The sequence below is a fragment of the Oncorhynchus gorbuscha genome, linkage group LG05, assembly GCF_021184085.1.
Source record: "Oncorhynchus gorbuscha isolate QuinsamMale2020 ecotype Even-year linkage group LG05, OgorEven_v1.0, whole genome shotgun sequence".
Lineage (NCBI taxonomy): Eukaryota > Metazoa > Chordata > Actinopteri > Salmoniformes > Salmonidae > Oncorhynchus > Oncorhynchus gorbuscha.
In genome coordinates, this window is record NC_060177.1 from 53,856,416 (window position 1) to 53,928,504 (window position 72,089).

A 72,089-nucleotide genomic window follows, 5' to 3' on the forward strand; every position below is an offset into this window, starting at 1 on the left:
TTGTCAGGTATCGGCGGATACGACCCTGAGCACAAGCCAGGCTGGACAAGCTATCCCCAGGCTGGGCAGGGAGGAAGAGGAGCAGGGCGAGGCTAGAATCGTGGTGGCTGAGGAAACAGGTGGAAGTGGGACAGACGGCCTTTTAACCTGTCCAACTGACAGGGGGCATTACGCAACAAATGTGGATGCAAAAGTTAAACTGCATGTTATTGCATTAGGCTCGTGTAAGACTACTGGCCCATTCCCAAGAGATGAAGAAAGGCCATGTTTTTCCAAGTCGTATTACACCATTACAACTAAGGCTGGAATCAAATGACCACGTACATGGCTATGTTATTCGGCCAAGCTAGATTGTGGGTATTGTGAGCCTTGCTGGCTGTTCGGAGATCGGTGTGCCCCTTTCTTCTCTGATGCGTGGGTGAATGGGGTGAGAGATTGGCGCCATCTAACATCTTAAATAGTGTGTCATGAGACATCCCAGATTCACATGGGTGCCTGTTTGGTATATGAACAATGGCACTATTGACGAAGAAATGGAGAGAGGCGTGCGTAACGCAGCACATTTATGGCAACAGGTGTTGGAGCGCATAGTTAATGTAACACTCACACTTGCACCATGTAATTTGGCATTCAGAGTGCACCGTGAAAAGCTGGGGCAGGCCAATAGTGGAATTTTCTCAATATAATTGAACTTCTGGCATTTGCAGAATCTTAACTATCTCAGTCCTCAAATCCAAAATGAGCTGATTTATATCTTAGGGAGAGATGCAGGAAGCCCCATTTTTGTTCTATTGTTATGGACGCCACACCGGATGTATCCAAAGTAGACCTGTTAAGCAAAGTTTATTGCTATGTGAGAGTGATAAGTGATGCAAATAATGTCGCCACAGATCTGACCATCACAAAATTGTTTTGGAGATTTCTAGAGACAGCTGACACATCAACAGCTGAGCTTCAACATAAAATCCTAGGCATCATAGAGGAAAATGGGCTGGATATTTCAAAATGTGGTGGGCAGGGGTATGATGGAGCTGCTAGTTTTAGGATACTGTTGAACTGTTATACACCTTCTTTCGGCCATAGCATAAAGAGATGGTCAATGCTGAGTGTTCTATTTGATTTTGCATTTAAAAAAAAGTAAATGTAACTCTAAAACGACTGTGTCCCACCCGCTGGTCATCGAGATATGCGTCCCTTGCCGCCCTGAGATACAGGTATGTGGACGTAATGAAGGACCTCACCAAGATGGTGCTTTTAAGTGACAAGAAGGACGAGATGGACGATGCAGCAGCACGGAAAACATTTATTTTTGTCGTTCTGCAGACTAAGGTTTTAGAAAATGGGAACGTCGTCTCCAAAATGCTACAGGCCAAAGACGCAGACCTGCACAGGGCAGCCAGCCACCTCAAGGACATGATAGAGGTCCTGTCCGGAATCCGACAGGACTTTTGAGAAGGCCAAAGTCACCGCAGAGACCATTGCCGACAAAATGGGGAGCTCAGAACGCATTTGAAGACACTCCGAGAAGGAAGGCGAGGCGTCATTTTGATGAGCTGTGCGAGGACGAGCGACTGTCTGATGGGTCGTTTTTAGTCAACGTATTTAATGCAAACCTTGACATCGTTATCCACCAGCTGTCAAACAGATTTAATAGTCTGCGGGCAACAGTCTTTTTAACTCCATCCATCCCACTACCCTGGCCAATGCAGATGATGATGTGCTCTATGAGATCCAACCAGCTGGCTGAACATTACAGCAAAGATATATCAGCAAGCTTCCCTGGCTACTCTATTTCAGGGCCTGTTTTAAGAAGGAAAAAACACACTACAGTGAGAGAACTGGCCAAGATGCTCATTGTGGATTACAATTCAGTCACTGCTACATTTGGGCAAGTAGTTACAGCTAGTGCTCCTTTAATTAAATCATACATGAGGAACAGGATGGGACAGGAAAGACTGAGTGGGTTGGCCATTCTGTCCATTGAAAACACCAGGGCCAGGACCATGGATTTGAATGCCATAGTCAATGACAGAGCGCAAGGCCCGTCGAATACCAGTCAAATGAGTGAGTAAGCTTATATTTATACAGGGCAGGCCACCCAGACAGCCTATATGAATCAAGCTTTATTGAGATTAATTTACATTGCTTGTCAATCTACGACTATGCTCGTATTGTCTTTGGAACCATGTTCTGGTGCACGGCCGCTAAGCCATTTCTTTGTCATCATAGCCTATACGTTTAACTAGGCTGTAAATATAATAGTAAGCATACACACATCATATACTGTTAAAAGAGCATGCTGCCATTTATGCAATCTGTTTGAATGCTCCACTTGTTTGATTTGCTGGTGTTTTTGCAGATAATTTCAAATACCGGTGTGTCAGTTTTGCTGCCGTGCCTAACTTCAGCGATCATGTACTGGGTCATTAGCTGTGTTTCTGTCAAGAGATTGATCTATGTATTTATGTTTTGTAATATAGGCTATTGCCTATTATTTGCAAATAAAATAGGGTGTTTTTTTGACCGCTTTGTGCTTTCCGTGGTGCTGATCGACTTATTCGGGTTCATTTCTAACCGCCTTGCATGGTGCTGAATCTATTGGCTATATTGTGGCTTCTCTGGTAACCGCTTCAAATGTGCCCTTAGATTAGCTTCTGATCTGCTGTTACATTGCTTAGTAATATTAACACACAGCCTTACCAACAAAATTATTTTAATTTGAAGGTCAATATGGGTGGTGATAGGGGCCCGTAATTTGTTTTGGCACCTCGGCCCGTCATGATTAAGCTACTGATTCAGACCCTTTCCTATGAGACTCGAAATTGAGCTCAGGTGCATCCTTTTCCATTGATCATCCTTGAGATGTTTCTCCAACTTCATTGGAGTCCACCTGTGGTAAATGCAATTGATTGGACATGATTTGGAAAGACACACACCTGTCTATATAAGGTCCCACAGTTGACAGTGCATGTCAGAGCAAAAACCAAGCCATGAGGTCTGAGGAATTGTCTGTAGAGCTCCGAGACAGAATTGTGTCCAGGCACAGATCTGGGGAAGGGTACCAAAAGATCTCCGCATCATTGAAGGTCCCCAAGAACACAGTGGCCTCAATCATTCTTAAATGGATGAAGTTTGGAACCCCCAGGACTCTTCCTAGAGCTGGCCACCCGGCCAAACTGAGCAATCGGTAGAGAAAGGTCTTGGTCAGGGAGTGACCAAGAACTCAATGGTCACTCTGACAGAGCTCCAGAGTTCCTCTGTGGAGATGGGTGAACCAAGTCTGGGCTCACACATGAGGAAAAATACTTATTTAATCCATTTCAGAAAAGGCTGTAACATGTGAAAAAAGTAACAGGGCATTTCCGAATGCACTGTATATCTGTGTGCCCTATGCCGCCTTCCTCTCTGGGCACGCAATACTATTTAGTGTGGTCTCAATCAAATTAATCTGAGCCGATAGTCTACGAAGTGCATGCTCAGAGAAATACAGAGCTAAGAGCAAAGTTATATTTCTAAGATCAGTAGCTGCTGGGATGGTGTAAGTAGTAGGCACATTTAAACCATCTTCATTTCAATTAGACTTTAATAACAGAAAGAGGGCTTTGTTGGAGCCTATTTCTTCCTATGAAGAAAGAAGAGGTAGGCCTTCCTGTTTAATAGACGAAATTAGGCTATAGGCTGCTATGTCCACAGATTTGTCGGTCAATTTCTTTACCCACCATAACCTCTTCAAATAGCCTATACCTCCATGTCAGTGAAGGGCAATTGAAACCAAGACTCGCATTGAGGGGTATGAGAGGCTATGCCATAGTCTACCTATGATTAAAGAAAATGGCAAAAAGCACAGGCCTACCCAGTACTAGCGTATTATTTTAAAGAAAATAAAACTGATCCGATTATATGAAGTGATCTATAACAGCGCTTTGTTCCGCAATACGTTTTTTTGCTAGAAACCAACTGTAAAATACCCGTAAACAACGTGACTCTGATCCATATGGGAATATCATTGTTTAGTTTATTTGAATTTTCAGAGGCTGATCTACAACCTCTTATAGCCTAGGAGGCAACAAATAGACTTTGCTGGGGAAGTAATCTAATTCTGTCACTATCAATTGATTAAGTTATTCACTTTCTGTACAATAGATGTTTAAACACAGACAGCTTTTAGGGAAACACTTGTGACCTTCTCTCGTTGGGTTAAGCCACGGAAGAAGAGTAGCCAGCCGTTAAAGCTTACATGCTTCTGCGTCGGTAGGCCTAACTTTTGAAAGTACCATGCTCAGGGTAGCCTAGTGGTTAGAGCGTTGGACTAGTAATCCCCGAGCTGACAAGGTACAAATCTGTCGTTCTGCCCCTGAACAGGCAGTTAACCTACTGTTCCTAGGCCGTCATTGAAAATAAGAATTTGTTCTTAACTGACTTGCCTAGTTAAATAAAGGTTAAAAAATGTCTCAGATTTAATCATTTGCAAACAGGGAGAGTTTCGTTGCAAACAAGACACACTGATTTGGCATTGGTCAGGGAGTGACCAAGATCTGTTGCACCTGTCCTTGTGCTTGTTTCAATCCCCTCCAGGTGTTGCACACTTATCCTCTGGATATTTATACCTGTGTTTTCTGTCTGTGCCAGGTTGTCTTGTTTGTCAAGGTTACCAGCAGTTGCCCTGTCAGTGCCTGTCTTTTCTCAGCTTTGCTTTTTCTCTGCCTCCTGGTTTTTGACCCTTGCCTGTCCTGACCCTGTACCCGCCTGCCTGACCTCTCTGCCTGAACCTGCCAGCCATCCTGTACCTTTGCTCCACCTCTGAATTACTGAACTCTGCCTCTCCCTGACCCCTGAGCCTGCCTGCCGTCCTGTACCTTTGCTCCACCTCTGAATTACTGAACTCTGCCTCTCCCTGACCCCTGAGCCTGCCTGCCGTCCTGTACCTTTGCCCCTACTTTGTATTATATCAACCCCTGCCTGCCTTGACCTGTTTGCCTGCCCCTGTGGTTACAGTAAACATTGTTACTTCACACAGTCTGCTCTTGGGTCTTACCTTAATTCCTGATAATTGGAGAATTATGATAAGATGAACACACAAGCCTATCTCTCTGTCCATTCTCAGCCTGTAATTTCGGTAATTAGTGTGATATTAAGAGATTATGCTAATGCTGTAATGTAAAATGACGTAGAATTGCATGAAATGTTTATAAAACAAATAAAACATCTCAGACATGCAAATACGATGATAGATGCATGCAATGCTTTTACTATAAAGGAGATCTTTCCACCCCTGCTCTTGTCAACTGTGGTCTGCGAACCCATAAACCTTCTGACCTGCAGCCCTGTGTGCTATCAAAACTCCTGCATTGCCATGTAATGCCTGTAGGACAAAGGACAGTTTCTAAAACTGCATATCTGACTCTGGTCTGTCCAATAAGAGAGGTTAAACGCTAGACATGTTCTGTGCTATCCACTTGGTTTTAATTATTATTTTGGGAATAAGGAAGGGTCACTTTTTTTTCAAGAGCTCAGAGAGGGTTTAGGTTAAATATATTTTAATTTCAGAGCGATCCAATTTTCTCTATGTAACCGTTATTACATTTACATTTAAGTCATTTAGCAGACGCTCTTATCCAGAGCGACTTACAAATTGGTGCATTCACCTTATGACATCCAGTGGAACAGTCACTTTACAATAGTGCATCTAAATCTTAAAGGGGGGGGGGGGGGGGTGAGAGGGAATACTTATCCTATCCTAGGTATTCCTTAAAGAGGTTGGGTTTCAGGTGTCTCCGGAAGGTGGTGATTGACTCCGCTGTCCTGGCGTCGTGAGGGAGTTTGTTCCACCATTGGGGGGCCAGAGCAGCGAACAGTTTTGACTGGGCTGAGCGGGAGCTGTACTTCCTCAGTGGTAGGGAGGTGAGCATATAACATTCACTCCCTAATAGTGTCACGGCTGTTGAAGGAAGTGGACAAGGTGCAGCGTGGTGAGCGTACGTTTTCTTTTATTATAAACAAATTTTATTATAAAAATGCCGCCAACAAAACAACAAACGCCAAAACAACCGTGACACTACAGGCTATGTGCCATAAACAAAAGTCAACCTCCCACAAAGACAGGTGGAAAAAGGGCTACCTAAGTATGGTTCTCAATCAGAGACAACAATAGACAGCTGTCCCTGATTGAGAACCCTACCTGGCCAAAACATAGAAATACAAATAATAGAACATAGAATACCCACCCCAAATCACACCCTGACCAAACCAAACAGAGACATAAAAAGGATCTCTAAGGTCAGGGCGTGACAAATAGGATTGTGATTTTGCTCAACATGTGGCATATAGCTATGCCAACATTCATTCTCAAGTTTAGTTGTATGTTCACTAAACTTGAATTTTATGTTGAGTCAATATAGCATTCAACTAGAGAATTAATTGTATTTCTATCTTATTAGCATATTTTCCAGAGTGCCTTTCGAGTGAATTGTAGTTACCACCCATGACTGCATTTGTTAGCAACAGAGACATGGTTGTTGTATTCAATGCCTTTTCAGTCCTGTAGCCTTCATCAAGGGAGTGTCTAAGTGAATATATCAAATCAATTAAAATCAAAATGATTTATATAGCCCTTCTTACATCAGCTGATATCTCAAAGTGCTGTACAGAACCCAGCCTAAAACCCCAAACAGCAAGCAATGCAGGTGTAGAAGCCCTCTTTATGATAATACATTCATAAACTGAGTGTACAAAAGATTATGAACACCTTTCCATGGCATAGACTGACGAGGTGAATCCAGGTGAAAGCTATGATCCCTTATTGATGTCACTTGTCTAATCCAATTAAATCAGTGTAGATGGCGGTTAGGAAACATGTTAAAGAAGGATTTTTAAGAGGCATGGATTTGTATGTGTGTGCCATTCAGAGGGTGAATGGGCAAGACAAAATATTTAAGTGCCTTTTTAAACATGGTATGGTATTACGTGCCAGGTGCATCAGTTCGTGTCAAGAACTGCAATGCTGCTGGGGTTTTCACATTCAACAAGAATGGCTCAACACCCAAAGGAAATCCACCCAACTGTGGAAAACATTGGAGTCAACATGGGCCAGCATCCTTGTGGAACGCTTTCGACACTTTATAGAGTCCATGCCCCAACGAATTGAGGCTGATCTGAGGGCAAAAGGGGGTGCAACTCAATATTAGGAATGTTCTTGTTACGTGTGCTCCCTCTCCGGCCTCTAGGTCACCAGGATGCTCGTTATGGGTCACACCTGTCACCATCGTTAAGCGCACCTGCGCGTCAGACTCACCTGAACTCCATCACTTCCCTATATACAGTTGAAGTCGGAAGTTTACATACACCTTAGCCAAATACATTTAAACTCAGTTTTTCACAATTCCTGACATTTAATCCTCGTAAAAATTCCCTGTTTTAGGTCAGTTAGGATCACCACTTTATTTTAAGAATGTGAAATGTCAGAATAATAGTAGAGAGTGATTTATTTCAGCTTTTATTTCTTTCATCACATTCCCAGTGGGCCAGAGGTTTACATATACTCAATTAGTATTTGGTAGCATTGCCATTAAATTGTTTAACTTGGGTCAAATGTTACGGGTAGCCTTCCACAAGCTTCCCACAATAAATTGGGTGAATTTTGGCCCATTCTTCCTGACAGAGCTGGTGTAACTGAGTCAGGTTTGTAGGCCTCCTTGCTCGCACACGCTTTTTCAGTTCTGCCCACAGATTTTCTATGGGATTGAGGTCAGGGCTATGTGATGGCCACTCCAATACCTTGACTTTGTTGTCCTCAAGCAATTTTATCACAACTTTGGAAGTATGCTTGGGGTCATTGTCCATTTGGAAGATCCATTTGCAACCAAGCTTTAACATCCTGACTGATGTCTTGAGATGTTGCTTCAATACATCCACACAATTGTCCTGCCTCATGATGCCGTCTATTTTGTGAAGTGCACTAGACTCTCCTGCAGCAAAGCACCCCCACAACATGATACTGCCACCCCCTTGATTCACGGTTGGGATGGTATTCTTCGGCTTGCAAGCATCCCCCTTTTCCCTCCAAACATAACGATGGTCATTATGGCCAAACAGTTCTATTTTTTTTTCATCAGACCAGAAGACATGTGCAGTTGCAAACCGTAGTCTGGCTTTTTGATGGCGGTTTTGGAGCAGTGGCTTCTTCCTTGTTGAGCGGTCTTTCAGGTTATGTCGATATAGGACTCGTTTTACTATGGATATAGATACTTTTGTACCTGTTTCCTCCAGCATCTTCACAAGGTCCTTTGCTGTTGTTCTGGGATAGATTTTCACTTTTCACACCAAAGTACGTTCATTTCTAGGAGACAGAACTTGTCTCCTTCCTGAGCGGTATGACGGCTGCGTGGTCCCATGGTGTTCATACTTCCGTACTATTGTTTGTACAGATGAATGTGGTACCTTTGGGAATTTGGAAATAGCTCCCAAAGATGAACCAGACAAAATATTTCTGAGGTCTTGGCTGATTTCTTTTGATTTTCTCATGATTTCAAGCAGAGGCACTGAGTTTGAAGGAAGGCCTTGAAATACATACACAGTTTTTCCTCCAATTGACTCAAATTATGTAAATGTTCCTATCAGAAGCTTCTAAAGCGATGACATCATTTTCGGGATTTTTCCAAGCTGTTTAAAGGCACAGTCAACTTGCATGTAAACTTCTGACCCAACTGGAATTGTGATACAGTGAATTATAAGTGAAATAATCTCTGTAAATAGTTGTTGGAAAAATTACTTGTGTCATGCTTTCCAAACTATAGTTTGTTAACAAGACATTTGTGGAGTTTTAATGACTCCAACCTAATTGTATGTAAACTTCTGACTTAAACTGTACTCACTCCCTTTGGTTCCTGCCCCAGGAAACATTGTTTCTGTTTCATGTCTGTGTGCTGTTTTGTATTATGTTCAGTTTATTAGAACACTCACACCCTGAACTTGCGTCTCACCCCGGCCAAACCCAAACTCAGGCGACACTATGACAATTGTGCACCGACCTAAGAGACTCCCAATCACAGCCAGTTGTGATATAGACTGGAATCGAACCAGGGTCTGTTGTGAGACCTCTAGCACTAAGATGCAGTGCTTTAGACCACTGCGCCACTTGGAAGCACCTAAAGTGGTGTGTAATTGCTATTGAAATCCAGCTATAGTGAGGAAACCCAACTTTTGGAAATTTCAATCACCCACAACCTGCATTGAGAATTACTGCCCGGGTAGGGAAGATTGATTATTGAGGCGACCTAAATCATATTAACTGGAACAGCCATCTCAATAATGGGTGTGGTAATTCCAACTACTAACATATTGTTTAGTTTAGAAAAATGTATGTTATGTGTATATGTGGCATAAGATTCATTAACCAATCAATGTACATACAAAAAAAAAACAGGTATTGGAACAAAGAAATCTGAAAAACAACCTACAATAGAGCAAGCTGGGAAATATAAGGACGGGCATGGTTTTGAGTGTTTTCGAGCAAACATGAGTTTGTCATTTTACTCAACAAGCTTATTAAAATTCAGCTCACTTCAAAGCAGAGTTTGTTGAGTAAACAAACTTGAACACATTAGCTAAAATTCTTGTCCTTCTGAAGTCCACTCAACTCACAGAATGGCGCTGATTAAGCAATTGGTTACGTTGGCTTTTTTACAGTGTAGTAACTAAGGCTTCAACCAAAAACGCCATACAATCCATAATATGGTTTTCACCCACAATCTGAATTTCAGTCTTGAAACTCAATGGAATATAGCAGTCCAAACCAAACAATCTTACCTTAAATCTCTCTCTCTATGTTTCTAAGATGGTGCCGACAGAGATGGTCACCTCTCTTCGGAGTCCTTAGGAAACTATGCAGTATTTTTAAAAATGTATTATTTGTTACATTGTTACCCCAGGAAGTCTTAAGTCTTATTACATACAGCCAGGAAGAACTATTGGATATAGTTCAGGAATACGATTTTCCCGAAGCGGATCCTCTGTTTGGACCACCACCCAGGACAGTGGATCTAATCACAGAAGCCGACCCAAAACAACGGAGCCACAGAAGGGGCAGACAGAGTGTCCTCCTGGTCAGGCTCTGTAGACGTGCACATCGCCCACCACTCCTGAGTATACTACTCGCCAATGTCCAGTCTCCTGACAACAAGGTAGATGAAATTCAAGCAAGGGTTGCCTTCCAGAGAGACATCAGAGATTGTAATATCCTCAGTTTCACGGAAACATGTCTCTCTTGGGACATGTTGACGGAATCAGTTCAGTGTCTCTTCAACCTCAAGAGGCTGAAGAAATTTGGCTTGTCACCCAAAACCCTGATAAACGTTTACAGATGCACAATTTTTGGCAAGGCCAAAAAGATCATCAAGGGCAACATCCACCTGAGCCACTGCCTGTTTACACCACTACCATCCAGAAGGTGAGGTCAGTACAGGTGCATCAAAGCTGGGACCGAGAGACTGAAAAACAGCTTCTATCTCAAGGCTGCTAAACAGCAATCACTAACTCAGAGAAGGCTGCTGCCTACATTGAGACCCAATCACTGGCCATTTTAATACATGGATCACTGGTCACTTTAAACAATACCACTTTAAATAATGCCACTTTAATAATGTTTACATATCTTACATTACTCATATCATATGTATATACTGTATTTTATACCATCTATTGCACCTTGCCTATGCTGTTCGACCATCCATATATTTTTATGTACATATTTTCGAACTCCCCATTAGATTTGTGTGTATTAGATAGTTGTTGGGGAATTATTAGATTACTTGTTCGATATTACTGCACTGTCATAACTAGAAGCACAAGCATTTCGCTACAATTGTATTAACATCTGCTAATCATGTGTATGTGACCAATAAAATGTGATTTCGCTCTCTCTCTCTCTTTTGCCCCCATTCAGTGTTGCAGCTATGCGTAGTTAACCTTACCCAACTAATGGGAAAGCCTATTAGCCTCGGCGCGCTGAAAGAGCTACTATGACAGAGCCATGACAGCTCTACAATACAGACCGACAAAAACGTCTTCTTCTCCCTGACCCACTTCCAAGGCACAGTCAGTCCATTCTTTCACCATATGAAATAATTACGTCCATTTGAATATGTGCTATATGGGAAAGAAAAGATTTAGAAAATGGGTAATTAAGCATAAAAAAATACAGAGAATACATTGGCCTCCACTTGTCCTTTCTTTAAATGGGAGAGGTCTGTCAAGCTCATTAATTGGAAGGTAATGGAAATGGTATAAATCATGTTCATGTTGACCTGACACCACCTCAACCCCCCCCCCTGCCTTCCCCATTCTGTGTTCACGTGCCTATGCTTGTTTATTGGTACTTTTTTATGTTTATTGGTTTAGATATTGCCTTTTATTTATGAGGCAGGATATGAATGAAAAGTAATCACCAGGAAACCATTGAGAAAACGATTAATTAAGGCAAATGAGGCCTCAAACTGAATAGTATGTGCACATGTGAGTGCGTTAAAGAGCGAGAAAGCTATAGGAGATGGCAAAATAAAGGCCACATGAAAGGTTGAAGCGACAGAGCTCTAATCAGCGTCAATCAAGATGTCTTCCCATCTCTGACTTGCTGTATCCGAAACAATGAATGAAAGGTTGTTTGGCAGTTTTTTTCTGTCGCCACAGCGATTAGCAGAGGATTAGGACAGATGTTCTCTAAATTGAAGGATATTTTTTTTAGCTCACATTTTACCCAAGCCCTTCACAATAACACGTTGCCCATCTTTAAGAGTTCAGATTGACCGAAGTATGGCTGTGCAATGAAATCGTTTTTGATGTTAATTTTGGGATGCTTTGTTGCCCATGACATCCATACCTATGTGTGTTTGTGTCAGTGTGTTTAATGAACTGCATCCGTGTGCTTGTAACTTATTGTTTTCTGCTCACTCTAGCTGTTAAACCGCTTCATCTTCACCTGCTACTTTAACAATTGTAGATTGGTGATCTTCGGGTAGCTTGAAAAAGTATTTTGATGGTATTTACACTTTTTAAAATATATTTGCGTAAAATGTCAATGGTCATTTCACTGGTAAAAATAAATTAGCCGGACTACTGCTCTTGAACAATTTAAGCTAGACACACCAAACCGATTTTAAATGTGCTCTGACTAAACTTTTAGAATAACCCTGCTAATACTACTACAATAACGTATTCTACAATAACCTGCCCAGGGACTGCGGTTGAAAATTAGCCGGCTGGCTAAAACCGGCACTTTTACTGAAACGTTGATTAATGTGCACTGTCCCTGTAAAAATAAAAAATAAACTAAACTAAACTAAACTACCATCCACAAACTTTTAGTTTTATTTATTTAACTAGGCAAGTCAGTTAAGAACAAAATCTTATTTTCAATGACAGCCTAGGAACAGTGGGTTAACTGCCTGTTCAGGGGCAGAACGACAGATTTGTACCTTGTCGGCTCAGGGGTTTGAACTTGCAACCTTCCGGCTACTAGTCCAACGCTCTAACCACTAGGCTACCCTGCCGCCCAACCTATCTGAGACCTTGCGATATCGTCTCCTTTGACTTTGAGTAGCCTACCGTAAACATGCAATTTCCATAGTCTGTTCCTAGCAGAATAGGTCAACAAGGCTTTGCTGTGTCTCTGCTGATTTACACCATACCAGAGCTCTAGTTATTATGCATCCATGTTCTGTATTGTAATGCTACTGAACCTTCAAGAAGATACCGGATGGTCGATTTCGTCTCTTGACTATAGACTGAAAAGGAAAACCTGCACTTCCCTATTTTGAATCTCCCCCCCCCCCCCCCCCCCCCCCCCCCCCCCCCCATGGTCCCTCTATCTATGGTCCTTCCAGTCTGGACTATAGCAGGTGTGGTTGTTAACAATGTTCTTAACAGCGAGGTCCAAGGAGAAAGAACATAATGTCTACGAGTGTCGCACAGCTTTAACGACACAAGCCACCAGAGAGCCCCGCTGCTAATTACTAAATTGTCACCACACACCAGCACTCTGTAAACAGCTAGCGCTCCGGCAACAGAGGTTAGGCTAGAGCGGCTAAATTATACCAGCATAATTATGATCATCAGCATCTCCCTCTGTCAGAAACACAGTCACTCTGTCTAGAGACTTGATCAAGTTTTATTAATCTATTCAAATCGGAAATGTAACAGCTGGCAGCCAATAGTCTATCAATTAGAATACATTATCATGCGCTTGCAAGTTCACTACCTGAGTTTTTTTTATTAATAGGAAACGTTGGCACGTCTTGTTTAGGAAGTAGTCCCTTCTGCTGCGAGTACTTTTGTGTTTAATATGTAAACCATTTAACCCCACTTTTTTTATTACATATAGGGGCAGTTTGCCAGACACAAGGCAAGCCTTGACATGGAATCCACAGGGGAAAAGGAAGGGAGGACTGCCAAAAATGTCACTGGAGAAGTGACATCAAAGTAGAGCAGAAAGATTGGCTATCTCTGGAGTGACTTGGTTTTTAATCCAGGACTGAGCCCTCTATGAATCTCTATGTCATGTTTTGTCATTTATTATCTTGTCTTGTCCCTGTGCTTCCCATTCTATTCGTTTCCCTCTGCTGGTCTTATTAGGTTCTTTCCCTCTTTCTATCCCTCTCTCTCCCCCTCCCTCTCTCACTCTCTCGCTCTCTCTTCTCTCTATCGTTCCGTTCCTGCTCCCAGCTGTTCCTATTCCCCTAATCAATCATTTAGTCTTCCCACACCTGTTCCCGATCCTTTCCCCTGATTAGAGTCCCTATTTCTTCCTTTGTGTTCCGTTCCTGTCCTGTCGGTTCCTTGTCTAGAATTCACCGTGCTGTTTTGTGTATCGCCCTGTCGTGTCGTGTTTTCCTCAGATGCTGCGTGGTGAGCAGGTGTCTGAGTCTGTCTGGTTCAAGTGCCTTCCCGAGGCAACCTGCTGTTCACCTGCTGTTCAAGATCGAGTCTCCAGTTTGTCCTCGTCATTTCGAGTGAAAGTTGTGTTTTTGTTTGTATTTACTTTACTGGATTAAAGACTCTGTTTTCGCCAAGTCGCTTTTGGGTCCTCTTTCACCTGCATGACAGAAGGAACCGACCAAGGAATGGACCCAGCGACTTCAGACGCTCGTTACACTGCCGTCGAGATCCAAGGAGCCATGCTCGGCAGACACGAGCAGGAATTGTCTGCTGCTCGCCATGCCGTGGAGAACCTGGCCGCTCAGGTTTCCGACCTCTCTGGACAGTTCCAGAGTCTACGTCTCGTGCCACCTGTTACTTCCTGGCCTGCCGAGCCTCCAGAACCTAGGGTTAATAACCCACCTTGCTACTCCGGGCAGCCCACTGAGTGCCGCTCCTTTCTCACGCAGTGTGAGATTGTGTTCTCTCTCCAACCCAACACATACTCTAGAGAGAGAGCTCGGGTTGCTTACGTCATTTCACTCCTTACTGGCCGGGCTCGAGAATGGGGCACAGCTATCTGGGAGGCAAGGGCTGATTGCTCTAACAAGTTCCAGAACTTTAAAGAGGAGATGATTCGGGTTTTTGACCGTTCAGTTTTTGGTAGGGAGGCTTCTAGGGCCCTGGCTTCCTTATGCCAAGGTGAACGGTCCATAACGGATTATTCTATTGAGTTTCGCACTCTTGCTGCCTCTAGTGAGTGGAACGAGCCGGCGCTGCTCGCTCGTTTTCTGGAGGGACTCCACGCAGTGGTTAAGGATGAGATTCTCTCCCGGGAGGTTCCTTCAGATGTGGACTCTTTGATTGCTCTCGCCATCCGCATAGAACGACGGGTAGATCTTCGTCACCGGGCTCGTGGAAGAGAGCTCGCATCAACGGTGTTTCCCTGCTCCGCATCGCAACCATCTCCCTCCTCTGGCTCAGAGTCTGAGCCCATGCAGCTGGGAGGGATTCGCATCTCGACTAAGGAGAGGGAACGGAGGATCACCAACCGCCTGTGCCTCTATTGCGGAGTTGCTGGACATTTTGTTAATTCATGTCCAGTAAAAGCCAGAGCTCATCTGTAAGCGGAGGGCTACAGGTGAGCGCAACTACTCAAGTCTCTCCATCAAGATCCTGTACTACTTTGTCGGTCCATCTACGCTGGACCGGTTCGGGTGCTACATGTAGTGCCTTGATAGACTCTGGGGCTGAGGGTTGTTTCATGGACGAAGCATGGGTTCGGAAACATGACATTCCTTTCAGAGAGTTAGAGAAGCCTACGCCCATGTTCGCCTTAGATGGTAGTCATCTTCCCAGTATCAGATTTGAGACACTACCTTTAACCCTCACAGTATCTGGTAACCACAGTGAGACTATTTCTTTTTTGATTTTTCGTTCACCGTTTACACCTGTTGTTTTGGGTCATCCCTGGCTAGTATGTCATAATCCTTCTATTAATTGGTCTAGTAATTCTATCCTATCCTGGAACGTTTCTTGTCATGTGAAGTGTTTAATGTCTGCCATCCCTCCCGTTTCTTCTGTCCCTACTTCTCAGGAGGAACCTGGCGATTTGACAGGAGTGCCGGAGGAATATCATGATCTGCGCACGGTCTTCAGTCGGTCCCGAGCCAACTCCCTTCCTCCTCACCGGTCGTATGATTGTAGTATTGATCTCCTTCCGGGGACCACTCCTCCTCGGGGTAGACTATACTCTCTGTCGGCTCCCGAACGTAAGGCTCTCGAGGATTATTTGTCTGTGTCTCTTGACGCCGGTACCATAGTGCCTTCTTCCTCTCCGGCCGGGGCGGGGTTCTTTTTTGTTAAGAAGAAGGACGGTACTCTGCGCCCCTGCGTGGATTATCGAGGGCTGAATGACATAACGGTTAAGAATCGTTATCCGCTTCCCCTTATGTCATCAGCCTTCGAGATTCTGCAGGGAGCCAGGTGCTTTACTAAGTTGGACCTTCGTAACGCTTACCATCTCGTGCGCATCAGAGAGGGGGACGAGTGGAAAACGGCGTTTAACACTCCGTTAGGGCATTTTGAGTACCGGGTTCTGCCGTTTGGTCTCGCCAATGCGCCAGCTGTTTTTCAGGCATTAGTTAATGATGTTCTGAGAGACATGCTGAACATCTTTGTTTTTGTCTATCTTGACGATATCCTGATTTTTTCACCGTCACTCGAGATTCATGTTCAGCACGTTCGACGTGTTCTACAGCGCCTTTTAGAGAATTGTCTCTACGTGAAGGCTGAGAAGTGCTCTTTTCATGTCTCCTCCGTTACTTTTCTCGGTTCCGTTATTTCCGCTGAAGGCATTCAGATGGATTCCGCTAAGGTCCAAGCTGTCAGTGATTGGCCCGTTCCAAGGTCACGTGTCGAGTTGCAGCGCTTTTTAGGTTTCGCTAATTTCTATCGGCGTTTCATTCGTAATTTCGGTCAAGTTGCTGCCCCTCTCACAGCTCTTACTTCTGTCAAGACGTGTTTTAAGTGGTCCGGTTCCGCCCAGGGAGCTTTTGATCTTCTAAAAGAACGTTTTACGTCCGCTCCTATCCTCGTTACTCCTGACGTCACTAGACAATTCATTGTCGAGGTTGGCGCTTCAGAGGTAGGCGTGGGAGCCATTCTATCCCAGCGCTTCCAGTCTGACGATAAGGTTCATCCTTGCGCTTATTTTTCTCATCGCCTGTCGCCATCTGAGCGCAACTATGATGTGGGTAACCGTGAACTGCTCGCCATCCGCTTAGCCCTAGGCGAATGGCGACAGTGGTTGGAGGGGGCGACCGTTCCTTTTGTCGTTTGGACAGACCATAAGAACCTTGAGTACATCCGTTCTGCCAAACGACTTAATGCCCGTCAAGCTCGTTGGGCGTTGTTTTTCGCTCGTTTCGAGTTTGTGATTTCTTACCGTCCGGGTAGCAAGAACACCAAGCCTGATGCCTTATCCCGTCTGTTTAGTTCTTCTGTGGCTTCTACTGATCCCGAGGGGATTCTTCCTTATGGGCGTGTTGTCGGGTTAACAGTCTGGGGAATTGAAAGACAGGTTAAGCAAGCACTCACGCACACTGCGTCGCCGCGCGCTTGTCCTAGTAACCTCCTTTTCGTTCCTGTTTCCACTCGTCTGGCTGTTCTTCAGTGGGCTCACTCTGCCAAGTTAGCTGGTCATCCCGGTGTTCGAGGCACTCTTGCGTCTATTCGCCAGCGCTTTTGGTGGCCGACTCAGGAGCGTGACACGCGCCGTTTCGTGGCTGCTTGTTCGGACTGCGCGCAGACTAAGTCGGGTAACTCTCCTCCTGCCGGTCGTCTCAGACCGCTCCCCATTCCTTCTCGACCATGGTCTCACATCGCCCTAGACTTCATTACCGGTCTGCCTTTGTCTGCGGGGAAGACTGTGATTCTTACGGTTGTCGATAGGTTCTCTAAGGCGGCACATTTCATTCCCCTCGCTAAACTTCCTTCCGCTAAGGAGACGGCACAAATCATTATCGAGAATGTATTCAGAATTCATGGCCTCCCGTTAGACGCCGTTTCAGACAGAGGCCCGCAATTCACGTCACAGTTTTGGAGGGAGTTCTGTCGTTTGATTGGTGCGTCCGTCAGTCTCTCTTCCGGGTTTCATCCCCAGTCTAACGGTCAAGCAGAGAGGGCCAATCAGACGATTGGTCGCATACTACGCAGCCTTTCTTTCAGAAACCCTGCGTCTTGGGCAGAACAGCTCCCTGGGCAGAATACGCTCACAATTCGCTTCCTTCGTCTGCTACCGGGTTATCTCCGTTTCAGAGTAGTCTGGGTTACCAGCCTCCTCTGTTCTCATCCCAGCTTGCCGAGTCCAGCGTTCCCTCCGCTCAAGCGTTTGTCCAACGTTGTGAGCGCACCTGGAGGAGGGTGAGGTCTGCACTTTGCCGTTACAGGGCACAGACTGTGAGCCGCCAATAAACGCAGGATTAAGAGTCCAAGGTATTGTTGCGGCCAGAGAGTGTGGCTTTCCACTCGCAACCTTCCTCTTACGACAGCTTCTCGTAAGTTGACTCCGCGGTTCATTGGTCCGTTCCGTGTCTCCCAGGTCGTCAATCCTGTCGCTGTGCGACTGCTTCTTCCGCGACATCTTCGTCGCGTCCATCCTGTCTTCCATGTCTCCTGTGTTAAGCCCTTTCTTCGCACCCCGTTCGTCTTCCCTCCCCCCTCCCGTCCTTGTCGAGAGCGCACCTATTTACAAGGTACATAAGATCATGGACATGCGTTCTCGGGGACGGGATCACCAATACTTAGTGGATTGGGAGGGTTACGGTCCTGAGGAGAGGAGTTGGGTTCCGTCTCGGGACGTGCTGGACCGTTCACTCATTGATGATTTCCTCCGTTGCCGCCAGGATTCCTCCTCGAGTGCGCCAGGAGGCGCTCGGTGAGTGGGGGGTACTGTCATGTTTTGTCATTTATTATCTTGTCTTGTCCCTGTGCTTCCCATTCTATTCGTTTCCCTCTGCTGGTCTTATTAGGTTCTTTCCCTCTTTCTATCCCTCTCTCTCCCCCTCCCTCTCTCACTCTCTCGCTCTCTCTTCTCTCTATCGTTCCGTTCCTGCTCCCAGCTGTTCCTATTCCCCTAATCAATCATTTAGTCTTCCCACACCTGTTCCCGATCCTTTCCCCTGATTAGAGTCCCTATTTCTTCCTTTGTGTTCCGTTCCTGTCCTGTCGGTTCCTTGTCTAGAATTCACCGTGCTGTGTTTGTGTATCGCCCTGTCGTGTCGTGTTTTCCTCAGATGCTGCGTGGTGAGCAGGTGTCTGAGTCTGTCTGGTTCAAGTGCCTTCCCGAGGCAACCTGCTGTTCACCTGCTGTTCAAGATCGAGTCTCCAGTTTGTCCTCGTCATTTCGAGTGAAAGTTGTGTTTTTTGTTTGTATTTACTTTACTGGATTAAAGACTCTGTTTTCGCCAAGTCGCTTTTGGGTCCTCTTTCACCTGCATGACACTCTATGCTTTTTACCAAAACTGAATAGATTTACTTATAAGTGATAGGTGAAAATTGCTTACAGTACCTAATTCACATATAAGCAATGGTATTTAACCTTATATTTTGGGTTATGACAGGGTAAGACAGTCAGTTATACTGAGCTCATACAATCTGTTATTCAAGAATCAATGGGGATTTAATTACCATTTTGAAAAACTGAAAATATCCCAGATTGTGCCTTTAAATGACAAGTTTACATCCCTTACATTCAGACATGTGAGGCAAGCAGGAGACTTAGAGCTGGATGCTGCATGGACTTGGTTAGAGCATTAGAGCCGACAGAGGCTTTTTGAAACAAACAAAATAGCAAGAGCGCATGTCCTTCCAGAGGCACCAGATGCTCTTTACCAAGGCCTCAGAAACTAACATCTCTGATTTGAGGGAAACCTTTTTGAGAAATGTTCCTTTGCCGTAATTGAGATGCCTTTCAGACTGAAATCCAATTAATAAACCTGCACAAAATACAACCCCACAGTCATGGAGTAAGAGGGGGGAAGAAAATGAACTGGCTAATTGAATGGTTCTCCGCACGTGTTCCCTGAAAAGACTAGTGTCCACCCCCCCACCCCACCCCCCATACACACACACACACACGCACAGAAACACACACATGGTCAGGCTTTGTACCTGCGTCAGAGCCTTCTACTATTCCAATACTCCTGAAAACAATGAGTTTCCCCTCTCATAGCCGTGTAGTGTAGTGTGGGGGAAGGACAGGCCACATTAACCTCCATCACTTCCTGGAGTTTGCGTGCGTGCGCGTGTGTGTGTGCATAGAGTACACACACACTACGGTGACTTTGTCCAAGGGCTGAGCGGAGGCAGAGGCAGTACAAGGCCGGAAGTAGTGGCTGCTGTATAACACCAGATTCAATAAGTAGTCTGAATTGATAATCAAATGCAAAAAAAACGTAGAGAATGACGCACAAAATGGAGATGTGTATGTCCTGCTCCCCAAAAGGTTTCATGAGTAGAAACAAGAACAACAATACATGTTGCTACTTTACTTGCACATAGATCCAGTGGACCAACCTTAATCCCCAGACCTTTTTAGAGGTTTTAATATCCAATCTCTATTAAGATGTGCATTGAACAGGACGGATACAGTAGATTGTTACCAGGTCCTAGACCCACATCCCCTCTCAAGTTAAGACATTGTTCTCCCTAGCCGAAAGCATCCTAATGCATCTTCAAGGGCTCTCGTCTCTCTCTTATGGACACCAGTTGCCATGGTGACGTTAGTCATTCAGCAGGAATATGGTTATATAGGTGCACTTTCACATTTGAACGCGTGGAAACATTTGGAATTACAGGATGCACTCCTTGTGCACTTTGAAATGCTTTTAAAATCATTAAACTGACTTTACTCCAACCAATACTTTATAGCCTAAAATAAATGATGTTTTTAGACCAACTTGACCTGCAGCGCTCTTTGTAAAAATGTATACACAAAAACACAAAAACAACAACAAAAACCAGAGGTGTCCATAGAAGGGAACAGGGGCACGTACCCCCTCAGATTTGTCCTGTTTAAAAATGTGTTTTATTTATTAATTAAATCATAACATGTCATAATACTAGCCACTTAGTCATTTTATGAAGTTGGCTTTAACTAGCCCAGATAGGTGCCCCTTCTCCCAACCTCATAACTATCTACCAGGAAGCCATTTCAGGCTATCGATCAAGTTAGAGAAGCTAGCTTGTCTAACTCAGGGCTCTCCAACCCTGTTCTTGGAGAGCTACCGTCCTGTATGTTTTCGCTCCAACTCTAATGTAGCGCACCTGATTCAAATAAAAAGCTGGTTGTTAAGCTGAATCAGGTTAGTTACAACTGGGGTTGGACTAAATACCTACAGGAGGGTAGCTCTCCGGGAACAGGTTTGGAGACCCCTGGTCTAACTATCTTAGCTGGCATGCCTGCAGGCAAGGTTGGTAGACTTGGTAGAAAAGCAAGCAATAACTAAATGTACTGAATAAGACTCAAATGTCTTTCAGTCTTTCACACAGATTTTAGCAGGCATGCCGAAAGCATATTTAGTTTCTTTAAAAAAAGAACCACCAGTTCGGAGGATACAGACAGCTCAAGAGGTATGCTTCGATATGCATATAATATATATATATATGTTTTACATAGTGAAGCATAATGATTATAGGGGGGGCTTGTTTAACCTTACAGTAGAAAGCTGAGTGCCGGTGCATTTATAGGCAGTCAGACACGCCGTAACCCGGGCTTTGGAATACACACATCTAATCAAACTAAGGTGATACAGGGAATTGCAAATGCCATGCAGTAGGCAGAACAAACACACAGCAGTATCTACATGGGGCAAATAAATGTCAATAATTAACATTTCATATTTATTTTTATGCCGCTATATTGGCTGTCCAATGCATTTCCCCCGTGGGGACAATAAAGTATATCTTATCTTAAAATCATAATGAATAAAAACATACATTTATCTGAAATGTGGCATAGAAATGAGAGACAATCTTGACACTGAACTAACTAGTCTCTTGTGTTTTGAATTACATCCATCCTTCTGTTTAGGCACATGGGATTCTCCAATATCATTTTGTATTAAGCTCCAATGCCACTGAACACGGCCATGCAATTAAGTGTCAACAACCTCTTATACATCAATTAAGGTTGGTTCAGGATAATTATGAAGTAGTAGGCACTACACAAATCATTGTGTTGTTTATCAATATTTTAATTGCCTGTTTGACAAATACAAACAAAAGTGAATAGAACAAAAAAAAGTGTATTTAGCCTACAATATGGTGCATAAATGTCTCTTTGCATTACCTGCACACATCACTTTGTAATGCAGCAGTATTAAAGGCCAAGTGCAGTCAAAATTCAGTTTTTTGTGTGTCTATCATATTGTACAACAGTGGATGAAACTAGCACTGTAGAAGTGTGATGAAAATGTCATCCGTGTTATTTCCTGATAGTTGCTGCTCGTTACAAATCCAATCTACACAGGACCTTCCAATCAGCAGGTTAAAAGACCAATAACAAAGAGTTCCTAATCTCGCTGCCAAAACCAGCTAGTTTTCAGTTTCCCCCTCCACACTCAAAACACTCCCAGACAGTCCTAGCAAAATGTTTGCTTGAGAAAGTTTTTTTTCTAAAAAAGCAATTTTTGCACATTTTTATGTAAATCTATTACAGTAAGGTACTTAATTGTTGCCCAGAAATGATTTGATAGTGAAATAAAAATGGCTGCATTTGGGCATTTAACAAAGAAAAAAACAGTATACTTATTTAACCACATGCTGCATTTGTAATAATAGGTAAAACCAATCAGCCAAGCAGTTTGGTAAAACATTGAAATGGTAGGCCGCCCATGGCTTTACACTTTGCAATAATGGCACCAAGAGCTTAATTGGCTTAGTTATACACTTATTATAATCCAAAATATTCAACCCCAGATACATAGACAATAACTCATGTGGCAGGTCGCAAGTAAAAACCATGCTAAACAGTACACAACAAAATAGCCTATACAGCAAAGGTCGGATGATACCATGATAATGTAGTGTGGCCTACCTAGACCATGTACATCTGTACCATCAGACCTCAGTCTTTTCCCTACTTCCCAAAATACACACACTGAACACAAAAGTGTTGTTGCCATTTTTTTTTCATCATCTGAAATAAAATATCCCAGAAGTTTTCCAAACACACAAAACCATATTTCTCATTCTGCATAAACTACGGACAACGAGCACAATTGCATTTTATTGATGGCAATTTGAATGCACAGAGATACCCGTGACAACATCCTGAGGCCCATTGTCGTGCCATTCATCCGTTGCCATCACCTCATGTTTCAGCATGATAATGCACGGACCCATGTCGTAAGGATCTGTACACAATTCCTAGAACCTGAAAATGGCCTAGTTCTTCAATGGCCTGCATACTTACCAGACATGTCACTCAATGAGCATGTTTTGGATGCTCTGGACCGACGTGTACGGCAGCATGTTCTAGTTCCCGCCAATATCCAGCAACTTCGCACAGCCATTGAAAAGGAGTGGGACAGCATTCCACAGGCCACAATCAACAGCCTGATCAACTCTATGCGAAGGAGATGTGTCGCACTGCATGAGGCAAATGGTGTTCACACCAGATACGGACTGGTTATCTGATCCATGCCCCTACCTTTTCTTAAGGTTGCGTTTATATTTTTGTTCAGTGTAAGTGGCTTCTCTCTGTTCTCTGTGACTAGCTTTCTTTGTCCCCGTTTCCCTCCCTATTTCCTTCCCTCATCTCCCTAAACTATTTGTACTATTCTGTTTGTCTGCATGCCCACACACACACATTTGTTTTACTCTCCTTGTAGGGACCAAACAATTGATTCCTATTCAAAACATCCTATTTTTCCCTAACCTCTAAACCTGACTTTCACCCTAACCTTAATGGTAAACCTAACCCTGAACCTAACCCCTAAGCCCAGAATAGCCTTTTTCCTAGAGGGGCAGCAGCAAAATGTCCCTACTTGTCTGAATTGTCCTTGATTTACTATCCTTGTGAATAGTTCTGGTCCCCACAAGGATAATAAAACACACACACAAATGCACACAAACAAATCTAATAACTCCAGGAAGTTATGGAGGTCAGTGTGGCCTGTCCTTCCCCCACACTACACCACACAGCTATGGCAGGGGGAACAAATTGTTTTCTGGAGAATTTCAATAGTAGAACCATATTAGGAATTAGAATACATGGGTACAAAGCCTGGCCATGGGGAACAAACAGACAGACTGACACCTGGTCAGCTGACTTGGTCCAAAAACACACATGTATACCAAAAGAGATTGCTGTAGTGCCACCATGTGGTCACAAGCTATATAGGTCTCAGGAATGATTGAATAAAATATAGTATTATAAATAATTCATCTAAAAATAGCAGAACTCTAATGACATCAATATGAAACACACTTTCAATGCTCTGAAATATCTTTAATATCTTTACATTTAGAAAAAAATGTCATTGTAAATGTCATGTAATTTCATTACAAACTTTGTCAAAATGGACAACTTAAACTGTATCAGGATCTTTACACTTGACTTGTGACAAGAAAGAGGTCAGGGTGCTTCCATTCGCCACGCTCCTCGTTCCATCCTTTTCTGTCCATCCTCTGCTCTCCATTCTTTTCTCTGTCCTCCTCCTGCCTCTCAGGGGACCAGGCTGCAGTTGAAGAGTGGAGAGGACAGGATGGCGCAACAGCCATTGAGAGAAGCCATACTGAATCTTCCTTCCAGAGTCATGTTAGAAGGGCTAACTAGCACACTGGGACAACACACACACACACACACACACACACACACACACACACACACACACACACACACACACACACACACACACACACACACACACACACACACACACACACACACACACACACACACACACACACACACACACACACACACACACACACACACACACACACACAGGTTTAGCAAGGTTGATAGTACATGGACACACACACACAGCACATGCCCTTTTGCACCTCACAGCCCTCCTTTTATTTAACACGAACATTCCATTCCATTAGTTTTAGCTATACTTTCTGAATTGACCTTGTGGCAGCTTCCACAATATTGGATGATTTGTTAGATCCCGACCCCGTCCCGATGTCACAGAGTGGCTACAGATTATAGTGGGTGTATCGACAACGAAAGTGAGCAGCTGATTGGCAGAGTGTCACGTTCGTTAGCATGAATATCGGACCAAGGCGCAACGTATGTTGAGTTCCAAATGATTTGAATTATAAAGTGAAACTTAACAAAGACAAAAAACAAATAAAGAATAAACTAACAACAAACCGTGACTACAGAGATGCTACGTGCAATAACTCAAAACAATATCCCATAACACACAGGTTTAAAACATACTACTTAAGTTTGATCCCCAATTAGAGACAACGATAGCCAGCTGCCTCTAATTGGGAATCATACTACAACACCAACATAGAAAAAACAAACTAGAACCCCACATAGAAAAATTCAACTAGACTTAACACCCTGACCTACTCTGCCATAGAAAAGAAAGGCTTTCTATGGTCATGACGTGTGACACAGAGTCGAGTGTTATGTGCAGGAAGTTATACCCTTTCTGTTAAATTTTCGGATGAGCCGAGGAACCTTTCAGGTAATTTGCATGTCTTAACAGCCTCTGTCTTTTGATTAAAGTAGCCTAAATAAAGTTAATCTCAAATGATGTAGCTAGCAATCCAGGGGAGCAACATTCACTGGGGTCGGGGGGACATTACCCCCCCTCCCCCCAGTTTTAGAATTGCGCTGTGATACAAAACATGACTTCGATGTGCTTTAGGACCATGTGGACACCTAAGAGTAGTCAAGTAGGCTGTTTTCCGCCTTCAACCGTCTGGATTTAGGACCGCACAGACACAACGGAGTATGTAGACATGTTATATGAATGGCTGGCATATAGGACAAGCACAGGAGAGATGAACAGAGGCAGCTGCTGTCCGTGTTGCGCTTTTTCTCTGATTTGTAAAGCAAGCAGAGCAGAAACTGGCTACTCTTTAGTTGATCAATCTAGCTGGCAAGGTAACTGCTGTTTGTCAGAAAAGTGCAGCTTGTACTGTAACTGACATACTACGTTGGTTAATGTTTCATACCATCTCGACTGATGTGAATGAACTACTAGCAGCTAGTTAGCTAGCTAGTAGCAACCACAGCCAGTTCAGCTCTAGCTAGCCTCTTGGTATTTGTCAGGTAGCAGTATCTATCAGCTGTTGTGTGTATGGAAATGTTTTGTAGCCTTTGTTTTGTCCTGTTTCAACAGAAGTACATTTGATCATGTATCATGGTACCATTAGTTAGCAGAGTTAGTCAAAAGTTAGCTAAGGTTAGCTAGCTAGCTCACTAACGTTAGGTATTAATTTTGCCTCAATTACACGAGACCTGAATCAAACAATGAAATCAGCAGCCAATTGACTGAAGACTGATGTTTTCTGTTGTTTTTTTCAGCTCAATGTGAGTTTTTATTCGTCAGTATAGCAATGTAACGTTAGTGATCTGTCAGTTTCCCTAGCTAATTCCCTACATTTCACACATACACTGTCATGCAGGTGAAAGAGGACCCAAAAGCGACTTAACAGAAACAGAGTTTATTTAAGTCCAAACAGGGAATAACAGAAATCCTCTAGTCTGTAGAGGGGAATAACTGGAGAAGCGGCCACAGACTGCAGGTCGCTTCGGGTAGGCGCAGGCCGTAGTAGACAGAGACACCTGCTCACACGCAGCATCTGATGAAGGCAAAAAACACGACAGGACAGGGCGATACACAATCACAGCAAAAACACGACAGGACAGGGCGAAACGCAATCACAGCATGGTGAATACTAAACAAGGAACCGACGGGACAGGAACGGAACACAAAGGAATAAATAGGGACTCTAATCAGGGGAAAGGATCGGGAACAGGTGTGGGAAGACTAAATGATGATTAGGGAATAGGAACAGCTGGGAGCAGGAACGGAACGATAGAGAGAAGAGAGAGCGAGAGAGTGAGAGGGGGAGGGGGAGAGAGAGAGATAGAAAGAGGGAAAGAACCCAATAAGACCAGCAGAGGGAAACGAACAGAATGGGGAGCACAGGGACAAGACATGATAATAAATGACAAACATGACAGTACCCCCACTCACCGAGCGCCTCCTGGCGCACTCGAGGAGGAATCCTGGCGGCAACGGAGGAAATCATCGATGAGTGAACGGTCCAGCACGTCCCGAGACGGAACCCAACTCCTCTCCTCAGGACCGTAACCCTCCCAATCCACTAAGTATTGGTGACCCCGTCCCCGAGAACGCATGTCCATGATCTTATGTACCTTGTAAATAGGTGCGCTCTCGACAAGGACGGGAGGGGGAGGGAAGACGAACGGGGGTGCGAAGAAAGGGCTTAACACAGGAGACATGGAAGACAGGATGGACGCGACGAAGATGTCGCGGAAGAAGCAGTCGCACAGCGACAGGATTGACGACCTGGGAGACACGGAACGGACCAATGAACCGGGAGTCAACTACGAGAAGCTGTCGTAAGAGGAAGGTTGCGAGTGGAAAGCCACACTCTCTGGCCGCAACAATACCTTGGACTCTTAATCCTGCGTTTATTGGCGGCTCTCACCGTCTGTGCCCTGTAACGGCAAAGTGCAGACCTCACCCTCCTCCAGGTGCGCTCACAACGTTGGACAAACGCTTGAGCGGAGGGAACGCTGGACTCGGCAAGCTGGGATGAGAACAGAGGAGGCTGGTAACCCAGACTACTCTGAAACGGAGATAACCCGGTAGCAGACGAAGGAAGCGAATTGTGAGCGTATTCTGCCCAGGGGAGCTGTTCTGCCCAAGACGCAGGGTTTCTGAAAGAAAGGCTGCGTAGTATGCGACCAATCGTCTGATTGGCCCTCTCTGCTTGACCGTTAGACTGGGGATGAAACCCGGAAGAGAGACTGACGGACGCACCAATCAAACGACAGAACTCCCTCCAAAACTGTGACGTGAATTGCGGGCCTCTGTCTGAAACGGCGTCTAACGGGAGGCCATGAATTCTGAATACATTCTCAATAATGATTTGTGCCGTCTCCTTAGCGGAAGGAAGTTTAGCGAGGGAATGAAATGTGCCGCCTTAGAGAACCTATCGACAACCGTCAGAATCACAGTCTTCCCCGCAGACAAAGGCAGACCGGTAATGAAGTCTAAGGCAATGTGAGACCATGGTCGAGAAGGAATGGGGAGCGGTCTGAGACGACCGGCAGGAGGAGAGTTACCCGACTTAGTCTGCGCGCAGTCCGAACAAGCAGCCACGAAACGGCGCGTGTCACGCTCCTGAGTCGGCCACCAAAAGCGCTGGCGAATAGACGCAAGAGTGCCTCGAACACCGGGATGACCAGCTAACTTGGCAGAGTGAGCCCACTGAAGAACAGCCAGACGAGTGGAAACAGGAACGAAAAGGAGGTTACTAGGACAAGCGCGCGGCGACGCAGTGTGCGTGAGTGCTTGCTTAACCTGTCTTTCAATTCCCCAGACTGTTAACCCGACAACACGCCCATAAGGAAGAATCCCCTCGGGATCAGTAGAAGCCACAGAAGAACTAAACAGACGGGATAAGGCATCAGGCTTGGTGTTCTTGCTACCCGGACGGTAAGAAATCACAAACTCGAAACGAGCGAAAAACAACGCCCAACGAGCCTGACGGGCATTAAGTCGTTTGGCAGAACGGATGTACTCAAGGTTCTTATGGTCTGTCCAAACGACAAAGGAACGGTCGCCCCCTCCAACCACTGTCGCCATTCGCCTAGGGCTAAGCGAATGGCGAGCAGTTCACGGTTACCCACATCATAGTTGCGCTCAGATGGCGACAGGCGATGAGAAAAATAAGCGCAAGGATGAACCTTATCGTCAGACTGGAAGCGCTGGGATAGAATGGCTCCCACGCCTACCTCTGAAGCGTCAACCTCGACAATGAATTGTCTAGTGACGTCAGGAGTAACGAGGATAGGAGCGGACGTAAAACGTTCTTTTAGAAGATCAAAAGCTCCCTGGGCGGAACCGGACCACTTAAAACACGTCTTGACAGAAGTAAGAGCTGTGAGAGGGGCAGCAACTTGACCAAATTACGAATGAAACGCCGATAGAAATTAGCGAAACCTAAAAAGCGCTGCAACTCGACACGTGACCTTGGAACGGGCCAATCACTGACAGCTTGGACCTTAGCGGAATCCATCTGAATGCCTTCAGCGGAAATAACGGAACCGAGAAAAGTAACGGAGGAGACATGAAAAGAGCACTTCTCAGCCTTTACGTAGAGACAATTCTCTAAAAGGCGCTGTAGAACACGTCGAACGTGCTGAACATGAATCTCGAGTGACGGAGAAAAAAATCAGGATATCGTCAAGATAGACAAAAACAAAAATGTTCAGCATGTCTCTCAGAACATCATTAACTAATGCCTGAAAAACAGCTGGCGCATTGGCGAGACCGAACGGCAGAACCCGGTACTCAAAATGCCCTAACGGAGTGTTAAACGCCGTTTTCCACTCGTCCCCCTCTCTGATGCGCACGAGATGGTAAGCGTTACGAAGGTCCAACTTAGTAAAGCACCTGGCTCCCTGCAGAATCTCGAAGGCTGATGACATAAGGGGAAGCGGATAACGATTCTTAACCGTTATGTCATTCAGCCCTCGATAATCACGCAGGGCGCAGAGTACCGTCCTTCTTCTTAACAAAAAAGAACCCCGCCCCGGCCGGAGAAGAAGAAGGCACTATGGTACCGGCGTCAAGAGACACAGACAAATAATCCTCGAGAGCCTTACGTTCGGGGGCCGACAGAGAGTATAGTCTACCTCGAGGAGGAGTGGTCCCCGGAAGGAGATCAATACTACAATCATACGACCGGTGAGGAGGAAGGGAGTTGGCTCGGGACCGACTGAAGACCGTGCGCAGATCATGATATTCCTCCGGCACTCCTGTCAAATCGCCAGGTTCCTCCTGAGAAGTAGGGACAGAAGAAACGGGAGGGATGGCAGACATTAAACACTTCACATGACAAGAAACGTTCCAGGATAGGATAGAATTACTAGACCAATTAATAGAAGGATTATGACATACTAGCCAGGGATGACCCAAAACAACAGGTGTAAACGGTGAACGGAAAATCAAAAAAGAAATAGTCTCACTGTGGTTACCAGATACTGTGAGGGTTAAAGGTAGTGTCTCAAATCTGATACTGGGAAGATGACTACCATCTAAGGCGAACATGGGCGTAGGCTTCTCTAACTCTCTGAAAGGAATGTCATGTTTCCGAACCCATGCTTCGTCCATGAAACAACCCTCAGCCCCAGAGTCTATCAAGGCACTACATGTAGCACCCGAACCGGTCCAGCGTAGGTGGACCGACAAAGTAGTACAGGACTTTGATGGAGAGACTTGAGTAGTTGCGCTCACCTGTAGCCCTCCGCTTACAGATGAGCTCTGGCTTTTACTGGACATGAATTAACAAAATGTCCAGCAACTCCGCAATAGAGGCACAGGCGGTTGGTGATCCTCCGTTCCCTCTCCTTATTCGAGATGCGAATCCCTCCCAGCTGCATGGGCTCAGTCTCAAAGCCAGAGGAGGGAGATGGTTGCGATGCGGAGCAGGGAAACACCGTTGATGCGAGCTCTCTTCCACGAGCCCGGTGACGAAGATCTACCCGTCGTTCTATGCGGATGGCGAGAGCAATCAAAGAGTCCACATCTGAAGGAACCTCCCGGGAGAGAATCTCATCCTTAACCACTGCGTGGAGTCCCTCCAGAAAACGAGCGAGCAGCGCCGGCTCGTTCCACTCACTAGAGGCAGCAAGAGTGCGAAACTCAATAGAATAATCCGTTATGGACCGTTCACCTTGGCATAAGGAAGCCAGGGCCCTAGAAGCCTCCCCACCAAAAACTGAACGGTCAAAAACCCGAATCATCTCCTCTTTAAAGTTCTGGAATTTGTTAGAGCAATCAGCCCTTGCCTCCCAGATAGCTGTGCCCCATTCTCGAGCCCGGCCAGTAAGGAGTGAAATGACGTAAGCAACCCGAGCTCTCTCTCTAGAGTATGTGTTGGGTTGGAGAGAGAACACAATCTCACACTGCGTGAGAAAGGAGCGGCACTCAGTGGGCTGCCCGGAGTAGCAAGGTGGGTTATTAACCCTAGGTTCTGGAGGCTCGGCAGGCCAGGAAGTAACAGGTGGCACGAGACGTAGACTCTGGAACTGTCCAGAGAGGTCGGAAACCTGAGCGGCCAGGTTCTCCACGGCATGGCGAGCAGCAGACAATTCCTGCTCGTGTCTGCCGAGCATGGCTCCTTGGATCTCGACGGCAGTGTAACGAGCGTCTGAAGTCGCTGGGTCCATTCCTTGGTCGGTTCCTTCTGTCATGCAGGTGAAAGAGGACCCAAAAGCGACTTAACAGAAACAGAGTTTATTTAAGTCCAAACAGGGAATAACAGAAATCCTCTAGTCTGTAGAGGGGAATAACTGGAGAAGCGGCCACAGACTGCAGGTCGCTTCGGGTAGGCGCAGGCCGTAGTAGACAGAGACACCTGCTCACACGCAGCATCTGATGAAGGCAAAAAACACGACAGGACAGGGCGATACACAATCACAGCAAAAACACGACAGGACAGGGCGAAACGCAATCACAGCATGGTGAATACTAAACAAGGAACCGACGGGACAGGAACGGAACACAAAGGAATAAATAGGGACTCTAATCAGGGGAAAGGATCGGGAACAGGTGTGGGAAGACTAAATGATGATTAGGGGAATAGGAACAGCTGGGAGCAGGAACGGAACGATAGAGAGAAGAGAGAGCGAGAGAGTGAGAGGGGAAGGGGGAGAGAGAGAGATAGAAAGAGGGAAAGAACCCAATAAGACCAGCAGAGGGAAACGAACAGAATGGGGAGCACAGGGACAAGACATGATAATAAATGACAAACATGACATACACAGTATAAACAGCTCTACAGGCGTCACTGTCATGGTGCACATGTCTTAGCAGGATGAGATGGTAACCGGTGTCCCTGCAGGGTCAGACAGCCAGGGAAGACCACTCTACAGAGCTCAGGTACATTTTGCAGTACATTATAACAATCAGTGAATGGATACAAAGTTCCATCTGGAGTTGATGGGTAGAATACAGTCTGGGATAAACGGTTATTTAGGGTTGTTGAACCATTGATTATATTCATGGATAATGTAATGTATAAATGTACACCAATGTAATTATTTGTCATGCCTCATCTGAGCAGGATCAGATGGAGACAGGGGTCTCAGGCAGCCAGGGAAGACCAGTCTGTGATGGAGCTGAGGTGAATCTTTGTAGATGCAACACTTTATTTTCTCTGTGCAGCAAACACCGGACAAGCAAGAAGCTTCAAACTATTTTAAGGCAGTCTGACAAACCTCTAAAGTTGATTTCCAAACTGTTTCAAGGGTTGATAGAGGCTTTTCCTGATGACACACAACAAGTAAAACAAAAATGTGAGGAAAACCTGGGAGATGCTATTGATGATGATGAATGGATAGAGATATGTTAAAGTGCCCAGTCATGTTTATATCGTCCCAGACATAAATGACTGCAGTTTAAGACCATCCATAGAACATACTACATGCCAGTGAAACTGAATATCATGCACACAAATGTCACTATTCTGCTGGAGGTGTAAAACACAAACACGGGACCTATTTGCAGACAGTGCATTTGGAAAGTATTCAGACACCTTGACTCTTTCCACATTTTGTTACGTTACAGCCTTATTCTAAAGTTGATTGAATTGCTTTTTTTTCTCCTCATCAATCTACACACAATGCCCCATAATGACAAAGCAAAAACTGTTTTTGAAATTTGTGCAAATATAAAAAAAAATATTATATATGTATTCAGACCCTTTACTCAGTACCATAAACAATTAATGAACATGCACCTGTGGAATGGTTGTTAAGACACAAACAGCTCACTGACAGTAGGCAATTAAGGTCACAGTTATGAAATCGTAGGACACTAAAGAGGCCTTTCTACTGACTCCGAAAAACACCAAAGGAAAGATGCCCAGGGTCCCTGCTCATCTGCGTGGATGTGCCTTAGGCATGCTGCAAGGAGGCATGAGGACTGCAGATGTGGCCAGGGAAATAAATTGCAATGTCCGTACTGTGAGACGCCTAGACAGTGAGAGGACGTGTCTTTTTTTGCTGAGTTTATATTATTCAGAAGGCCGCTTATCTAGCAACAGTTACCACAAAGGGCAAATAATCCAAATGTAAAAATGTGAAAGTATGATGTAAAAGCACAATGTAGTCATTGTGAACAGTAAGCCCATGATGAACAATACACAACTGTATCGTTGCTAATTGCCTCTGTGTAACAGTGGTGAAGGGCAAACCTGTAAGATGACAGAATCCAATATTTCTTAGTTTTTTCAGATATTGTGTGAGGATCTCAACCCTCTGGTTCCCTGCAGAGGAGAACGCCTGGGGGATCACGTTTTGGCCTCTCTGTGGCTGTTGGCAAACCAGGAGAGTTTTTGTGGTGTGGCCTACCGCTTTGGCCCAAACGCAGGACAACGGGCTGATTTCGTGAGACATTTGAGGGACAGTGAGGCACAGCCATCAACCGATGGGCCAAACCGGTTGGATGCTACAGACGATTTTGTGAGAAGGCAAAAAAAAAATTACATCTCAAGCTTGAACAGTCTGATTTTTGCTGGGAATTTTTTAATGATTATGCTAATTAGATTTCTGCAGACCGCAGACATCGACTCTAGGGTATATTATTAAGGCAGACTTCTAAAACGGAATTGAGTGAAGTAGCAGCGAATAGGGCTATGTTGAATGATGAACAACTAATGAGCACGGAGAGGTTTTGAAGTTTGAAGAAATGAACTTATAGCCTTTCTTTCAGTCTAATAAGGGCCATTCACTTAATTTTGTAGCTTTTCGCTAGCTTTTTGTAAGTAGTTAACTGCTCTCCTCCAAGTTCAGCTGGAATTTAGCCCGAAAGGATATGATTAATGTCATTGGTTAAAGATATGAATATCAGATCTCAACAACAATTGAAGTGTTTAACCCCACCAGTACCACATCTGTATGTTGCCGTGACTGCAAAAAAAGACAGTGACTGAAATACTGGACATATCCAGTTTGTTGTTGTTGTACATTTGTGTTTTAATTTTATAAAATGCGGGACATAATTGTTTGGTAGTGGGACGCGGGACAAAGGGCCAAAATGTGGTACTGTAGCGCACAATCTGGTCGTCACCCTACCCCCGCCAACAAACATGCACAATGGTTGTACCTGTGGTAGAGCTCAGTACAGCAGGTGAGGAGCTGAGTGCTGTTAATGACTAATGTGGAGTTGAACTCTTCCTTCAGGAAGTCTTCACACAGCAGCTCTGGGATATACAACATACCTGGGAAGACACACAAACACACATACAACCATGACGTCACCACCGAGGATAATGCATGGTGACAAGTTTATAACGCACACTGTTTTTGGGGTTTACCTGCGATGCACGCTGTCATGAAGCATGCCACCGTGCCTGAGATAAGAGCTCTGATGGCACACCTGGAAATATCACCCCTCCGCTCTGGGGCCATAGCCGCTATAGCAGGTAACGTTACAAAAACGTTTGAAGAAACACTACATCAACCATTCTGCCACAGTACAGCCACGACACTCCAATGAACAGAGACCGTGTTACAGCAGGACAACATTGCAATGGTTTAACATACAGTAACATCTTTGAAGAACCTCACAAATGAAACCTATTGTTTCAAAATCATAGTGGTGTCTCAACAATACTATAATATCAATAGGGACAAAAACACACTGCATTTGGAGTGCCCAGGGGGGAGGGGCTAGAGGTTGATTTGAGATCCAGGACAGGACAGATGTTAGAGGGCTTGACTCACAGAGGCCTCCGATCATCACACCCAGAGAGCTGATGTTCGCGAAGCCACATAGAGCATACGTCGCTATGGTTTCAGAGTGGACCTGGGGGACAGAAAACAACCTGGGTCTAAGTCTTTAGATATATATTCAATATGCAACAGCCAATTGTCATCCATGCAATACGCAACAAGCCATTAACATTACACGTGCAAAAGTTAAATTACCATAAATGATATGCACAAAATGTATCTGTTACTGAAGCACACAATGTTTCTTCACCAAATACAAGCAAATGCAACGATAAATCCTTGATACAGAGAACACTTGTAATATCAGATCGGACTTGATAATATCAGAACTGATTTAGTGATTTAGTGGTCCAAAAATATTTCCACCATTTATGGAGAGTTTGATGTAGACCAATCATATTTGAAAACTTGAATAAAGAAAATAGTCTGTGTGTGTTTGTCTGTCCGTCCATCTGTCGATCTAGGAAAAAACAGATAGCCAAATATAAATTCAGTGCCCGTATTACCACTTAGTGACCCCTGACATCACTCACAGATAGGTACTGCTTAACGTCATCCACATACTCTGGGCCTCTGTCCTCTCTCCTCTTGATGAGTTTTGCCAACCTCTCATAGGCCACAAACTCATTAAAGAAGGTCTTGTAGCCAATCAGCTCGCCCACCATGAAGCTGTCTTCCCAGGCCACACCCATCAGGAAGGAGAAAGGCATGAATACGTACGAGCAGATGATCTGTCATCAGAGAGAGAGAGAGAAAAAGAAAGGGACAGAGTGTCTTAGAGAATCATTGATTTCTATCCAGCTTGTATTTAGTGTGTCTCTGTGTCTGAATGCTTCTATGTACATGCACTCTTGTGTGTCCTCACAGAGAAGCTGAGCTGGGGGTAGTTGAACATGTTGCCCAGCCATGACAGAGCGGCATTGAGGAAAGCGAGCAGGGCCAGGAAGGCAATGAGGTTGACAGCGATGTTGGCCACCAGGACAATGGAGGAGGACGCTCCGCGAGACGCTGCCTCCAGCAGGTTACTGCCCTCCCTATACAAAACCAGAAAAGACACTCAGGCTCATATTCATTAGGCAGACATTGGTTCTTGTGTGCATACATGCGTGTATGTAGGTGTGTCAGTGTCTCACCCCGTCTCCAGTTTGAGGCCTTTCTTGGCTGTGACTTTGGGGATCTCTGTCTCTGGCCAGAAGGTTTTGGCGATAGCCAGGGAGGCCGGGGCTGACATTACGGAGGCTGTCAGCAAGTGGGATGCTTCAATCTGTATGTGTGTGTGTGTGTGTGTGTGTGTGTGTGTGTGTGTGTGTGTGTGTGTGTGTGTGTGTGTGTGTGGTGTGTGGTGTGTGGTGTGTGTGTGGTGTGTGGTGTGTGTGTGTGTGTGTGTGTGTGTGTGTGTGTGTGTGTGTGTGTGTGTGTGTGTGTGTGTGTGTGTGTGTGTGTGTGTGTGTGTGTGTGTTGGGGGTATATGTGTCGAATGTGAGGGGTAAGGAAGAGGTGAAGCCCAACATTTTAAAAGCCCAGTGTAGTCAAAAACATGAATTCCTTGTGTTTCATATACGGTGCATTTGGAAAGTATTTAGACCCCTAGAATTTTTCCACATTTTGTTAGGTGACAGCGTTATTCTAAAATTGATGATAAAATAAACAATTTAATAATCAATCTGCACGCAATACCCCATAATAACAAAAACAGGTTTTTAGAAATATCACTTTTACATAAGTATTCAGACTGTTTACTTCTGAAGCACCTTTTGCAGCAGTTACAGACTCTTATCTTCTTGGGTATGACACTACAATCTTAGCACACCTGTATTTGGTGAGCTTCTCCAATTCTTCTCTGCAGATCCTCTCAAGCTCTGTCAGGTTGGATAGGGAGCGTTGTTGCGAAACGATTTTCAGGTTTCTCCAGAGATTTTAGATCGATTTCAAGTCCGGGCTCTGGCTCTGGGCCACTCAAGGATATTCAGAGGCTTGTCCTGAAGCTACTCCTGTATCGTCTTGGCTGTGTGCTTAGGGTTGTTGTCCTGTTGGAAGGTAAACCTTCTCCCCAGTCTGAGGTTCTGAGCACTCTGGAGCAGGTTTTCACCATGGATCTCTCTGTACTTTGCTCAGTTCATCATTCCCTCGATCCTGACTAGTCTCCCAGTCCCTGCCGCTGAAAAACATTCCCTCAGCATGATGCCGCCACCACCATGCTTCACCGTAGGGATGGTGCTAGGTTTCCTCCAGACGTGACGCTTGACATTCAGGCCAAAGAGTTGGTTTCATCAAAGAATCTTGGTTTCATCAGACCAGAGAATCTTGTTTCTCATGGTCTGAGAGTCCTTTAGGTTCCTTTTGGCAAACTCCAAGCGGGCTGCCATGTTAATTTTACTGAGGAGTGGCTTCCGTCTGGTCACTCTACCATAAAGTCCTTATTGGTGGAGTGACCGTCGGGTTCTTGGTCACCTTCCTGACCAAGGTCCTTCTTCCCCAATTGCTCAGCATGGCCAGGCTGCCATCTCTAGGAAGAGTCTTGGTGGTTCCAAACTTCTTCCATTTAAAAATGATGGAGTCCAGTGCGTTCTTGGGGACCTTCAATACTGCAGAAATATATCCCCAGATCTGTGCCTCGACACAATCCTGTCTCGGAGCTCTATGGACAATTCCTTCAACCTCATGCCTTGGTCTTTGCTCTGACATGCACTGTCAACTGTGGGACCTTATATAGACAGGTGTGTGCCTTTCTAAATCATGTCCAATCCATTGAATTTACCACAGGTGAACTCCAATCAAATTGTACAAACATCTGAAGGATGATCAATGGAAACTCATTTTGATCAATGGAAACTCAAGCTCAATTTCGAGTCACATAGCAAAGGGTCTGAATACTTAGGTAAATATGTTATTTCTGTTTTTAATTTTTAATTAATTTGCTAAAGTGTAAAAAAAAACACTTTTTGCTTTGTTATTATTGGGTATAGTGTGTAGATTGCTGAGGATTTTATTGTATCCATGTTCTATTAAGGCTACAACATAACAAAATGTCAAAAAAGTAAAGTGGTCCAAATACTTTCCGAAGGCTCTGTATTTCACAGCTATAAGGAAGGTGAAATCTTATTGAGTCGTTATATAAATGGATTATTCTACATTTAGAAAAAAATATAAGTAATTTCAAGCGTTATTCATACGGTTCTGTTGATTTGGAAATGTCAAATTTGACATTTTATTTCCTATTTTTACTGTGTACTTGAGCTTGTTTGACTACACCAGAAAGGTGAGATTTTAACCTTTCTTGGAGTATGCAGCCTTACTAATTATTGTGCATGGCCCTCTCATGATACATATTTACTTTTGGGGATTACATAGATTACATTGAGTTACATTTAAGAGACACACAGTCGGAATCAGCAAAAGGTCAATTGGGTGAGAGTTCAGTTGTGTCTTTGGTAGAAAACAAAGGTTTGAAATGGTTTATTGACTTTCCTCCTCTTCTCTCTCCTCCTGCCTCCCCTCATCACCCCTCTTCCACCTCACCCCAAAAGAGATGAAGGCTCCCAGTACACTGCCAGCGATGGTGGAGAACCCTCCTGTCATCACGGCATGGATCTCTGACAAGGTCAGCTGAGAGATGTACGGACGAATTAAGAGTGGAGATTCTGTCTGTGTGTGAGAGAGAGAGAGAGAGAGAGAGAGAGAGAGAGAGAGAGAGAGAGAAATACTCCTTTGCTTGACTGTCATGGATTTCTCTTTTGCTGCCGAGCACATCTGTCACTCATACTATTCTCACCTGTCCCACAAATATGTTGCCAGCGGCGACCATGGACTCTGTGGGAGAAGTTCCCATAGTAATCTGCATCATGAAGCCCACCTGGAGGTATGCACATACAAACATAAACAATGGTGCGAACGTTTCTGTGCCAAAATGATACTAAGGTATGAAACAATAATGCTGGTCACATGAGTAGATATCGGGGGGAACATGTCCCCCCCCGTCCCCTGGGAAATTACAACCTTGATACAGTACTATGTGGAGGCTGGATCATCCTTGTCTAATTTAGTCACATGTATGATGATTTAACGTATGTGATGTTATGAATACCTTGAGGATGAGCCACTGCATGAAGCCAAGGTGGTAGAGCATAGAGATGACAGTGCTGAAGAACACTACAATAGGCAGAACCTGAAAGCAGAGAAGAAGAAAAATAACGACAGTGTTGGGTTTCTGTCTTTTCTTTTCTCTTCATGTCATTTTCTCACAGTCTGTCATGTATACAGACATACTCATATGATCCTGTACCTGGAACGCAAAGAAGTGGTCTGTGTATTTGTCGCCGAACACAAACCTAGAGCCGGTGTCAGCGTAGGACAGAAACACCTGGGTGAGAGAGAAGAGATGTTTCAACACAGACTGAACTAATGAGGTCACTTTCCTAACAGGTCTACTCTACTGTATATCTGCTATGGGTGCTGGGACAGGGGACAGGGTAATGTGATTATGCTGATGTCACGCCCTGGCCTTAGTATTCTGTGTTTTTGTTAGTATTTTGTCTGGGGTTGTTTGTAGTTATGGGATTGTGGTTAGAGTAGTACTCTAGGTAAGTCTATGGTTGCCTAGAGTGGTTCTCAATCAGAGGCAGGTGTTTATCGTTGTCTCTGATTGGGAACCATATTTAGGCAGCCATATTCTTTACGTCTCTTGTGGGTGATTGTTCATGTCTCTGTGTTTGCACCAGATAGGGCTGTTTTGGTTTTTTCACATTTCTTGTTTTGCTAGTTTATTCATGTATAGTGTCTATATTAAAGAACCATGAATAACCACCATGCTGCATTTTGGTCCGCCTCTCCTTCACCTCAAGAAAACCGTTACAGCTGATGAGAGTGACATTAGCAATGTGGTCCAAATGAAAATGAGGGCCTTTGTGCTGGCTAATATTTGTAATATCAATCCAATTGATGTACATTTTGCCCTCTGCTTGACTCTCCCTGGATAGTACACAGTAGATGTATATTATACCTCCACTTGATGGCCCAGCCAGTCTACAGCGGTGAATCCTGCTTTGGTTCTGAGGATGATGACTCCAAACAAGAACTGTAGCGCCACACCCCACAGTAAAGTTCGCCATGACACCTATAACACACACACACACACACACACACACACACACACACACACACACACACACACACACACACACACACACACACACACACACACACACACACACACACACACACACACACACACACACATAAACACACGGGTAGACACACGTACAGGGTTGCAGGGAAGCACACACATAAACATACACCCACCAGGTCCCTCAGAACTACAGCGAATGGTCTTTGGAACGATACAGCGTGGACACATTAGGGGTGTTTGTGTTTTGCTGGTTTGCCATACCCTGAATGGGTTCCTTGAGAACACCAGCATGAGCATTACGAAGCAGAGGAGTCCAGAGAAAGAGACTAGCTGCCGCGAGCCCTGTTTGGCCGTGTCAAACACCAGCCAGCACACCACTGCCACCAGCAGCAGCACACACACCACCCTGCACCGACAGACAGACCAACCGGAGGTAAGAGAGCAGAGGGACAACCACAAGGATCACCAAAAGGACCACGCATCCAGGAAAATGTTCATACTATACAGAAAAGAGAGAGAGTGAGAAGGAGAGAAAATGCAGTTCTCCCACCATTTGACCCAGAGCCAGTGTGTGTTGAGGGTGTCCCTGGCGGGTTGCAGGGCATCCCAGAGGCGTTGTCCGTAGCGGCCCATCAGCCAGTCCCACAGAAGAAAGAAGACAGCCAGCAGGGTCACCACCAACAGGGCCAGAGCACGCTGAAAGTTCAGCACGCATGCCGCGATCACCACGGCAAAGTAACCTGAAACACATACAGGCTGTGTCCGAAATGGCACCTTATTCCCTATTGAGTAGTACTTTTTATCATTTGGGGTATTAACATACTGTAAGTATAGTAGAATACACAACATGCAATTTAAAAACTTGGTAGCGCATCAGGTGTTTTCCTTGACCTTTTAACAGGCACCCTTATCTGGAGCAACTAGGGTTAAGTGCCTTGCTCAAGGACACATCAACAGATTTTGACCTTGTTGGCTCTGGGATTCAAACCAGCTACCTTTCGGTTACTGACCCAACGCTCTTAATTAACAACTAGGCTACCTGCCACTCTTTTGATATGTCAGTCACTCAGTTAGCCCGTGTCAGCTAACATTTGCTTTACAATGTGGTAATTAATGAAAAGATGGTCTTCAATAACTTGAATTTCACAGAAGAGTAGCCTCGATAGGCATCATTTGGCTGCCATTAAACGTGTTAACTCAATCATCGTAATTTACACAGGCAACATTTCCAGTCAATTTAGTGACAGACAATTTATTTCAGTTGTAATATGTGCTTTTCTTTCATTTAGATTAGTCCTATTTCAATTTCGTTGTTCCTTATAGGATGTTACCTCATTGGGGCAGGAGTATATATATATATATATATATATATATATATATATATATATATATATATATATATATAAACCTTTATTTAACTAGGCAAGTCGATTAAGAACAAATTCTTATTTACAATGACGTCCTATCCCAGCCAAACCCACTGGGCCAATTGTGCGCCGCCCCATGGGACTCCCAATTACGTCCGGATGTGATACAGCCTGGTGTAGGCCTAGTGAACGCAGGCAATGACATTGTCCACTGTCTAGTAGCCTACCTGTCACGTCCTGACCTTAGTTCCTTTTTCATGTCTCTGTTTTAGTTTGGTCAGGGCGTGAGTTGGGGTGGGCATTCTATGTATTTCTGTGTTTGACCTGGTATGGTTCCCAATCAGAGGCAGCTGTCGATCGTTGTCTCAGATCTCCAGGTTCACCCGCCTGTCTGGCGCTTCCAGAGTCTCCCTCCTGCCCGGAGCTGCCAGTGCCGCCCGTCTGTCAGGAGCTGCCGGAGCCGCCCGTCTGTTAGGAGCTGCCCGTCAGTCAGGAGCTGTCGGAGTCGCCCGTCAGTCGGGAGCTGCCGGAGCCGCCCGTCAGTCGGGAGCTGCCGAAGCCGCCCGTCAGTCGGGAGCTGCCGAAGCCGCCCGTCAGTCGGGAGCTGCCGGAGCCGCCCGTCTGTTAGGAGCTGCCCGTCAGTCAGGAGCTGCCGGAGTCGCCCATCAGTCAGGAGCTGCCGGAGTCGCCCGTCTGTCAGGAGCTGCCGGAGCCACCCGTCAGTCGGGAGCTGCCGAAGCCGCCCATCAGTCGGGTGCTGCCGGAGCCGCCCATCTGTCAGGAGCTGCTGGAGTCGCCCGTCAGTCAGGAGCTGCCGGAGTCACCCGTCAGTCAGGAGCTGCCGGAGTCGCCCGTCTGTCAGGAGCTGCCGGAGTTGCCCCCCTGTCCGGTGCTGCCTGAGTCTCCCGGCTATTCGGGGCCCGCTGCAAGGGACTCCAGTCCGAGGTCGGCGGCGAGAGTTGCCGCTCCTAAGGCGCCACTTAAGTGGGCCAAGATCAGCTGGTCTGATCAGTTTATTACGCTGTTCTTTTTGTTGTAAACAGTTCTTTTCACTCGGAGCTCCCGTTAGTTGCATGTTAAGAAATCCGGCGGTAACCGGCAGGTGCGCGTTATGTTCTGCCTGTTCATTGCAATGCACCCATTGTTATTGTTATTATGGTGCTGGCTTTTCGCTTGGCTCTCTCTATCGCACCCAATGCTGTTATACAGGGACGTGGGCCTGGGTGGACACAGGCCCACCCACTGGGGAGCCAGGCCCTGCCAGGCCCACCCAATCAGATTGAGCAAAAACTTTAAAAATATACATTATTATTAAAAAAAAATAGTCATCAGTATTGTGTATAACAAAAAAAATGATCTTGAAAAACTCCCATTCTTAACCATTACAAGCATACCCATAGCATGGTGCAGCCACCACTATGCTTGAAAATATGGAGAGTGGTACTCAGTAATGTGTTGTATCAGATTTGCCCCCCAAAAAACAACTTTGTATTCAGGAATAAAAAACTTAATTGCTTTGCAAAATATTTTGCAGCATCACTTTAGTGCCATATTGCAACAGGATTAACGTTTTTTTTATTCTGTATATGCTTCCTTCTTTTCACTCTGTCAATTAGGTTAGTACTGTGGAGTAACTACAATGCACTTGATCAATCCTCAGTTTTCTCCTGTCATAGCCATTAAACTCTGGAACTGTTTTAAAGTCACCATTGGCCTCATGGTGAAATCCCTGAGCGGTTTCCTTCCTCTCTGGCAACTAGATTAGGAAGGACGCCTGTATCTTTGTAGTGACTGGGTGTATTGATGCACCATCCAAAGTGTAATTAATAACTTTTTTTACCAATAGGTGTCCTTCTTTGCAAGGCATTGGAAACGTCCCTGGCATTTGTGGTTGAATCTGTGTTTGAAATACACATTTCGACTAAGGGACCTTACAGTTAATTGCATGTGTGGGGTACAGAGACGAGGTAGTCATTCAAAAATCATGTAAAAACCTCTAAAAGTCTAAGCCTATGTGGAATTGTTTTAAAATGGTCATACCATGGATAATTTAGCAGTTTGATATGGAATTTTAGGACCTGTAGGTATAAAAAACAAAAACAAAAAAAACATCCTTTTTTTCGGGACCCTGTCTTTCAAAGATAAATTAGTAAAAGTCAAAATAACTTCACATATCTTCTTTGTAAAAGGTTTAAACACTGTTTCCCATGCTCCGTTTGTTCGGACAGCCACCTCTTGGCAGAGTCTGGGAAGATGTTTTTACCCTTCACCAGATATATGCCAGCTTTAACATGCACGGGGAGCAGCATGTTAAAGCAATTCACAACACACACAAGGTCAGCAAGAAAAGAAACGTCCTCTCACTGTCAACTACGTTTATTTTCAGCAAATTTAACATATGTAAATATTTGTACGAACATACAATTCAACAACTGAGACATAAACTGAAAAAGAAAAAAAAAGTAACAGTCAGTATCTGGTGTACTGCATTAAGTACTGCAGTTCATCTCCTCCTCATGGACTGCACCAGATTTGCCAGTTCTTGCTGTGGGATATTACCCCACTCTTACACCAAGGCACCTGCAAGTTCCCGGACATTTCTGGGTGGGAATGGCCCTAGCCCTCACTAGGGTCAGGATGAGCCTCCAGGAAGGGTACCACATGAGGGAGGAGGATGTCTTCCCTGTAACACAGCGTTTTGATTGCCTGCAATGACAACAAGCTCAGTCCGATGATGCTGTGACACACTGCCCCAGACCATGATGGACCCTCCACCTCCAAATCGATCCCGCTCCAGAGTACAGGCCTCGGTGTAACGCTCATACCTTTGACGATAAATAAAAATCCAACCATCACCCCTGGTGAGACAAAACCACAACTCGTCAGTGTAGAGCCCTTTTTGCCAGTCCTGTCTGGTCCAGCGACGGTGGGTTTGTGCCCTTAGGCAATTTTGTTGCCGGTGATGTCTGGTGAGGACCTACAAGCCCTCAGTCCAGCCTCTCGCAGCCTATTGAGGACAGTCTGAGCACTGATGGAGGGATTGTGCATTACTGGTTTAACTCTGGCAATTGTTGTTGCCATCCTTTACCTGTCCCGTAGGTGTGATGTTCGGATGTACTGATCCTGTGCAGGTGTTGTTACACGTGGTCTGCCACTGCGAGAATGATCAGCTGTCCGTCCTGTCTCCCTGTAGTGCTGTCTTAGGCGTCTCACAGTAATTTATTGCAATTTATTGCCTGGTCACATCTGCAGTCCTCATGCCTCCTTGCAGCATGCCTAAGGCACATTCACGCAGATGAGCAGGGACCCTGGGCATCTTTTTTTGGTGTTTTTCAGAGTCAGTAGAAAGGCCTCTTTAGTGTCCTAAGTTTTCATAGCTGTGACCTTAATTGCCTACCGTCTGTAAGCTGTTAGTGTCTTAACGACCGTTCCACAGGTGCATGTTCATTAATTGTTTATGGTTCATTGAACAAGCATGGGAAACAGTGTTTAAACCCTTTACAATGAAGATCTTTGAAGTTTTTTAAAATTAATTTAAATATAATTTTAACCCTTTTTCTCCCCAATTTCGTGGTGTCCAATTGTTGTAGTAGCTACTATCTTGTCTCATCGCTACAACTCCCGTACGGCTCGAGAGAGACGAAGGTTGAAAGTCATGCGTCCTCCGATACACAACCCAACCAGCCATACTGCTTCTTAACACAGCGCACATCCAACCCGGAAGCCAGCCGCACCAATGTACCGGAGGAAACACCGTGTACCTGGCAACCTTGGTTAGCGCTCACTTTGCCCGGCCCGCCACAGTAGTCGCTGATGCGCGATGAGACAAGGACATCCCTACCGACCAAGCCCTCCCTAACCCAGACGACGCTAGGCCAATTGTGTGTCACCCCACGGACACGGGGACCCAGGGACTCTGATGGCACAGCTGGCGCTGCAGTACAGCGCCCTTAACCACTGCGCCACCCGGGAGGCCAAGATCTTTGAAGTTATTTGGATTTTTAAGAATTATCTTTGAAAGACAGGGTCCTGAAAAAGGGATGTTTATTGTTTTTGCTGAGTTTATATATATAATTGGGCCTTTAATACTTTACCCCATAGAAACACATTGAAAAGACATTCATGAAATACAAAACAGACAGTCAAAAATAAATCATAAGGAATAAGGTTTTTAAGTGTCTTTCCTATATCTAGGATATATAAGAAAGCTAAGGAAATATTTTAGTTTTTTTGTTGTTGACATATTTATCCCCTTGTTAGCACAAATCTACCTCCATTACTTCCAATCATTTTTTAAAAACTGGTTACCTTCAGACGAGAACCTTGCCACTTGTGGGAGTCAGAGCAAAACGCATCAGAGCAAAATGGAGAACACCATCGTGTTTGTTAGAGTCTCATCTTTCCATAGAGGGGTCAAACTCTTCTGACACAACGGGTGTTGTTTTCTTGAGAAGACCGATTTTCTGGATGTCTCATGGTCTGACTATAACAGCTGTCGTTCGGCCACCTTCCACTGCAGAGGGCCAACATAGGTGGATGCCTATTGTCTGCAGCCCATTAAAAAAAAACATTTGTTCCAGTTTATTAATATATTACTTAGATTGACGCACTGGTGCATCAATAGACACTTAAGGACACTATTACAGCACACCGAGTGAGTCCACGCAACTTATGTGACTTGTTACGCAAACGTTTACTCTTAAATCTAAATCTAAATCTTGCCATAACAAAGGGGTTGAATACTTATTGACTCAAGACATTTCAGCTTTTCATCCAGGAGAGCCTCTGCCTTTAAAAAAATATTATTTGACGATGTTCTTCTGTTAGTGTCTGTGTGTCCTTTGTTGTGTTTTGATTGGTGTTACATGTATTGGCTGGTGTAATGAAATGTCCCCTTTAGGGGATTATTAAGGTGCTATTTTACACAACAAAAGGCAAGTTAGTACTGTTAATGTTTCCCCTAATGGGGAAACTTGGTGAGATAATGGTCAGAGAATGATTTATGGGAAAGTTGTTGAAAGGTTTCTTTCTCTAAATACATGTTTGCCAAGGAGTAATGTGGAGCAAGTGTGAAAATCGCAGCCAAGTCTTTGAAGGGCTTTGTCTCCTACGTGGGTTTACAAGTTGATAAACTTTCCAAGCAGTATCCTCAAATTGCAGTGTAATGATACACCCTACTCTGAACTTTTATAAACTGTAAAAAAAAAAACGTACATTGAATTTTGGATGATAAGCTCTGTTAGACGTGTTGAGTCACATTTATTGATGGATGACTGTTGCAGGAAACACTCAGACTCCACATTGAAGTGATAGAAATTCACCCCCCCCCCATGTAATTACAGGAAATGTAACCATCAAACACCAAATACAGTATCCACTAACAACTATACTGTTTAAACAGCTCATTACATGTCAGACTGGTCAGAGGCCTGTATTACATCTTTTACCTGCAGCCAAGGCAATGCCCAACACCAGCCGAATCCTAGTCCTGTGCTCCTCCAGATATCGGTGGATCCCTTCCATTCTCTTTTCCAAGAACCTGGAGGGATATCAAGCAGTACATACACTGTCACTTAGGGCTGACTTAGTGTCATTTTGAGGAATTGCTTGAAAATAAGTTACAATTGACAAAACCATAGAGACCTTTTCTTTAGCTCCTCTGATGGCCGATGAGCAACTTCTACATAAATGCAGACAGAGTCCTGTGACAGACAGACAGACAGACTATAATACCCAGAACTTTGTATGTCAGGTGCAAAAGGTATATTGTTAATGATGTGCAAATAGTGGGGTTACTGTAGCTGGTAAATTACATTATGGGCCTGTGAACTCCAAATTGTAGAGGTGCAGTGCTTGCGCTTGGCAACCTTGTTGGCAATTCAAGTCATGTAAACAGACTTGGATATAGGGAAGTATAGTCTGTCTGAATGTTCACTCTCACTGTGTATGTGCAACAGGTAAAACAAATATTATGCAATCACAGGTGTGATTTGTTTGCACATTGTGAGTTTAATCTCGTGTTGAGTTTATTATTAATCTGTTCAAGAAAAACTTCACTGTTTTTCAACAATTTCTCGTAATGATTTCCAGTAATTTTGGATGGGGAGAGCACATCACCTTCTGTCCACATTCAGAACCCACATATTTTAGGCAGAAGTTGTTCTCCCTTAGTCTGTTTCTGCTCTCTTGTCAATTCCTTATGGAAATTGTTGTTCTGCAAGAGGTAGCAGGTAGCCTAGTGGTTAGAGCGTTGGACTAGTTTTAGTTTAGTTTAGTTTATTTTATTTTTACAGGGACAGTGCACATTAATCAACGTTTCAGTAAAAGTGCCGGTTTTAGCCAGCCGGCTAATTTTCAACCACAGTCCCTGGGCAGGTTATTAAAAACAATTACAATATAGACAATAGCACCATAGAACAAGCAAGACATAGCAACATAGGACAAGCAAGACATAGCATACAGACAGAGCAACATAGAACAAAAAGCAGCAAAACAAAATTCATAAAAGCAACAAAGTGTTTCCACCTCACAAGCTAACAAGACAACATGCAGTTAACCATGTTCACTCTGTTCCTTTAGCCAGGTCTTCAAGCATTTTGAAAATAAGAGTTATTTGTTCTTGAATCCCAGAGCTGACAAGGTAAAAGCTTGCTGCCCCTAACAAGTAAAATAAAAATAAGAATTTGTTCTTAACTGAGTTGCCTAGTAAAATAAAAGAGAGCAAAACAGACTGGCACCCAGGCTATTTCTTCTATTGTTTGAGAACAAACCCACACTCCTCTCTATCAGAGTTTTGAAATCTCTTTGAAATTTAATTGATTTCAGGCAGTGAATGGAGTGTTACAGGAAGTGAGAGAGTAAACAATTGAACATGAGTGCATGAAAAGCCTCATTTAATCATCCACACACTCATCCAATGATTGCACACACATAGCACCAGAGTAGTACATTATATTGAATGAGAGAAAGGGTCAGCAAGTGAGTAGCATTTAAGTCTACAGCGGATACAGTGGATATCGAGAATTGTGATTGTGCATTCGTCTGTGTCTGTTTGTGTACCTGCACATCTACCTGTGGATGTATGTGTCTAGTGTGTTTGTCGAGTATGAGGATGTGTGTACCCTTACCTGAGAGTGGAAGGCCTGGTTGTCCAGCCCATTTCTCTGGCTATTCTCTGATAAACCATTCAGCTCCATAGTAAACACCGACTGACTGCAGGTAGGCAGGAAGCTCTCTTATAGGAGACCTGCGCCCGCCTATTAGTGCAAACAGGGGTGGTTGTGTGTATGTGTGTGTGCGCGTGTGTGTGTTTCAAGTTCAGTTAGCTTTAGTTTAACTACCAGATGTATTTATTTTTACTTTCATGATTTTATATAAAATAAATACAATAATAAAACATATATATATATTTTTTTAACTAGAATGACGAAGCTGTAAAACATTATCCAAAATATAATAAATACTGTTTGTGTTCAATATGAGGGTTTCAGCATGAAAGATTCTACCAGCTCTCACAGTCTCACGTTAGAATTAGAAGTTGTTCCAAATGTCACATTTTGAAGTGTCTAAAGTTGAGTTTAGGCATTAACTCCACATTTTTATGGTTATGGTTAAGATCAGGCATTAACTCCAAATTCTTAAGTTTAGACATTAACTCTAATTGGTTAAGGTAAGGGTGAAGGTTTGGGATAAAATATCAAAAACAACTTTCTACAGCTGGATTTGAACTTACAACCTTTGGAATCAGAGGCAGAAGTGTATGTCTATTAGAGGTCGACCGATTATGATTTTTCCAACGCCGATACCGATACCGATTATTGGAGGACCATAAAAGATGATACCGATTAATCTGACAATTTATTTATTTATTTGTAATAATGACAATTACAACAATACTGAATGAACACTTATTTTAACTTAATATAATACATCAATAAAATCAATTTAACCTCAAGTAAATAATGAAACATGTTCAATTTGGTTTAAATAATGCAAAAACAAAGTGTTGGAGAAGAAAGTAAAAGTGTAATATGTGCTATGTAAGAAAGCTACCGTTTCAGTTCCTTGCTCAGAACATGAGAACATATGAAAGCTGGTGGTTTCTTTTAACATGAGTCTTCAATATTCCCAGTTAAGAAGTTTTAGGTTGTAGTTATTATAGGAATTATAGGCCTATTTCCCTCTATACCATTTGTATTTCATTAACCTTTGACAATTGGATGTTCTTATAGGCACTTTAGTATTGCCAGTGTAACAGTATAGTTTCCGTCCCTCTCCTCGCTCCTCCCTGGGCTCGAACCAGCAACACAACGACAACAGCCACCATCAAAGCAGCGTTACCCATGCAGAGCAAGGGGAACAACTACTAAAAGGCTCAGAGCGAGTGACGTTTGAAACGCTATTAGCGCGCGCTAACTAGCTAGCCATTTCACTTTGTTTACACCAGCCTCATCTCGGGAGTTGATAGGCTTGAAGTCATAAACAGCGCAAAGCTTGGCGCACAACGAAGAGCTGCTGGCAAAATGCACGAAAGTGCTGTTTGAATGAATGTTTACACGCCTGCTTCTGCCTACCACCGCTCAGTCAGATACTTAGATACTTGTATGCTTGTATGTCAGATTATATGCAACGCAGGACACACTAGATAATATCTAGTAACATCATCAACCATGTGTAGTTATGATTGATTGTTTTTTATAAGATAAGTTTAATGGTAGCTAGCAACTTACCTTGGCTTACTGCATTTGTGTAACAGGCAGTCTCCTTGTGGAGTACAATGAGAGAGAGGCAGGTCGTTATTGCATTGTACTCGTTAACTGTAAGGTTGCAAGATTGGATCCCCCGAGCTGACAAGGTGACAATCTGTCGTTCTGCCCCTGAACGAGGCAGTTAACCCACCGTTCCTAGGCCATCATTGAAAATAAGGATGTGTTCTTAACTGACTTGCCTAGTCAAATAAAGGTATATAAAAATAAAAAAATCGGCATATCGGCGCCCAAAAATACCGATTTTCGATTGTTAATTGTTAATTGTTAATCGGCCATTCCGATTAATCGGTCGACCTCTAATGTCTATCCACCATCCCCATCCGCAGCACCCTAACAAAACTGAAACTTACTTGAAGGTAACAGCGCTCACTGTTACTCCTAGTGGCCAGTTTCCAAGTCATGTCCCAACGTCCTCAGACATGGATGGATGTCAAATATTGACTTGTATCATGGGTGACCTGGCAGGAAATATCCTTCATATATTTACATACTTATTTATTTTACTATGTCAATATGTCTTTGTTGTAAATGTTTTGACACCACACTGGTGGCAGTTGTGAAAAAAAGTTATTTGGAAGAGTTGCAGAGTTAATTGAAAATTATGACATTGGTGATTAGCTGCTTTCATTAATAAGGCCATTTTTTTCTTGAACTATAACTCATGGACAATATGGACACAGATACACATTGAGAAAACTTTTTTATATGCATCATTTTTGTAAAAGTTATTCAAGTTTAAATGAGCAAAAATACCATATAGATTGCCAATTAATTACCATAATTACAGATAATGTATTGTAACTTTTAAAATTACAGGTAGTTTTGCAACCCTAGTTCCATTGTTTTAAGAGGGCCTTTCCTTCTATAGTCAAGGGGTCTGAATCCTTTCCGAACGCACCAACCTTTTACGCATTTTGTTACAACATTATTCTAAAATGTATTAAATAAGAAAGGTCCTCAGTAATCTACACACAATACCCCATAATGACAAAGCAAAAACAGGTTTACAAATTTGACAAAATTAATTAAAAATAGAAAGCAGAAATACCTTATTTACGTAAATATTCAGACCTTTTGCTATGAGACTCAAAATTTAGCTCAGGTGGATCCTGTTTCCATTGACCATCCATGAGAAGTTTCTTTAATTGAATTGACCATAGGTGGAATCCAATCAAATTGATTGGACATGATTTGGAAAGGCACACAACTGTCAATAAAAAGGTTCCGTAGTTGACAGTGCATGTCAGAGCAAAAACCAAGCCATGAGGTTGAAGTAATTGTCTGTAGAGCTTCGAGACAGAATTGTGTCGAGGCACAGTTCCAGGGAAGGGTACCAAAAAAATTGAAAGTCCCCAAGAGCACAGTGCCCTTCATCACTCTTAAATGGAAGAAGTTTGACACCACCAAGACTCTTCCTAGAGCTGAATCTGATCGAACATCTCTGGAGAGACCTGAAAATAGCTGTGCAACAACTCTCCCCATCCAACCTGACAGAGCTTGAGAGGATCTGCAGAGAAGAATGAGAGAAACTCCCCAAATACAGGTGTGCCAAGCTTGTAGTGTCATACCCAAGAAGACTCGAGACTGTAGTCACTGCCAAAGGTGCTTCATCAAAGTAGTGAGTAAAGGGTCTGAATACTTATGTAAATGTGACATTTCAGTTTTTTTTTATGTATACATTTGGAAAAATGCCCAAATTCAAAATGGATTACATTGATTTTTTTCTCACCCATAATGACAAAAGAGAAAATATTGAATTTTTGAATTTTTTGCTAATTTATTGAAAAGGGTATATAACAAAGTATTGAGATAAACTTTTGTTATTGACCAAATACTTATTTTCCACCATAATTTGCAAAGAAATTCATTAAAAATCCTACAATGTGATTTTCTGGAGAAAAAAAATCAAATTGTCTGTCATAGTTGAAGTGTACCTATGATGAAGATTACAGGCCTCTCTCATCTTTTTAAGTGGGAGAACTTGCACAATTGGTGGCTGACTAAATCATTTTTTGCCCCACTGTACATGGCTGCCCCAGGGAGGTTTAGGAAACCCTCTGGGCCAGTCAATCATTCATGTCAAAATATTGTCATAATGCTATTTTCAATCTAATTTCAAAATAATTAAAGTAAGAACAAAATTTCCAGAAGCTGTTAGTACGTTATGTAGGTTATCACACACACAGCAAAGCCTGAGCGGAATGGGCTATTATCTGTCGGGGCAGCAACAGCATGTAGCTCTCGACTGGTTTAAAACATTTTTTAAATACATTTTCTAAACAGTTATATTTGTATTGCATTGTTCAATAAATCCCTCTTGTAACTAAGGTATTGTGTTTTGTCATGCATATGACAGTCTTAAAGGGAAATGCCAACATTTTTCTACTTCATATTCATAATCTCCAGCCTCACCTCAACATATGTGAAAATGGTTTCTATGTTTTGTAGTAAAAAAAAACGAGAAGACAAGTGTTTCCAATGACTTGGTTGATGATGTCAATGGAAACATCCATCTCCATCCTTCTCCTTTTGTAGATGTTGAGGTGGTGCTGGAGTTGGGGCGATTAAACAACGGAAGCTCCATTCATTTTCAATGAAGGAAGTGAAGTGGGTGATGCAAGCATGGGCGAGGGACGTAAAACAGGGCGGGACCCAAGTTGGAATAAACTGAACCTTATTATAATACTCTGCGACATCGCATCTTGATTGACCAATCAAAGCTCACTGTAGTTTCCAACCCCTGCTGGATTGGCTGTTGATACCTAGCACTACCTATCTTGCTTGATAGCTTGCTAGCACAACATGAGGGTGAAGATGGTGTGGCTATCCGATATGGTGGCATTCCCGCAGTCAAATGACCAAATCGTCCTCTAGTGGCCTCATGGGTGGAACGTTTTTAATATTTTTCATAATTTATAGCTAATCAACATTATAGATTAAAAAACAGCCCAAAATCTGGTGTCTATGTCAAAGGGTTCAGTTATATTTCAGTCTTCAGTGATTTATATAAAGTGTAATATTAGGATGCAAACTCAAAATGTTATACATTTCAACTCTACATTGGACATGAAGGTTTCATTTTCTTCAGCCCATAACCATGTGTGTAACGGTTTTCTTGAGTCGAAGGAGAGGCGGACCAAAACACAGCGTGGTTATTATTCATGGTTCTTTAATAAAGAAACTATACATGAATAGACTAACAAATCAAGAAATGTGAAAAAACCCAAAACAGCCCTATCTGGTGCAAACACAGAGACAGGAACAATCACCCACAAAACCCAACACCAAACAGGCTACCTAAATATGGTTCCCAATCAGAGACAATGACTAACACCTGCCTCTGATTGAGAACCATATCAGGCCAAACATAGAAATAGACAAACTAGACATGTAACATAGAATGCCCACTCAGATCACACCCTGACCAAACAAAACATAGAAACATACAAAGCAAACTATGGTCAGCGTGTGACAATGTGTATGAGGTGTATACTTTTGTTTCAAAGTATATTTGTTTAAGACTAACAAGAAACACTGTGTGACCCTGATTTAGCCTACTGCAATAAAAGGTTGTCATGTTTTTGAGGAACTAGTACATTTCTAGTTACTCTAAGTGGGCTGTACTTGTACTCTTAATCAAGTAATTTCACAAGGAAGGAACTGACTTTTTATTGGGTTAATTTTACCAAATCCCTTCAGTGACATAGATGTATATTATTATATATTATGTCACAGGGCTTGACATACAGGGCTGCCCACTGACCCAGGGAGATTTAGGAATCACTCCAGGCCAGTCAATCATCCACATCAGTGACCCAGTTGGACCGTAATGCTGTTTAAACTGGTTGTCCGTTCACAAAAGCTCACAAGAGAACGACAGTGGTCGGGAAGGTAGGAAAGACTTTTCAATGTATGATATCTAACAGTAAATTCTAAGTAAAGAAAATGGGTATGCAAACCAGGTATTTAAAAAGGTTGGTCTGAAGTCTTGGTTAAATCTTTGCGATGAATAATTCAGTCGTTCATGCTCTGTTTGAAGGACATATCCCCTCCCAAATTATGATTTGATGATGATTCGTATCAATCATGTCAGCATTTATTTTGCAAACTCTGCCATCATATGTAGGCTACGACACTCTACATTGTAGCTTTGGCTACAGAAACACTACTAGTAGAGGGAGACAAGATGGCATCGCTGTGAGAGGGACTGTTTTCTCGCTTGTCCAAGCAACTTCGAGGGTTAGGTGTTTAACAGTCTAATATTGGCTATCAATGTGTCATGTTTTGTCTTATTTTGTCTTGTCATTTTGCTTTTCCCTCTGTTCGTTTTCCCCCTGCTGGTCTTTTTAGGTTCGTTCCCCTCTTTCTCTCTTCCTCCCTCTCTCTCTTCTCTCTATCGCTCCGTTCCTGCTCCCAGCTGTTCCTATTCCCCTAATCAATCATTTAGTCTTCCCACACCTGTTCCCTATCTTTCCCCCTGATTAGAGTCCCTATTTCTCCCCTTGTTTTCCGTTTCTGCCCTGTCGGATCCTTGTCTATTGTTCACCGTGCTGTGTCTGTGTATCGCCCTGTCGTGTCGTGTTTCTGCATGACAGGTCACGTGTCCGTTCTAAAAAGCTGATTAGTTAACTGTCAGATGCTGCGACAGTGGTTGGAGGGGGCGACTCTCCTTTTGTCGTTTGGACAGACCATAAGAACCTTGAGTACATCCGTTCTGCCAAACGACTTAATGCCCGTCAAACTCGTTGGGCGTTGTTTTTCTCGTTTCGAGTTTGTGATTTCTTACCGGTGAGCAGGTGTCTGAGTCTGCTACGTTCAAGTGCCTTCCCGAGGCAACCTGCAGTTCATGATCGAGTCTCCAGTCTGTTCTTGTCATTACGAGTGGAATTATGCTTTATGATTGTAGATTTACTTTACTGGATTAAAGACTCTGTTTTCGCCAAGTCGCTTTTGGGTCCTCATTCACCTGCATAACAGAAGGATCCGACCAAAGAATGGACCCAGCGACTACAGACGCTCGTAACACTGCCGTCGAGATCCAAGGAGCCATGCTCGGCAGACACGAGCAGGAATTGTCTGCTGCTCGCCATGCCGTGGAGAACCTGGCCGCTCAGGTTTCCGACCTCTCTGGACAGTTCCAGAGTCTTCGTCTCGTGCCACCTGTTACTTCCTGGCCTGCCGAGCCTCCGGAACCTAGGGTTAATAACCCACCTTGCTACTCCGGGCAGCCCACGGAGTGCCGCTCCTTTCTCACCCAGTGTGATATTGTGTTCGTTCCTCCCCCCTCCCGGGTTGTCGAGAGCGCCATTTACAAGGAGGCATTTATTCCTCCTGGGGGTCTCTCCAACCCAACACATACTCTAGCGAGAGAGCTCGGGTTGCTTACGTCATTTCACTCCTTACTGGCCGGGCTCGAGAGTGGGGCACAGCTATCTGGGAGGCAAGGGCTGATTGTTCTAACAATTACCAGAACTTTAAAGAGGAGATGATTCGGGTTTTTGACCGTTCAGTTTTTGGTAGGGAGGCTTCTAGGGCCCTGGCTTCCCTATGCCAAGGTGATCGATCCATAACGGATTACTCTATAGAGTTTCGCACTCTTGCTGCCTCTAGTGACTGGAACGAGCCGGCGCTGCTCGCTCGTTTTCTGGAGGGACTCCACGCAGTGGTCAAAGATGAGATTCTCTCTCGGGAGGTTCCTTCCAGTGTGGACTCTTTGATTGCTCTCGCCATCCGCATAGAACGACGGGTAGATCTTCGTCACCAAGCTCGTGGAAGAGAGCTCGCGTCAACGGTGTTTCCCTGCTCCGCATCGCAACCATCTCCCTCCTCTGGCTCAGAGACTGAGCCCATGCAGCTGGGAGGTATTCGCATCTCGACTAAGGAGAGGGAACGGAGGATCACCAACCGCCTGTGCCTCTATTGCGGATTTGATGGACATTTTGTCAATTCATGTCCAGTAAAGGCCAGAGCTCATCAGTAAGCGGAGGGCTACTGGTGAGCGCTACTACTCAGGTCTCTTCATCTAGATCCTGTACTACTATGTCGGTCCATCTACGCTGGACCGGTTCGGGTGCTACATGCAGTGCCTTGATTGACTCTGGGGCTGAGGGTTGTTTCATGGACGAAGCATGGGCTCGGAAACATGACATTCCTTTCAGACAGTTAGACAAGCCTACGCCCATGTTTGCCTTAGATGGTAGTCATCTTCCCAGTATCAGATTTGAGACACTACCTTTAACTCTCACAGTATCTGGTAACCACAGTGAGACTATTTCTTTTTTGATTTTTCGTTCACCTTTTACACCTGTTGTTTTGGGTCATCCCTGGCTAGTATGTCATAATCCTTCTATTAATTGGTCTAGTAATTCTATCCTATCCTGGAACGTTTCTTGTCATGTGAAGTGTTTAATGTCTGCCATCCCTCCCATTTCTTCTGTCCCCACTTCTCAGGAGGAACCTGGCGATTTGACAGGAGTGCCGGAGGAATATCATGATCTGCGCACGGTCTTCAGTCGGTCCCGAGCCAACTCCCTTCCTCCTCACCGGTCGTATGATTGTAGTATTGATCTCCTTCCGGGGACCACTCCTCCTCGGGGTAGACTATACTCTCTGTCGGCTCCCGAACGTAAGGCTCTCGAGGATTATTTATCTGTGTCTCTTGACGCCGGTACCATAGTGCCTTCTTCCTCTCCGGCCGGGGCGGGGTTCTTTTTGTTAAGAAAAGGGACGGTACTCTGCGCCCCTGCGTGGATTATCGAGGGCTGAATGACATAACGGTTAAGAATCGTTATCCGCTTCCCCTTATGTCATCAGCCTTCGAGATTCTGCAGGGAGCCAGGTGCTTTACTAAGTTGGACCTTCGTAACGCTTACCATCTCGTGCGCATCAGAGAGGGGGACGAGTGGAAAACGGCGTTTAACACTCCGTTAGGGCATTTTGAGTACCGGGTTCTGCCGTTTGGTCTCGCCAATGCGCCAGCTGTTTTTCAGGCATTAGTTAATGATGTTCTGAGAGACATGCTGAACATCTTTGTTTTTGTCTATCTTGACGATATCCTGATTTTTTCACCGTCACTCGAGATTCATGTTCAGCACGTTCGACGTGTTCTACAGCGCCTTTTAGAGAATTGTCTCTACGTGAAGGCTGAGAAGTGCTCTTTTCATGTCTCCTCCGTTACTTTTCTCGGTTCCGTTATTTCCGCTGAAGGCATTCAGATGGATTCCGCTAAGGTCCAAGCTGTCAGTGATTGGCCCGTTCCAAGGTCACGTGTCGAGTTGCAGCGCTTTTTAGGTTTCGCTAATTTCTATCGGCGTTTCATTCGTAATTTCGGTCAAGTTGCTGCCCCTCTCACAGCTCTTACTTCTGTCAAGACGTGTTTTAAGTGGTCCGGTTCCGCCCAGGGAGCTTTTGATCTTCTAAAAGAACGTTTTACGTCCGCTCCTATCCTCGTTACTCCTGACGTCACTAGACAATTCATTGTCGAGGTTGACGCTTCAGAGGTAGGCGTGGGAGCCATTCTATCCCAGCGCTTCCAGTCTGACGATAAGGTTCATCCTTGCGCTTATTTTTCTCATCACCTGTCGCCATCTGAACGCAACTATGATGTGGGTAACCGCGAACTGCTCGCCATCCGCTTAGCCCTAGGCGAATGGCGACAGTGGTTGGAGGGGGCGACCGTTCCTTTGTCGTTTGGACAGACCATAAGAACCTTGAGTACATCCGTTCTGCCAAACGACTTAATGCCCGTCAAGCTCGTTGGGCGTTGTTTTTCGCTCGTTTCGAGTTTGTGATTTCTTACCGTCCGGGTAGCAAGAACACCAAGCCTGATGCCTTATCCCGTCTGTTTAGTTCTTCTGTGGCTTCTACTGATCCCGAGGGGATTCTTCCTTATGGGCGTGTTGTCGGGTTGACAGTCTGGGGAATTGAAAGACAGGTTAAGCAAGCACTCACGCACACTGCGTCGCCGCGCGCTTGTCCTAGTAACCTCCTTTTCGTTCCTGTTTCCACTCGTCTGGCTGTTCTTCAGTGGGCTCACTCTGCCAAGTTAGCTGGTCATCCCGGTGTTCGAGGCACTCTTGCGTCTATTCGCCAGCGCTTTTGGTGGCCGACTCAGGAGCGTGACACGCGCCGTTTCGTGGCTGCTTGTTCGGACTGCGCGCAGACTAAGTCGGGTAACTCTCCTCCTGCCGGTCGTCTCAGACCGCTCCCCATTCCTTCTCGACCATGGTCTCACATCGCCCTAGACTTCATTACCGGTCTGCCTTTGTCTGCGGGGAAGACTGTGATTCTTACGGTTGTCGATAGGTTCTCTAAGGCGGCACATTTCATTCCCCTCGCTAAACTTCCTTCCGCTAAGGAGACGGCACAAATCATCATCGAGAATGTGTTCAGAATTCATGGCCTCCCGTTAGACGCCGTTTCAGACAGAGGCCCGCAATTCACGTCACAGTTTTGGAGGGAGTTCTGTCGTTTGATTGGTGCGTCCGTCAGTCTCTCTTCCGGGTTTCATCCCCAGTCTAACGGTCAAGCAGAGAGGGCCAATCAGACGATTGGTCGCATACTACGCAGCCTTTCTTTCAGAAACCCTGCGTCTTGGGCAGAACAGCTCCCTGGGCAGAATACGCTCACAACTCGCTTCCTTCGTCTGCTACCGGGTTATCTCCGTTTCAGAGTAGTCTGGGTTACCAGCCTCCTCTGTTCTCATCCCAGCTTGCCGAGTCCAGCGTTCCCTCCGCTCAAGCGTTTGTCCAACGTTGTGAGCGCACCTGGAGGAGGGTGAGGTCTGCACTTTGCCGTTACAGGGCACAGACTGTGAGAGCCGCCAATAAACGTAGGATTAAGAGTCCAAGGTATTGTTGCGGCCAGAGAGTGTGGCTTTCCACTCGCAACCTTCCTCTTACGACAGCTTCTCGTAAGTTGACTCCGCGGTTCATTGGTCCGTTCCGTGTCTCCCAGGTCGTCAATCCTGTCGCTGTGCGACTGCTTCTTCCGCGACATCTTCGTCGCGTCCATCCTGTCTTCCATGTCTCCTGTGTCAAGCCCTTTCTTCGCACCCCCGTTCGTCTTCCCTCCCCCCTCCCGTCCTTGTCGAGAGCGCACCTATTTACAAGGTACGTAGGATCATGGACATGCGTTCTCGGGGACGGGGTCACCAATACTTAGTGGATTGGGAGGGTTACGGTCCTGAGGAGAGGAGTTGGGTTCCGTCTCGGGACGTGCTGGACCGTTCACTTATTGATGATTTCCTCCGTTGCCGCCAGGATTCCTCCTCGAGAGCGCCAGGAGGCGCTCGGTGAGTGGGGGGTACTGTCATGTTTTGTCTTATTTTGTCTTGTCATTTTGCTTTTCCCTCTGTTCGTTTTCCCCCTGCTGGTCTTTTTAGGTTCGTTCCCCTCTTTCTCTCTTCCTCCCTCTCTCTCTTCTCTCTATCGCTCCGTTCCTGCTCCCAGCTGTTCCTATTCCCCTAATCAATCATTTAGTCTTCCCACACCTGTTCCCTATCTTTCCCCCTGATTAGAGTCACTATTTCTCCCCTTGTTTTCCGTTTCTGCCCTGTCGGATCCTTGTCTATTGTTCACCGTGCTGTGTCTGTGTATCGCCCTGTCGTGTCGTGTTTCCCTCAGATGCTGCGTGGTGAGCAGGTGTCTGAGTCTGCTACGTTCAAGTGCCTTCCCGAGGCAACCTGCAGTTCATGATCGAGTCTCCAGTCTGTTCTTGTCATTACGAGTGGAATTATGCTTTATGATTGTAGATTTACTTTACTGGATTAAAGACTCTGTTTTCGCCAAGTCGCTTTTGGGTCCTCATTCACCTGCATAACACAATGTGGCGAGAAACTAACAATAACTTTTTTTAACTACATAGGACAAGTTTGGGGTTCATTTTGGTCAAGTTGAATGGGAAGAATTTGGTAGAAGATGGAATATCCAAGTCTCACTGTCACGTCTACTCCCGCTCCTCCCCTCCGGTGTTCTACATCGCAGGTATACCAACCACAGGTCCTGGGAACAATCATTACATGCACCTGCACATCAGTCACACCTGGACTCAATTACCTCACTGATTACCCCCCCTATATCTGATACTCCCTTAGATTCTTTCCCCAGTCAGTATTGTTTTTGTGTTTCATGTCTATATGCTACTCGTATTTGTTATATTGTCCGATGGTCCGTTTATTATTAAACTCAACACCTGCACTTGCTTTCCGACTTCCAGTGTATACATTACAGAATACTGACTCCAACAATGGAAGCAGCAGGAAAACAATATCTCCCAGACGGTCGACGAACAAGGACACCTTGTACATCAACACCATGAACAGCTGGAACAACTGGGGACGGCTATGGAGGAGGCTTTTCGCAGTGTGCAACGTCTCAAACATGCCCGGGAGGCGTTGTCGTCAACTAGTGGAGGATACTCTACAACCAGTCGACCACGCACAAAGCCCATTCTGCAAACTGCTCAGGTCAGCGATGCCTGTTTGTCCCTCCTGGATAAATATGACCTACGCCATCTAAATGCAGTGGCTACATCTGTGCTCCCTCTACTTTACACACCAGACGGAAGCCCCCACCACCGAGAGGTCCAAGGTCGCCAAGGTTATTTCTCTGCTGACTGGGCGGGCGTTGGAATGGGCCACGGCCGTCTGGGAGAGAGGAGAGGAGGAGCTAGATTCATATGAGGGGTTCATGGCTCTGTTCAAAGGCATCTTCTATCATCCCCCGGAGGGCAGAGTGGGGGTGGGCACTTACTTCAATTACGGCAGGGGGACCAGACGGCTACCGAGTATGCTCTCACTTTCCAGACAGTGGATGGAATGAGCCGGTGCTTTGCACACTATTCAGAAGAGGTCTGTGCGAGGAAGTCCAGACGGAACTGGCCTGTCAAGACCATTCCAACTACTACCGCCATTTCATCAGGAACTTCAGCTTAGTCGCTGCCCCTCTCACCTCTCTCCTCACAACTAGAAGTAGAACAGCTTTACATGGATTTGGCAAAGGGTGCCTTTGTCAGATCAAGACCAAAATGGATTGAAAAATGGTTAGAAACACAAGTTATTTTTTGCACTTGAAAAGAGAAACCAGAAAATGAAATCTGTCACAACTTCCGCCGAGGTCGGTCCCTCTCCTTGTTTGGGCGGAGTTCGGCGGTCACCGGCTTTCTAGCCACCGCCGATCCACTTTTAATTTTCCATTTGTTTTGTCTTAGTCTTACACACCTGGTTTCCCCCTCTCCCTGCCTCCCCCTTGGCTCCTCCTCCTCTACAACAGCAACACGTGCTAAATGACTACGCTAAACTTGCCACAGCTTTGAAATTAGAATTCAGTGGTTCCGCGACACGCAAACACGATAGCTCACTGGCTAACACCGTCAATCAAGCTCGGAACGAACACCCACAAGCTTACTATCATAGGCTTCGTTCAGCTTACTTTGACCTACTCACTGAAACAGGCATGGAAGACCTGTTACCTTTTTAAAGAAAATGTTCCTGTCGAATGTTCCTGGGCCCTACCGCCCACGTTGGCTTGCCTATCTTACAACTCAGAGAGCTTGCAAGCACAGCTTTTGAGGCATCAAAAGTTCACAACGCTAAGAGCCCTGACCACTCGGTTTTGAAGTTTGACCAGGAGCACTCACTCCAGTCAGAGGAGCATTATCAGGTACTGGAGCGTTGAGAGATGACGCACAACAACAGTTTCTACCACAAAATCACGAATCCAATAACCTCCGCGGTCTCAATAACTGTAGAGTACGTCGCCATCAACATGACTACCGCTACAATCGACCTGTTCACTATGTTCCTGCACCCAGGCCACACAAAGTGTCAGAGCACAAGGGTGACAAAAGGGTGAAGAACGATCAAAACGTAGACCAATGTTCTCCAGAAGTTCCGCTACGTGAAGAACTAAAGCGAGAACAATTTGAGAAAAGGGTAAAAGATAAGTTACAAGGACTAGACGGGGGAATTACATTTACATTACATTTAAGTCATTTAGCAGACGCTCTTATCCAGAGCGACTTACAAATTGGTGCATTCACCTTATGACATCCAGTAGAACAGTCACTTTACAATAGTGCATCTAAATCTTAAAGGGGGGGGGGGTGAGAAGGATTACTTATCCTATCCTAGGTATTCCTTAAAGAGGTGGGGTTTCAGGTGTCTCCGGAAGGTGGTGATTGACTCCGCTGTCCTGGCGTCGTGAAGGAGTTTGTTCCACCATTGGGGGGGCCAGAGCAGCGAACAGTTTTGACTGGGCTGAGCGGGAACTGTACTTCCTCAGTGGTAGGGAGGCGAGCAGGCCAGAGGTGGATGAACGCAGTGCCCTTGTTTGGGTGTAGGGCCTGATCAGAGCCTGGAGGTACTGAGGTGCCGTTCCCGGTGCCGTTCCCGGAATTACCGGACACCAGGTCCACAGGAATTAACACCCATAGCAAGGATGTTAAAGTTCTAATTTCTCCCGCTCTCGTTCAAGACCCTATCCAGGGCCCGCTTGATCAAGAAACAAGCCCCCGGGCTTTGTCTATAGACTCTGATACAAAGGTTGCAAAGAAAAAGGTGAAGCGCTTCGTTAAAGCCAAGCCCACTCAAAATCGGAAAAGTCAATCTGCTTCCACCTTGAACAGAAATGGCACATTACGTCATTGTGAACAACCACTCCACTTTGTGGGGAATATGTCCACTAACCATGAATCTAAACGGCTAGAACTGGAAACTGCTTAACTTGTCATGTGCTAATTGATTGGGGTGCGACAATATCACTCATCTCTCAAACATTGTTTGATGATCTTAAAAGGGCTTTGAAGCCAACTAAACATTGGTTAAAAGTGGAACCATGCGACACTACACTTCGAGGGGTCTCTCAGACTACCTCGCCTCTCACATTGAGAGTCATGCTGAAACTACACTTCAAGGACGTATCGCTCGTTCACCCTGTGTATGTTACCAGCCTCGAAACTGTATCCCTGCTCCTTGGATCAGACTTGATGGATCGGTTACTCCCATTGATGGATTGGAAAACAAACCAGGTATGGTCACAGGCCACTGTGCCTCCTCCACTGTCCATACGGTCTTCCCCTAATGCTAGCTGCAACGCAGTCATTCATGACGGGTATCTGTCGAAAGCATCCCTTGGTAAAGTATGTTTAAAAACCTCTTGGGGCAGAATCCGATCCAAGGAGATATTACGATATCTCGACACATTCCATCAGCCAACCTGATTGACCATTATTTTCATGATTTCGAGCCAGCTGTCTCTGTGAATAAGCAACTTCCCTCCTCCTTGCAATCATGCAATACGGTAGTTGAGGGGAACTCCTCTTGCCCTTCGAACACTTCCACAAGCACTGCGGCCGTCTCAGCAAGAAAAACATTGATGCGCAGAGTATACTCTGCTTCCGATGATACACCTTCTGCTATGGTGGGGACTGTCACCCCTTACAATGACACTAATGGTGTCAGTCCAGCAACTGACATGATGACTCCCACTGGTGAAACACTTTGCGATATTGAGACCGATATCCTCGTCTCAGTTCGCAGGCACTGAAGAGGTTGCCACACGCGGACGCGGTGGTGACTGACATGCCTTTACAGCCACTGAGCGTTTTGAAGCACAAACACCAGGAGATTTGTTTGAAAAGTTACAGCCATTCTCATAACAACGCTGTCGCTGACAACTCGTACATAGGGTCTGACCTTTTCGTTTGCGCCACGAACACCAACACCACCCGCTGGTGGGGGGGTCCAGAGACACAAAGGGGGGGAATAGTAGCCCAGACCCATGATGAGCCTCATCGAGGCCGGTGGAGGGGGGGTCGAGACTACGGACAACACCATACGAGGCCGCCAGAGCATAAATTCAATCTAGTTGTAAACTCCCCTATGAGAACAGTGAGGAGCAGACAGGCCCCTAGACGGGGCTTATCTTAGAACACATATATGTACTGAGGTGTACCACACTGGTCTTAAAGGAAGTCCAGTGGACTCCAAAACAAATGGCAGCAATAATCATTCCTTGCCATGTGTAGGTTCAACTACAATACAACTAGTAAAATGCTCCAATCATGTGTTCCGGTAGTATGATATTTCAGAATAAATCGGTAGGATAACTGGTCCCTTTGAGCACCAGTACCAATACCAGCGACAGTCAGTCTAGCTACAATCAGTTAGAAGGTTAGAGACCTAACCAATCAAATTACCCTTGACAATAGCGACATAGGAGTCACTCAGAGTGCAACACGTGGAAGGGAATCTCCAGTGCACTCTTCTGATGGTTAACACACATGTCACTAATAAATAGAATCCTCCATTCAGGAGGAAAATTATTAGAATCATTAACCACAATCACACCACGTACGACTGGTCCAATACTTAAAGAGTACTTCCGTCTTGAGGTTAGCTTCTCCGTGGATAACATAGCTATTAAAGAGACTTCATACCTATCGCCACTACAATAGTGGAAGACACAGTGACTTGTAGTAAAAACTACTACAGACTCCCTCGACACCAATTCGGACTGACCTCCAGGCATTGACCTGAAAATTATCTGACTATGTCAGACTCATTCTGAACAAGTTGTAATCTGCCAGGATACTTGGTTTTCTTCCCTTGACATGCACGCTTGTGTAAGCATAAACGCACATGCACAACGGAACATCCAATTAGGATTTATGCTAGGACCACTTAAGGGTTCAAGCAAAATACCAGCCTTAGTAAATAAAGTTGAACATTTACTTCTAGGCCTTTGACTCTACAGCACTCACCAGTTTTCTTCCCAGAAGTCCATAGGTCATCCCTGTAGACTGCCCAAAACTAGTGCCTTACAGCTGTAGACTTATCATATAGTTATCAACTTAGGATAGTGCCTAAGCAACACACCAAGTAAGAAAACCCTAGATATAGCATTAGAGACAATGCCATGATAGTCATTTTGCCAGAACATTGGACGTATATAGAATACAGTCCAATTAGATGATTTTTGTGCGAGAACTATATTTTGTATATCTTTTGTTTATGCTTCCATTCCTATTCGGTTCAGTTCCTTTGACACTTAGGAAGTGATAGAGCCATTAACAAAGTCCCCATACAACCATCACTTAGTGCCACAACTCCACTCATTGCGGAATGAATGTAATTATATATATTTCATGAGTGTGTGTGAGTTAATATCTGCCTAAGTTACTGCCCAGATCATCCAGTGTGGACGATGACCAGATGACATGTCCGGAACGGCGACCCCAAATCAGGACACCCATGGCCCATCCTTGTGGCGGCATGCCCCGCTGTCAGGGAGCCTACCAAGGTAAACCACCAGAAGGAGGGGGAGGGGGAGGGGGGCGCAACGACGATCACCAACCAGATTTTATGTTGATTTGTAACTTGCGGGACAAACAAGATCCAAACCACCAGGGGGGGGGGGGGTATGTCATGGCGTTGGCCTCTTTGGGTATAGCAAGCCCATCCCCCTCTCCCTGCCTCCCCCTTGCCTCCTTCAACTAGGCTGCTGTGGTCAGAGGTCGTAAATTCCTGCGAAAACTTCATGGACACACAGTTAATGAGAGTAGTTTTTCATGGAGACAAAGGAAATCCTTCCAACTCACAGAACTTGAGGTACGAACAAATTTCATGTTCCGGAGAAAGTGTAAAAGATCGGTGAAGAATCTAGCTATGAACTGGTCCCTTTGTCACAACTTGGGAAGCTCATGGGAGACGGTGTGGCCACATTACCATAACGCTGTTTATATAATAGCCCCAGATATAAATAAGATGTTGTTTGTTGTATAAGATGAATGAGTGAGTATGATACTGTTTACACAATTTTACAATGTGATTTTGGACTGTTTTAATGGAGGAAAACTCAAAAAGGGAATTGGATTTGAACTAAATCAGAGGACCGCCCCTGAGCCAAGTTAGGGTCAGACATCCTGGGACAGCCCTGCCATTCGGAATAAAACCCAACTTTGAGAAATGATCACCAGACCAAGCTTACCTCAATTACGAGATGGCTAAAGGTGTAGACCATTGCTGAATCTTTTTAACCATACCACGTGGTTAAACTCTTAGACTATCGATACCGACAGATTAAGAACAAGTCTTTGATACTGATTACTAGTCTATAGCTAGGAATTCGGCATCATTGAATGCAAAGAACGACAACCACTGAAACACCCATTCTATAACGAATGTCACTCTGAACAATCCCCTCTAAACTCAACCGAGAGAGAGAGGGAGAGAGACGGACAATTCTACAAAAGAAATGAACTTTTCACCAGCGATCAAGACGACACACTGAGCGTAAATATATTGATTGATTGCAATTGTTCCCGACTGAGTGAGCGTTCATGTGTAAGGATTAGCATTTCAATTGTTATAGTTATCGCTTTGTAGTGACTTCTTAGTCGACCCCCACTCCACTCCCCCGCTTGTCTAACAAGCCACTATGCCGGTTCAGCCCACTAGGGCACATTCTCCTATCATTTCATGTAACCACATTTACCATGTTTGTTTGTTTGTTTTTGCATTTCTGTGAATTACTTAGTTAGTAATAAATACATTATTTAAGACAATTGATGTATGGATGACTCATAGTGAAGACAGGGTTCATGCAGATAACCAACTATTTACGACGTTTGGAATGAGACTAACATTAGGTACAGTAAATAATTCATTAATTCAAAGACTAATTGATCAGATAAAATATCTGAAAGTTATTTTAGGAAATGATAATGTCATGCGGGACTAGGTGGGTGCAGGAATCAGACGCAGAGAGAGTTTCACTGGGGTTAAGTGCTTTTACTAAGGCACACAAAATAATAAGCCTAACAAATACAGGGTGTGGACATACAACGAGACAACCCAAAAACCACAGGGTGCCAAGTTTAAGAGAAGAAAATCCACCATTACCTAAAATGCACACACGTAACATAAAGACAATCTCGCACAAAACAAAGGCGGGTCTACCTACTAAATATAGGGGAGCCCATTAAACCAAACAACAGAAACACAGGTGAAACTAATAAGACAAAACAAACAGACAAATGAAAAAGGGATCGGTGGCGGCTAGTAGGACGGTGACGACCACCGCCGAGCACCGCCCGAACAAGCAGGGGAGCCAACTTCGGTGGAAGTCGTGACAGACAACTTTTTAATCTGAATATTTTTCCTTGGTGCCCCGACTTCCTAGTTAATTAGTTACGTGATTAATCAGTTGATCGCGCAGTAACTAATTAAAGAGAATCTTTGATAAAAACTATCAGTCTTCAGTTCATGATAGTAAAGACACAAAAGCTCTTTCGTGGAATAATTCAGACATAACTGTAAGGAATAAGTCAGTGTTCTAACCCTAGGTGGGTTGAGATGAATTTTGACTTTTTTCTTGATATTTTCGACAACAGGGTTAATATTCTTGCATATGAACAATTTATAACATTGAATGAGTTCCCAATACCTTTCAGAGTTTATTTCTGTGATCAAAGCAATTCCCAGAGGTCTAACTACACTAATGACAACTCATCTTAGCTTTGGTGATGATCACAGAGTTTATCCAGAACTCAGTTTGGAAGGCGTGGGTTTACTTGAGAAATCTTGTTGTAATAAAAACACAAGACAAATTTTCCAACGCAAGTTTAAGATGCTTAGCCATTGTTCTCTTTCTTACATTTTGTCTTAACAAGAGATGGTCACTATTGTTTTACAGTATACTGGGATCCTTGATTTATTTGGCATGGGCTACGATCAAACAATAGCCTGTGTTCGTAAACTGAATCCTCTGTCTGGATATTTGTTAATTTATGATCTAGCCAGGTCATTTACATCGGGTGTCAGAAGTAAAAGCTTAGACAAAAGTTAGCCAGCTAGCTAGCTGACTACCGTGGCTAGCAAACATTATGGGGAGAACAGGGGTTGAAAATGTTTAGAGGGAATCCGAAAGCGAAGGAGGAGGCAGGAGCCGATTATGGCTAAGGACGTCGGAGGATCTGGCCGAGGAGATCGCCAGGGCCGATCACCAGAGCACAGAGGCCGCTTGAGGGTGACCACTAGAAGGATGGCGGCTGAAGTGGGCATAAGTGCTTCTGCGACTGGGCTTCACGCAGATTCTCTAATGGGCCGTCGATGCTGCGTGAGAAGGAGGTTGGAGCTCAGGATGTAAACAAACATGGCAGCGCCCAGTCCCTGATTTGTATCTATTAAGACCCCAAAGTACTCCGGTAAGGTGGATTGGGAAGCTTTTCATGCTCAGTTTGAACTGTTAGCTCATTCTGGGGTGTTGTCAAATCAAGATAGGGCACTACAGCTGGCTTTGTGCCTCACAGATGCTCTGTCCTGTTTGATATTGATTAGCCCCGAGGACAGACGTGATTATGGGGCTTTAGTTGGAGCACTGAGCTGCTGAGCTCCAAACTGAGTAATAGAAGCAGGCAGCCTGGAGAGCCACTATGGGTGCTAGCACATGCTCACATGCCTCCCTCTGTGTAGAGGAAGCTAGAACAGGAACAGTTCATATAGGCACTCCTACGGAGCTGCTCACACAGACCCAGCTAGCTCATCCTGAGTCATTGCAGAAAGCCTTGGAGATGGCTTTGGAGGGGGAGCTTGTGTGGGCTGGGGCTTCAGCTGGGGTTTCGGTGGGGGTGCATGGAGACACACCCACTGTGTGGGCTATGGTGCAGCCCAGAGCCGGAAAAGCTTGCATGGGTGGCTGAAATTACTGAACTCATTCATGCTGTGTCGCTACAGGTGGCACGAAACACATGCCCTGGTCCCATGGTCTGCTGGGGGTGTGGCCAGCCAGGCCATCTGCACTGGTATTGCCCCATGTCCCCCAGAGCTCAGGGAAACAGCTCGGGGTCCACATAGACAGGGCAGTGCAGACCCCTGACTCTTTTTCTCAACCACCACCATCTTCAGGGGGAGCCCACCGGCATGGACGGGGGAGCAAGGCTCCACTTCCCCAAGAAGCAGACGAGTGCAAGCAGATGGAGACTGTTGTTGTGGTGGGCCAGATCTGTGTTGGGGACGTTTGTCATGTCCCTGTCACTGTGGAGGGGGTGCCCTGCTCTACCCTGGTGGACAGTGGGTACAAAGTAACCCTGATGAGGCCGGCTATTGTGCCAGGTTGGACTCAGTTTGAGCCGACAACTGTGCAGCTCCACACAGTCACAGGTGAGCTGGCACTCATGAAAGGGAAGGGAATAATGACTCTGACAGTAGGGGGCAAGACTGTGCGTCATCCTGTGTGGGTGGCGGCTGTGCAGGACCTTTGTATCCGGAGGTTGGACTTTCTTAGGAGCACAGGCTCCCAGTTGGGGGCACACTGAGCTTCCAGGCTTACCCCCCCCCCCCTTACCCAGCCCCTCTGTCACCTACGGTGTTCTCCACTAACAGAGGACACTGACAGTTCAATGTCCCGTGCTTCAGGACGGTGCAACGCTCCAGCTACTTTTGAGCGTATGACGGACAGGGTGCTGGATGGCATTCCCCGATAGGAGTGTCTGGTATACCTCGATGACATCCTGGCCCATGACATCTCCTTCCAATCAGCCTTGGGGGCGCTACGGTGTGTGCTGGAGAGGGTGGCTGCCGCAGGCCTGAAGCTCCACCCTGAGAAGTGCCACTTCATGTAGAGAGAGGTGTCCTTCTTGGGACACCAAGTGGGTGAGGAGGGGATCAGCACTATGGAGGACAAAGTGGGGGCTGTCTGAGACTGGCCCACCCCCTCCGACCAGCGTCAGCTGAAGAGCTTCCTGGGCCTGGCCTCGTACTACAGGAAGTTTGTACGGGGATTCTCAAGCGTCGCTGCTCCCCTGAACTGCCTGCTGCCAAAAGACAAGGTCTTCACTTGGACAGTGGAGTGCAAGGTGGCATTCAACACCCTCCAACATGCACTGATCGAGGCCCCTGTGCTCGCCTCCCCTGACCTCACCTTGCCCTTTATCCTGGACACAGACGCAAGCAATGTGGGCATGGGTGGGGTGCTGGGCCAGAAGGGGAGAGAGTGGTAGCGTACCTCAGCAAAACAGTCAACAAACATGAGTGCCGCTAATGTGTCACCCGGCTGCTCCTCGCTGTTGTGGCTTCCATCAAACACTTCAAGTACTATCTGGATGGCCTGCCTTTTACTGTAAGGACTGACCACTCTGCTCTCCAGTGGCTCATGTCTTTCAAAGAGCCAGAGGGGCAGGTGGTACGCTGGTTGGAGGAGCTTCAGCCGTTCAACTTCACAGTGGTGCACAGGGCAGGGGCACGTCACTCCACCGCCGACGCCATGTCCTGTCGGCCCTGTACTGCAGACGGGTGCCGTCCCTGTGAGCGGAGAGAGGCCCGTAAGAGAGAGCTGTGTGCGCAGGAGATGGGTCTGGGCCACAGTATGTCGGGGGAGCGGGCTTGTCTGCTGTGAGTGGCAGACTGTCGACGTGGCTGAATGTGGGCAGCAGCAGGGACGGGACACAGACCTACAGCCAGTGCTGTAGGGTAGAGCCAGTGAGGAGAGGTGCAGCTGAGACCACCGCTCTCACTCGCGACCAAAGGTTAGTGGTCAAAGTTTAGAAACTGTGGCTGGCTGATGGCATGCTACAGCGGGTATGGAAGGAGCCAGCTATGGGAGAGGAAAGGTGGCAGATGGTGGTCCCAAAAGCACTGCGGGAGGCTTTGCTTTAGGGCACTCAAAAATCCTCCGCCGCCTCTGTCAGAGCTCTTCCTGGGGGCAGCACAACAGGGATGTGGAGGACTTTTGTCCCCCGCTGTCACAACTGTACAGCGAACAAGGGCCCTCCAGTCTATTCTCATGCTCAGCTCCAACAGCTCCCATTTGGGGCTCCCATGGAGAGGGTGGGAGTGGATGTGGTTGGGCCGTTCCCCACCACAGACAGTGGAAACTGCTGGGTGCTCACGGCCATGGAATATTTCACAAAATGGACCGAGGCCTATGCTCTGCCTGACCAGGAGGCAGAGACCATCGTTGACGCCTTGACAACAGGGATGTTCAGCAGGTTTGGAGCTGCGGAGTCCATCCTCAGCAACCCAGCAACCATGTGTTCGCCACCATGTGTGAGAGGCTGGGAATGCACAAGACCCGCACTACTCCTCTCCATTCTTTAAGTGATGGCCTTGTGGTGCGCTTCAACAACACACTTGGACAGCAGCTGGCAGTCGTCTCTGCCAAACACCAGCGTGACTGGGACAAGCACCTGCCCATGGTCCTCATGGCATGCCGCTCCGATGTCCAAGACTCCACCTCCTGCACGCCTGCCCTCCTCATGCTGGGGAGAGCGATCCACACCCCTGCAGAGATTCCCAGGGGGAGAAAGGTGGCACTGCACCGGGACAGGTTAGCCCCATACAGAGGGGCCTATTCTGCCTAAACCCCAGGGACTCCCACAATCCCCCTCTCTGGCAATTACATTTCCCAAGCACCCACACTCAGGCACCACGGACAAGGCTCCAGACAGCCCACTCACCCAGTCTTCCTTCCTATGTCACTGAGTGGTTCCCCAGAGCCACGGGCTGTATCCCCTGTTTCCTCATCCCTGTCCACCATGTCCCTGCCTTCATCCCCTGGGCCCCAGAGGAGCATCCCTTACCCTGGACTGAGCCCCCTGTTCCACATCTGGACACTCTGCTCCCATCACGACCACACAGGCAAAGGAGACATCCAGGACGCTTCAGAGACTTTGTTTGTTCCCTTTGTGGAACAAACAGACAACTGTGTGTTATGAGTTATGCTGTTCGTTTGTTGTGTTGCACTTACCAGTACCCAGTGTTCATGGGGTCCGACATGCCAGTCAACCTGCTATCTGCCAGCCTCGGGAGGGGGGGCACCGCATGTTTAAGACCATGCTTAGCCATTGTTCTCTCTCCTACGTTTTGTCATAACAAGGGATGGTCATTGTTGTTTTATATTGGGATATTTGATTTATTCGGCATGGATTTATTCGGCATTTAATCGGCATTTATTCGTATTTACCCAACAGTAGCCTGTGTTGGGTTGGGTTAATAAACCGAGAATTCGTGAACTCAAGCATCTGTCTGACATTTGTTTATTTATGACCTAGCCAGATCCTTACAACATGTTACTATTGTTCCTCTTTGGTGCATTTAACTATATGTCACAAGTAAAAGCCCTGGGTGGCGAGTTGATACAATTCCAAGTCTGGAAGGTTAAAACCACCGTCAGACTTAGGGAGATGTTAAACTTTCCTTTTTAATTCTATGAGTTTTATTTGCTCATAAAAAAGTGTACTTTTTTAAAGAATGTCTTCAGTGGGGTAATTGGTATTACTGAGAATAAATATAACGACTTTAGGAGCCATGCCATTCTGAATAACTGTATTCTACCTGTAAGATTTATGGGAAGATTGTTCCATTTAATTAGATCTGCTTTCATATAGTTAAGTAATGG

The 72,089-nt window shown here is 45.2% G+C and overlaps 1 protein-coding gene across 4 annotated transcripts; it reads right to left on the minus strand.

Moving 5' to 3' along the window:
• Window positions 1-23,905: 23,905 nt before the first annotated feature.
• On the minus strand, window positions 23,906-48,202 carry LOC124036056 (solute carrier family 28 member 3-like). Of its 4 annotated transcripts, none has more exons than XM_046350168.1 (17): window positions 48,055-48,202; window positions 46,571-46,629; window positions 46,375-46,466; window positions 40,111-40,300; window positions 39,822-39,966; window positions 39,435-39,548; window positions 38,718-38,795; window positions 38,520-38,600; window positions 38,208-38,288; window positions 37,955-38,080; window positions 35,569-35,699; window positions 35,301-35,469; window positions 34,969-35,166; window positions 34,427-34,508; window positions 34,018-34,116; window positions 33,807-33,921; window positions 23,906-24,251 (listed from the first exon to the last, which is right to left on the minus strand). In XM_046350168.1, the coding sequence occupies exons 1-17, from the start codon at window positions 48,121-48,123 to the stop codon at window positions 24,137-24,139; spliced, it is 1,944 nt and encodes a 647-aa protein (XP_046206124.1). In that variant the 5' UTR covers window positions 48,124-48,202; the 3' UTR covers window positions 23,906-24,136. The 4 variants fall into 4 exon arrangements, with proteins under 4 accessions (XP_046206124.1, XP_046206126.1, XP_046206127.1 ...); XM_046350170.1 differs by lacking the exon at window positions 46,571-46,629 and adding an exon at window positions 45,236-45,474 and having other exon boundaries at window positions 48,055-48,134; XM_046350171.1 differs by lacking the exon at window positions 48,055-48,202 and adding an exon at window positions 45,236-45,474 and having other exon boundaries at window positions 46,571-46,591.
• Window positions 48,203-72,089: the final 23,887 nt, after the last annotated feature.

Coding starts and splice junctions, on each gene's coding strand:
- LOC124036056 (XM_046350168.1), bottom strand. CDS start 48,123: ATGGAGCTGAATGGTTTATCAGAGAATAGCCAGAGAAATGGGCTGGAC. Junction 38,289..38,519: donor TGCAGTGGCTCATCCTCAAG/GTATTCATAACA, acceptor GCATACCTCCAG/GTGGGCTTCATGATGCAGAT. Junction 34,509..34,968: donor ACGTTAAGCAGTACCTATCT/GTGAGTGATGTC, acceptor TCTGTCCCCCAG/GTCCACTCTGAAACCATAGC.